The sequence below is a fragment of the Puccinia triticina genome, chromosome 12A (genome assembly GCF_026914185.1).
Source record: "Puccinia triticina chromosome 12A, complete sequence".
NCBI lineage: Eukaryota > Fungi > Basidiomycota > Pucciniomycetes > Pucciniales > Pucciniaceae > Puccinia > Puccinia triticina.
The window spans coordinates 4,638,166-4,698,462 of record NC_070569.1 but is presented as its reverse complement, the minus strand read 5'-3'; the positions used below and the strand labels follow the sequence as shown (position 1 = coordinate 4,698,462).

The following is a 60,297-nucleotide window of genomic DNA, read 5'->3' as shown; positions in this document are numbered from 1 at the left end:
TTCTGATCTCGTTTGTCTATAGCGTAGCCAAATATTCTCCTTGTGAGATTCTGCAGTTTGATTCAACAATATCATGAAGTGCTTGATAAAACTCGATTGCATACTCCTTCTAACCAGCGCAGCCTGGACCATTGTCGCCAATCTACCTCATGAAGAGGCAAACCAAATCGCAACAAGAAACATGCTTTGGTGTGATTTGAACGAGCCTGTCGCGGAAGAGACCCCAACTGAAAATAGTTTCTCTTCTGAGCGAACTACATCCGGTCCAATTTTCGATTCGGCTGCCACTGTATCGAGTGCTCCTCCAGTTGCCGGTTCAAGTTCCATGGACAAGGCTAAGCCCATTGCGATCAGACATTTATCAGCTAGCAGCTCACGCAAGCGCCCACAAAGGGATATAGCCTGGGAGCCAACTGCCAGGAAGGCTTTCTCCTCCCAGGTGAACTTGAAGGAACCTGTGTTTGATGAAAGCAAAGAAGGGTGCCACCCCTTCAAGGTGGGTGCATCGAGAAGTGCACAAAACACTCAAAATCGCATCCCGCTAAACTTGAAAAATTTTGCGCTTCAGGCAAGTCAGCCGACAGACAGATTCTTCCATGTATACAATTGGGACTTTGTGAAAGAGAACCCAGTGAAGCAAAATTCAAAGAATGACGAGTTCGAGGAACATCCAAAAACCAGACTATTATTTGAATGCCTCAAAAGGTGTGCAAGAGACACGAACAAAAATAGTTTTTTCTGCATCTCAAAAGATACAGCAGCGACTTTCCGCCTAAAATTTGTGGACGCCCGAATGGCAGAACTTCCTTTTTTAGATACCACAGTGATGAGTTCAACAAAACGACAGTATTACTATTTACTATACGACACATTGGTGAGGCATTCCGATGCAAAAATCAATCTTAATAGGTATCTGTTCTTCTCAGAAGACCTTTTGGGAAAAATGAAGCAAACACTTGAATTGAAGATGAAAGGCAATCCATTCATGAGTCAAGAAGCAAATAAGAAAATTTCTAAGATCATCACTCAGGTAGAGGATGTAACCAAAATTTCACATTTCTGGATTTTAGTATATCTTTCATTGTTCAAGAGGCACCCTGAGGAAATACTAACCACCAACAGAATCAAACCTGCAATCAGCTTCATAAGCTCTCTGTGGTTCCGTTGTGAGAGGGGAGGGGATAAATTCTTTTCCCAATATCCCTGGACCAGAAAACTAAACCAACTGTTGAGGATAGATCACCCTGATGTTTGGCCTCATAGGTATGAGATTAAAAAGGACAATTTTTATTCAATTGCATTCAAATTTTTTGCTGCTTGGGTTAATGAATATGACAAACATTTCATTGAGGAAATTGATTACTCATTTAAAACCATCAGTGAGATCATGCAGATTCCAGAAGATCATTTATTATTCAAATTACAAAACCATCACAAGTAAGGCTAGTAGATCCAAGAGCACATTGTGAAAACTGAATATCAGAGTATTTACAATCTTCAATTGTGACATAACAAATGGGACCTATATTTAAGAAATAAACTCAAAATCAGATGAATGAAGATAAATTCAAGCTTCTCAATTCAGTTGATCTTCATTGAGATTATATTTGTATATTATTCCAGAATTTTTGATGAGAAAAAGCCATTCAGTCATCTCCTGAGAATGAAAATTCACCAATGATTCAAAATGTCCAAAACTCCTTGGCTTGTGATTTCAGTAACAATGGATGTCTTCCCTTTGGTTCAGAAGATAAGGTAAATGCTATTTTCTATTTCTATTTTCAAAGGGGAGCAAAACAGGTTTCTAGGCTACAAAATAAAAAATAGAATATGGCTAGCTTTCTAAACTGGCAGGAATTCCTCCAATCTTTCACCAAACACAGATAATTCCAGTTTTCCAGAGGGCCTTTTCATGTTTGTCTCTACTGAACCAAATCATATAAATCTAGTCAAAAATGTGATTTTGCTGCACAGTAGAATTTCTTTGAAACCCTAGGTGGGCTAGATAGATGTGTGATCTGCAAGACAAAAATAATTATTTTAATTTGTGTCACTGGAAGCATGATATCTTGGGCCATGTCTGAAACTGCGGTGTATGTAGGAACTTGTAGAAAAGAAGTGTTGGTGATTCCATCTAACTTAGGATTACATTGCAAAAAATCCCTCAGGAAAGGGAGGACGGGGGATGGAAAACCCTGCGCTGGCTAGCTGCCACAAAACCCAAGACTTGTGACTTTTAACCTGAATTGTGTGAAGACTAAGTGCCTTCCAGAACCAGGAATGTGGTTGGCTCAGAAGGAATCCACGGTGAGCAAAAAAAATTGTGTTTGGTGAAAACAAAGTCTGCTGGCAGCAGGTTGGCTCTAAAAAATAGGGGGTTTTAAAAACGGTCCAGTTCCCATTTCAGGAACCCCAATTTAGGAAAACAAATTTCATGAAGTAGTTTTGCATGTTTTTTGGGTAACATTTGGTGGGAGTTTCTGAAACAGGACCTGCACCATGTTTTGTGAAACCCCCTATGTTGGTTGCAGAAATTCCCATTCACCAAATTTCCATCCATCATGATATTAGGGGAGAAATGTGTTTAGCTACGAGTGACATGAGCTAGTATCCTAGACAAGGCTTGCCAGGGTCCTAACCACCCCCAAAACCGTCGACGAGTTACGGAGACCCAAACGCGATGCTCCCAGTCAGGCACACGACCAAATGTTGAGTCGCTACGTCTGTCAATTCAGGAGAGCCGTGCTATGAGTTTCACCTTGGATTCTCTCCCGGAGGAGATTCCTGGCAAGCCGTGTGTACCTGCGAACTTACCCAAGTCCCTCCTGGGCGCGGAGCGCCCGCCTCCGAAGCGCTTCGCGCCCAGAAGGCTAAGTTCGATGTACCTGGTTGCCGAAGATGAGTATTTCATCCATAGCAAACTGGTTAGTCTGCAGCACCCTGCCAAGGAGGATTCCCCCCAACAGATCAGTTATCCTAGAGTGTACCAGATTTCCAAAGAGAAATCCCGGCCCCCAGTAAACAAACACAGCCTGTACCCGTTTATTGGGCGCTGGGCAGAAGACTGAACTCTTCCACCGGTCCGCGAGCTCATACAAGGCACAACCCACAACATCCACTCATCAAATGGGAACAGCAACCAGATGTGCACTTGCAGGTGTAATATAAGGATTTCCCTCAAGCAAGTTCGTGCCCATCTTGACTATTGACCAAAAAAAGAATACACCTTCCGTAAAAGAAGTGCCTTCCATACATCAATCCGAGAAACCAGAGTCAGACGTCATGTAAAAGACATGGTAACATCAAATTTGAATCAAAAAATGTCAACATATCCAACCTCGTCTTGAACTATGATCATAAAATTCCCTTGTCACAGGAAGCTTCTGCCCAAATGCCGCATGAATTGAGAAACAAAGGCAGTCCAGAAAGGACGACTAAAATTAATATTAAAGCGCAAATGTGAGAAAAGTCAAAAAAACAAATCAAGTTTCCGGTTGAGTATAGAAGATACACGTATTCATGATTGATTGAAATATACAAAAACAGTCGAAATAAAAATAAAGAGGAAAAGGAAAGGAGACAAAAAAGTGAAATTTTCGTGTCAACATCAAGCAAAGATAATCTTCCATAATCCATGCAACAAAGGTGTATAATTATTCAGTTTTTGTAGCCTGCTGACTTTTTCTGCACAGGTTTTGAAAGAAACTGGGTTTTGAATCTAGGCAATGAAAAGAAACTACGTGATCCTTGTATTTCTAGCCGCCCTACTCAACTATCGGATTGATGCAGGGCTGCCTACTCGCTCTAAATTTCGAGCTGCATGTAGCACTAGGTTGAGCCAATGATTGATTTTCTAGTTGAAGCACTGAAATTTCCGCGTGCATGGATCTATGTTGCCTAGATGTGGAGTTCGACACTACTCTTGCTCTGCTTCCTGGCGACATGACTTCTTCGTAATACTCAGCCGATTGGCCCGTTGGACTCGTAGGTAACCTGGGGAAAGCTTGGGCATACGTGGATGATGGCCTGGCGATTTGAGGGGACTCGGGGGCGCTGTTCGTGCCCGACAAAATGACGCCGGAGTTTGGTCCTGGAGATCTTGGATTTCCGCCGCCATGCATATGAATCTCGGAAGGGGTGGTGGGTTGTGAAGCTGATGTGAGATGCGACGTGTAGACATTTGCGTTTGAGTACTGGAGCGGCGGATCTGGGAAACTTGAAAGGGAGATCCGGCCATGGCGTCCGTGATCAATTGGCTCCACGTTGGTCAAGGGACTTTCACGGGCTGAGAAGGATGAATTGATAGAAAATGATGACTCCTCGGTTGGTTGTCTTCCGAACCACCTTGACCAGCGCGGTCGTTGAGGAATTGTGACACTTTGTTTGGGCCTATGCTCAGGACGTGGTGCGGGGGCCATTTGGCTGCTACGAAATGCTTGGGTTACCGCGTGTGAAATGGAAGAGGGAGTGGAAAAGCGAGGGATGTCAGGCAAGCTGATAGAAGTCCACGGAATGATCAGCGGCAGTCCAGTCCTTTCGGTTGAAAGTTTGATAGAAATAACACAAAATCGATAATGCTTACTGATACACCGAATGAGAAACAAAATCCAACTCTCCTGGATAAGCTGAAGGTGATGAGTTCATGGAACGGTCAGTAGTGGGGTCTTGAGGTTTGGATAACCAGCCAATTTTGCTCGCAAAAGCACCCATGGGGGTTTCAGATTGACGATTTCCTGGGCCAGTATGTTTTGATTGAGTGTGGAGTACTGCAGTGATAATTCCAACTAATAGCAAAGCGAAGCTTCCGACGATAATGCCAATGAGAGTACTGTTTGATAGAGCCGCCTCTGAATGTTCCCTCATCAGACGTGCTTGAAAAAGCCCCTGCGGATTCTAGTATGGTAGGACGAGAAAGGGAAGGAAGAAAAGAAAAGAAATAAAGAGGCTCCGCCTCCGCAACAGAGTGCGCGTTTGAAAATCTGCTTCTAGCGTAGGAATCGGTGAGATTTTGTGACTTCTAGTCGGATTGAGTTCGAATATTTTCACTGATTCAGAGGTTTGATGATGAGGAAATTGAGTGCGAAATCTATTTGTGTACAATTCACATCCGGGTGATATGAACGATGTGCCCGCACATAACAACCAAGATGAGCAGCATCATTAAGAACAGGATGAGCAGTCCTCGTCACTGATCTCCCGGCACGCAGACCCCAGTACCCCGCGTAGAGATAGCAATGTAAACAATTTATTTTTTACAAGTCCGCCCTTTTGTGAGGGGCCATGTTCATATATTAGAAGGCTGCAACTCGTGCAGCCTGCTTCTGCATGACCATTCAAACCATCTGCCACCAATTTTTCCCTTTTTCATGCTATCGTAAATGAGTGTACAAATTACTTCTTCTCCAAGTGGTGTCGGACATATTAATAAATCAAAATAGTACTCATCACTACAATGCTACATGCTCGTATCATATCCAAAACTCATCTTCTCTGCTTCCTCACGGTCCCTGGACAAAGGTTCTTGATACTTCCAAACATATCCCAGCACTGAACTCGCAACAATTCCATGTCACAAACCTTAAATCTTGTCAAATAATCGCTCTTGTGGTCTTTGTTAAGGCCCCGTTTGGCACTGAAATAATTGGTGAAATAATCAGTAGTGAAATAATCTGTGACATTTTGATTATTTCACCTGAAATAAATTTTAATTTAATATGTCGCTAGCATTTGGCAGTACATCATAATAATCCTAGCCGCTGCAACAAACCACCAAGCAAATCAGCCATCCACCCACCTTAAATCAACCTTGAAAACTAATGGACCTCGATACAGAAGATGATGATTTTCTTCTCAATGAAGAAAACATTTTTATGATTGCAATCACACTTCTGCTGACCACTTTGACTCGCTACGGAGGTGTTCGAAGGCCCTACAACAACCTGCCCTTATCTGGTGCAGACTATACCCTGGCAGTTCTTGATCAGGGAAATCCTCGCCGTACAGTTGATGTCTTTCGAGTAACCACATCAACTTTCCTTTTCATATGCGATGAGCTCTTGGGTGTCCAAAATGAACCTGTCTCAAAGCTCCTCCCAATGGAAGAACAACTAGGAATTTTCCTCTACATCATCGGCCACAATAACTCAAATCGACAGACTCAAGACCGTTTTCAGCACTCTGGGGAGACAATATCAAGGTATGCAATCTTACTTTGGAACCTTTGATGTTCAAAAGCTAACAGATTGTGCCATTAGGGTCTTCTGGCACATACTCAAACTCATAGTCCAGGTTGCTCCAAAGTTTTTCATTGCTCCGTCGCCCAATCAAACCCATCATCACATAGCATCAAATCCGAAGTTCACTCCTTTTTTCGACTGATGTCTTGGGGCACTCGATGGTGTTCACGTCCCGGCAAGTGTACCTGCTGAAAGAGCAGCGGCGCACCGCAATTGGAAAGGTTTCTTGTCTCAGAATGTGCTAGGTGTGTGTGACTTCAGCATGAAGTTCACATACATGCAAGTGGGATGGGAGGGCAGCGCGCACGATGCCCGAGTACTTCAAGATGCACGATCGCAGGATTTCAATATTGATCCCGGCCATTTTTATCTCGCCAATGCTGGTTATGCGGTGGAACCAAATATCTTGGTGCCTTATCAAGGTACGCGTTATCACTTACAAGAGCAAGAGATTGTCGGCAGAAGGTCAGTTTGAATAGCACTTCATCTTATCAAAATAGATACACAGATCTAATTAAATTTTTCGGCTTCTAGACCAGCAAACAAAGAGGAACTTTTCAATTTAAGACATTCAAGTCTACGGAACGTTATTGAGCACGCTTTTGGGGTGATTAAACGTTGATTTAAGATTATGATGCAGGCCAGCAAGTACAACCTCAAGCAGCAGTATGATATTGTGTTTGCGTGTGCTTGCATCCACAATATCAACATCATACAGAACGGTCAGACCGATCAAATTTTTGATCAGGCAAATGCCGATAGCACCAATAGCCTGTTCCAAAATCAAGAGGTTGTTGATCCTCCCCCCACAGGTGTCTACTCGAGTGATCGCGAGAGGGAGGAGTGTGAAAACTGGCGAGACTCCATCGCCGAGGGTCTATGGCAGCAGTACCTCTCAACCTTGGCCAGAAGGCAGCAATGATGATTGCTCTTGTACTCGGTCCCATACATTATTTCTCTCACATCATGTTTGGACCTCTCACTTTTTTTGGATCTCTCACATTTCAGATATCACCGGTGTTTTTTTATTAGAGCAAGCTGGAATTTCATTAGAGAGAAAAAAAAAAGTGTTTTGTTTAAATTGAGGAAATCATTTGAAGTCGAGTGAAGTAAAATGAAAATTTAATTGCCGTGCATCTTATCAATCTGCTTTTCGGGCCATTTGGATCAAAGATCCTTGTCTTTGATGCTCAAAAACATTTGTGCATTTATATCGTCTCGGAAGATTGCGAAAGCGTCCAAGGCCTCGTGTTGACTAGCCTCTTCGGCGTGCGCATCTTGATAGAGCTCCATCGCGAGCTGAAGATTGGTCTTGCGAGATTCCCTTTGCTCAAGTCTTTGGGAGTCCATGAATCCAACCAAGCCGTTGATCGCACTTGCAACGGAGTCTTTCTTGTGGCCGCGAGAGAGGTAGTTAGTTGGACTGTTTGCAGGTTCGTTCTGACGATCAACTATATCACCCAAAGTTTTTGGATCGTTTGGTTGGGTCTCCATGAGCAATTGCTGAGAAAGTGATTGAGATCCCTCGCCGGTTGCCAAGGAAGTCCCAAATATTTTATCCAAGTTGCGAAACTCAGGATAAGGGACTCCCCAGAACTTCCTCGCGTTCGGGTGCACCTTGAAACCAAAAAGAAGCCAATTGATGTCAGTGCTTCTGACATGGCAATGAAAAAATGGACAACGGAGTGGCTTACAGCACAGTACACCACGGGCGCATAATTTTCAAAGTTCGTCGTCAAACCGCCCAAGGCAATAATTTGACATCGACTCGCCGCAGCTACGGCAAAAAGCGGTCCCGGTGAGGCAAGACCGCCAATCACCATCTCCCGACGGGGTAAGGCTGGCCTTCCACACAGCAGACCTCCTAGCCCCGTCGGGCAGGAGTTGCCATTGATGAGCCGGCAATCTCTCCACCTTATGACGGTGCTGCAAAACTGTGCTGGCCCACCGTCCAAAACAAAATGCCCTGTATTTGTCCCGGCAAGAATACCGCCCAGCCACAGCCATGGCATCACAGCACAGCCCCATCACGGGCATGGCTACCCGCCACGCATTTATGCACATAGATATGTAAGTAAAAAGAGCTGCACGGAAAACTGTAATCTAAATTTGATGTGGGTTGCGGATTAGCGTGTCAGTGATGATCCTTGTTCACATTATCACAGTGTTGTCGAGAGGCCAACCTGTTCAGCTCCGCGGGTGGTGGGTGGTCAGTTTCCATAAATAGAGCTTGGTCCTTTGGCCACAGGAGATGCTTTCTCTTCTCAGCGCGATGTGGACATCATTCGGCCACCCACCAAGCTTGAAGTAATGGTGAAGAGGGCCATTCTTGCGCAAGAAAATGCTGCTCTGCCTCCCGGCGAGCCTCTGCTCTTGATCTATGCATTTGTACATATCTGGTGTCTAAATTTCTAACCCCACCCTGTACTGAGCTCTTGTATTTCTCTTTGCTTTCCACACTTCCACCTGCACTTTTGTGTTTTTTTTTTTTTGTATTCTGTTTTTCCGGGCAGATTGTTTCCTGCCTTGGATGTGTGCGCAATAAACAATGACTCTCTCTACCATTTCTCACCGTTATTGGTGGCATTGTGCGTTGCACATTGCCCTCCGCTACCGCGAGCGAGCGGGCAATACCTGCCAGTTTCATCTTGCCACAGACGGTCGCGCGCGGTAGTGGTGGTGGGGTGCAATGTTTTGACCGTGTGGTTTATGAGCCACTGTGTATCGGCCGTCTGTTCTGGCCACCCCGTGTGGTTTATGAGCCACTGTGTATCGGCCGTCTGTTCTGGCCACCCCGTGTGGTTTATGAGCCACTGTGTATCGGCCGTCTGTTCTGGCCACCCCGTTTGGTGGACGTGCTGCAAGCAGCCGAATAACGTTGGCTGCTTCCGTCTGTGGAGGTGGGGTTTGGACGGCGGATTGGGCGAGGGAATGGGAGACGGCTTCATGAAGCCGTCGTGCGGCCTGGCACAGGGCCCGTGACTGGGCCGTATGTTGTTGCGGGGGAGGTCCTGTTGTGAGACGTAAGGATCAGCCTGTCCCCAGACGTTCTAGTGCACCCGGGGTGTACCGTTCCCAGACTTCATCGGATGCTGTGACCTCGCACAACGTTTTGTCCCAACCAAACCCACTCGATTCCTTACATGCAAGGAATAGATCGTAGTCTTTCTTGAACGATTGGTTCAGCTTTGTCTTGCATTTGCTGTAGTCGAGTAGCTGTTTGGTTTCAGGGAAAGCCTCCCTCAGTTGTTGTGCTACGTGTCGGTGAGAGGTGTTTTGGAAGCCGTTATTGGATCGTTTTCCTTTCTCGACCTCTCGGACATAAAGATCCAGGAGCATCACCTCCATCAGTCCAGTCCAGCGTAGCTTTTTTGGGCCTTGATGGGAGGGAGTCGAAGCTGTAAGTGTTTGATCTTCTGGGTTTTCAAAGTCTCCTGCTGTACCGCTTGCTTGAGACTCTCGAGATGGTGGACCAAGGCGCTCGATCACATCAACAGTAGCTGCATGATTCCCTGTACTGTGACGATTAGGTCCTCCCGCACGTGAACCTCTTGGACAACCCTTCCCGCCGCCGCGGCCGCGATAGTTAGGTGTGCGAGGTGGATTCTAGGTGTTGAGTGTCTCCAGGTTAGTTGGGTGGAGCCTGGTTGTTCATTGGTTGTTGAAAGTTGCGATTTGTGAGGATGTTGGAAGTTGTGAGTTGTGAGGGTTATGGGTCTCACTTTCTGAGCTGCCGATATATCGAGCATTCCTCCACTTCCCGTCGCAATCTGGGAGCAATCTGAGAGCCTCCCAGAGTCTCAAAGCCTAAATTTCCCTGCAAAATTTGGCTCAGATCTGGGTCTGGAAGGGGTTCCCAGATTGACGGGAAGTCCTCCAGTCCTCCATTAGTAAGTCTAATTACACGATATGTAAATGTCACTTTGCCAAACACCATCGGCATTTCACTGACATAATCATGAAATATTTGTGTGATATGTCGCTGATTATTCCGGTGCCAAACGGGGCCTAACCATCAGACCTTGCGCCGCCACAAGCGCCTCAAAGCCCGCTTTTTGCAATCGGTCAGTTAGCTTGTCAAGTTCGTCGCGTGGTAAGCATTGCACGACCAAAATTCCAGGAAAATTGACCGCACTCGGTCTCTTGGCCTTCGGACACCAGAAGAGTACACCCGACAGGATCCGATTGCAAGTTTCTTTGAACCACCTTATCGATCCCAAAGACGATTTGGTGGCAATCAAGCGCCGGTTTCTGACGAACTTGAGGATGTCGATAGACCCCAACAAGGCGGTGGAAAGAGATAAGGCCAGGTTCAATAGGTGATGTACAATTTTGTCCTCAGTTAAAAATTGGTCGTTATTGGGGGGAGGTGTAGATATTGACGGGCAGGTGCGTGGATTCTTTGCGCGTGATTCAGCGAGGATTTGGTTGATATCATCCTGTGTCATCAACAGCTCCTCGTTGTCGGAGACCTCTGGGTTGGGGCCAAGTGGCTGGGCCTGGGAGTTGTTGAGCCGTGATTGTTTCCGAGCGCCATCGGTCGTGATTGCAGAAGTATCTGCGCCATCTGTTGCACCCGACGGGAGTTTGCGTCTGAGCAGGCTGTTGGATATCCAAGTGCTGTCTGGTTCTGGTTGGCGGGGAAGGGTTGCTGTGTCCACAAACTGAACAGCGTTCTCGACAGCTATCATCTTGTATTGCTTGGACAGATAGTACATGTGCTTGCAAGCACTACCACAGTGCACAAAATATTCACATGTGCAGCTGCGCAGCCGTGCTGGTCCACAATTGCTCTTTGGTTGGTATCGTACTGTGTACACAGTAGTTGCAGGTGACATGAACAAAGAGATAAAAAACTTTGCGTCCCAAATAAAAATGATTGGCAAATGCTGCTATCTCGGTTGTAATTGTGCATCAGCTGCTTACGTGGGTGGGGAGGAGGACTACAAGAATCCGGAGCAACTCCATTATTTCAGGGGTGCACCCCTTGGCTTTTGCTTTTGCTAGGGACTGGAACCAATTGGTGGTTTGACACACGTAGCCTTCTGCGACCTGTATGTGGCTCATGAGGTAATGTGTGTGGACCTGGTTGGTGAGCACTTGGACAACTTCATCGATTTGGCGGCGGCCGTCGCAGTTGCGAATGTAGTGGGCCTTCAGCACCTTGTGCCACACCTCGGTGTAATTGTTGGTGTGAATACCCTGATGTGTTGTCTGCAAAACAGATTGTTTGCTTTAGTGTCCCAATTTTCCTGGATGTGTTGTCTGGTAGGTGAGGGTGCTCACCAATCAATAAGCCAGCGCCCAATGGATGATGTTGACGTCCCACTGGTTCTGAACATATTCGACAAATGATGTGCTGACCGTCAACCACTTGCCGTAGAACAACTGTAATTTGCCTTTGGGATCCAGTTGCTCGTACAGGATGCTACGGAAATCAGCAATAGCCTCTTTGAATTGCTCTGGTAAGTAGAACTGAGCCCGCAGCTTCAAGGCTTTGAGAACGTGAAAAATACACCAGTACATCTTAGGTGCCCGTTTGCGGAGATCAGAGTACACAGACCTGAGGCCGTTCCTGATTGCCAGCGCACAATCACTCATGAAGGCCAACGGAGCGATGCCGGTCAAGCTGCGCAGCCACTGAATCACAGATTGAATTGGTTTACTACAGATGGCATGAGATATATACATTGGTCAGCTTGTCGGTGAGGGAATGAGTGAAAAGCTTTGAGACTCCTACTTACGTGGCAGCAGAGGCAGTGAACGCCCAGCATATCAGAAGTCCCTTGCCGACCACAGGATCTTGTATCATAAAGGTATAAAGGCTGAATTTTTGGCCATTAGCAAGCAAGGCTTGCATTGTCGACGGTGTTGTGTGTACTGTCCAACATGATCATGGCCCGACCGTGCTCAAGCATTTGATCCTTTTGCCACGGTGATTGGAAGGCAAAGACAAAGTCGGCCAAGTCTTGTGAGGCTGGAAGGAAAGTGTTCCAACCTTGCTCGGTCAGGTTGTCGTTCCACAGGCTGATAGATCGGAAAGGGTTTAGGTCGCGTCTTGCCAAGACAGCCATCCGGGTAGCAACGAGATATTGATATCGGTCAAATTTCAAGCTGCTGGCTTCCAATTTCACGGTGGAACTGTACATCTGTTGAAAATAACTTCATTGGTATCAGATCTTTGTCCATCCAGGAAAGGGTGAGAAATCAAAACACTGACAGAATACATCTCTTGAGACTCCGCTAACACCTGTATTGCTTTCCAGCTGAGTCCAGCTATCACACGTTCAGTCAACCAGTTGTCCACCATCCAGGGAGATTGGTTATATTTAATCTCGTCAGGAGAAAATGGATCGTGGTTGTGCTCCCATCGCCATTCAACCCAAAGTGTGTTGGTTCGAACATTGTGGAAAATACCGAAGCCGCTCTTGCACCCACACTTTCGGGAAACAGCATGGACCTTGCGCGAGTTGGGTACCGCAATGTGATATCCAGACCAAGGACATATGTAATCCAGGCGGAAATGGTTCTTGATGGGACAGCCGGTTCGACCACTTTAGGGTTTGGGTGCTGGTTTTGGACGGGGTCCGCGTTGTTTGCTCCAGTAAATTGTGGTTTGCATAGCAATGACAAATGCTTCAGCTTCAGAGAGAGTCTGACCGGGGATGGTAAACTTGTGAATTGGGTTGGGGAAGGAAGAAGCGGTGGCCACAAGACTTTGAATCATACGCAGGGAGTTAGGGATGAGTGGTTGAGCCGGCCGCAGTGGAATCTCCCGGGTGAAAGGTAACGGCACAGTATCATATATGTCGTTAACTAAAGGATACGAGTTTGTGGTGGATTGGTCGGCTGGTCTTTTCATTGTGTGGGTTGTGGCAAAGAGAGTGGGCTGACAGGAGACAAGGTGTTATAAGATTTAGGTAGGAAAAAAACCAAAAAATAAAGATGCAACAGGGAAGTGGCTGGGACACAAATTAAGTATTTACTCTCCCTGTTTCTCCAGGATCCTGGGCCCTTGAGACCGCAAGTTGGGTCGCGGCGAAGCCGCGTTTGGCGGCGGAGCCGCCCCCAACACTGGAGCAGCAATTTTGCGGCGAAGCCGCTGGCGGCCTCGGAGCTGCACGGCAGCTGGTGCTTGGTGGGGAGCTGATGCTCTAGCAAAGAAACTGTGCTGATGTAGCAGTAAAAAAAGGATTGTTGGGCTGATGCCCCAAGGCCCTAATGTGGATAATTTTGGTGTTTGTTTGTATTTCAAGTCAGCCTCAGCGCCGATGCGCCTAGCTAGATATTTGAGGGGCATGGCGTACGCTGATGCGCTCCAGCCTTGGAACCCTGGGCAGAAAACCGGCGGGAACACGGCCGCTATTTATGGAAGTCGTTGGACCCAGGTGTGGCAGTGCAAGGTCACCTCCAGGCTGAAAGTCCCGCAATGTGATATCATTCTTGAGACCAGCCCAGGAGACGCAAATAATGACGCGTCTGACACCAATTCACATTGTCTGTGCTCATCATCAATAGGTTAGCTATTGCACCGCGCTCATCATCGATGCTTATGTACGTGTTGACCGCCGGAGTCATCTCAGCCGCCGCAGAAGCACCGTACCAACAGCTGGAAGGATGCAACTAAGTACAGCCTTGACCGGGGGATCGAGGACTCACCCGCCAAAACTACACCTTCTCGGAAGCCGGAAGGATGCAACTGAGTACAGTCTTGATCACTGGTGGAATCCTCTCAGACGGCTAGAAGGATTCCCAACTCTGGTCATCAAGATTGCCCAGCCCCGATGGCTGGACAAAGTCTGTACTGTTACAAACCATAACCAAGTCCCTCACTGATACGGGCATGTGACTTGCGAAGCAAACCTCCAACAGCCCTCGGCAGGAGGGACTTGCACCCTATTGCCCCTTTTTGCGGGGGCTAGATTCTAAATTTGGGTGAAAGGAAGTTTTGGATGTGTATAATTCCTTGCTTCCACAATTTTATCAAGATTAAAGTTGCTGAGGTTGAAGACTGGCTGGTGCCTGTCCAACCTATAGAATCTGAGTTATCTGAAGGTATTCCTTCCATTCCAAATAAAAAAATCAAATCCACCCAAAATATGGATTTTGCACAGAGGGTCTGTGCTCACCAACTCTGTTTCCACAGTTGGCTCTCCACCATAACATAGAGGGGGTCATTGGCAATATAACAAATTGCATATATGTTCTGCAGCATCTTCTGATGAAAGCAGGCTAAAATATAGGAGCGGATGTGATAGGTGAGCTGTAGAAAAATAAAACAAACTACCTTCATAATCCATTCTTGGTGCACAAGTTTGGGGAGATAAGTGGTAAGTCCCTCCTGACAGGAGGGGGCATATTCCCCAACAGGAATATGGTTCCTTAAAATAAGCTCCTCTCACTCTGTTGCAGCTGTTACATCAGCGCCATGATAGTATACCTTCTGGAATTGCTGCAGTCAAGTATTTGTTCAAATAAATTTCAAAGGGCATTGATTTTGTGGCATTGGGCTTGGAATAGAAGGACAAAATAGTAAATTTCATCAATGGCTGGTACTAATACATAGGGCTTTCTGAAGGCAAGCCCCCTATCCCTCAATTTTTCCCGGGTTTATGAATAAGATGCTGAGACTTATCTCCCCTCATAGCACATATTACAATTCCCAATGAGCAAGAGATGGCCTTCAATTCAGATTTTTGCCCTGCATCTTGACAACAATCATGCAGTCTACTTCATCAACAAAGAAAAGGGGGTAGAGAAAAAATTGATCCACAGAAAATCCCCAAAAATGTTCTTCTGCGTCAATCCCTACAACACCATCAGTGTGGGCACTTGGGCAATGTTGCCCCTGTACAATGAATTCCCCCGGCACTTCACTTGGTGCAAGACCAGCAAGTGCTTCAAGGCAAGCAAACACCTGGGTTTCCAGAATCCTCACCTTGGTTGAAAGTTGGGATACTGATCATCCAACTCTCAAACATGGATTCAAAAGCTGGCTTATTGGACAACAGAACTATGTCATTGATCAAAATTTTGGCACCTGAAATCCTGAATTGCACTATACTAACCAGTATGTGCATGAGCATCAAACAATTTATCCCAAGAATCAGGCTGATTCATGAGAAGGAAGTTGCCCATGGTGTATTCTCCAGTTGTCACCAATTACCTGTTGCAGTTCCATTCACTCTCCCAATAAACAAATCCCAGGGCCAATTCCTTGGAAAATTTGCTGTATTCTGCCCTTGGGCCTTGAACTGTTTCAGCCAGCTTCCACTGGCAGCTATATTTTTCCCTCTCTTGAATATCTATGTGGCAGGCCTATCACTGGGAATTGTTGCTCAACCATTGGAGGAACAAAAAAAAACAACTTTTGTCCACCTCAAATTTCTAAGGTGTTGCGGGCAGGAGCACTCTCAAAAAAACACAAATATATAGTCTATACACCAATACTCTCTTATTATTTCCCTTATATCATTTAGATCTATGTATAACTGTGTTATTTTCTTTTTCTCATCCTCTGTAATTTCAGTATGCTTGGGATTTTAAATCCAGGGCCCTGTCCCCTGATTGAGGTGCCATACCTGGCTGTCTGACACTGTGCAATTTATGACTATTTCCAAACGGATGTACTTCGCGCACTGCAAAAAACTCGTCGCGCACTGTGGGGGTCGTCCACTCGACGTCTCGGCCACAGTGCGCGGTAGCTCAAAACTCTTCGCGCACTGCAGCTAAAGCACTGTCCAAAAATAGATTTCCTTTTGCCAGATGTTAGAAAAGGCCTTTATTAACCCCCAGGAATAATTATGTCGAAATCAGGCCAGTGAACAAGACATGAAAAAAGGTTCTACAAAAACCACAAAAAATAGCATTTGAGCACCCCCAAACCCGTGGATACCCGATCCCCCTACCCCCTCACACAGCACTCTCCGCCCCCGATACACTACACGTTTTTGCTTCAGTAGCATGTACATAGCAACTTGCAGATTAACATCCGACATTGCAAAGCTCTCCAAGCCATTGATGGATTCAAAAAAAATCTCTCCTCACATCCAGGTACCCGGATCTGAAATTCTGTCCGCCAAAGAACCGTCTGCCGCCAAAGAACCGTCTGCCGCAAAAGAACTGTCTGCCGCGAAAGAATTTTCTGCCGCCGAAGAACCATCTGCCGCCGAAGAACCATCTGCCGCCGAAGAACCGTCTGCCGCCGAAGAACCGTCTGCCAAAGATGCCGAAGAACCAATCAAACCAGAAACGATTATGGCAGCTAATAACTTGATTCCTGCGCCCCCGGAGCGAGACTTTGGCTTGAGGGACGAATGCCTCGAGACAATCCAAAAGTGGGCTTTCAACCATGGATTCGCCATTGCAACAGCACGTTCGTACACTGTTAAGGGACAAAATCGCGTGGTTTATCAGTGCGACAAGTCTGGCCCTTACCGACCACATCGGGCGCCCAAAGAGGAGCACGAGGACGATCAAATTTCAAACCTGCACAACAGCTCTCAGAAACCCAAATCCACTTCAAAGCCCACAAAAATGAAGAAAGAAAGGGGAACTATCAAGACCAACTGCCCTTTCCGACTGACTGTCACGCACAATGCGGCTTCTGGAAGGTGGGAATTGATAGTGAAAAACCCGGATCATAACCATCCTCCTTTGGATTCTCCAGCGGCGCACATCATTCACCAAAGGTTAACGACCAAGCAATGTCTTGAGCTGGACAAACTCGCTTCCGCCGGTGTGGTACTCAAAAATGTGAAAAATCAAAAGTTTTTCTCATGTACATACAGAAGGCCTCAAGATACCATCCATTGGACACCATAAATGGACTCCACGGCTAAATTAACCCCTAGTCCCCACTGGAAGCATCACTGGAGCCCCACTACACTGGAAGTTAAACCCTTTGGACAACCTGTAGCACCCAGTCAACCACCTGTCAGGCGCCTCAAGTCACATTTCCCCGCACCATTCTATCCCCACTACATATATTTGTTTGGGTTTGTTTGTTATGTACATGACATCATGCAGCACTGCCCCTGCAGGCTGTGCCCCCTCAACTGAATGGTCCCCACATTCTAGTTCCTTCTAACTCCACTTTGTTTGGTCTTATTACATCACATGATCATTCCCTGCACAGCTTATGCACCCCTTGCATGAACTATGACATCATTTGGCACAGCCCCTCCTCATGTATGCACCCCTTGCATAAATTGTACACAGCCACTCCCTCTTAACTCCCTCATGTTGTACAGCCCAGGCCAGCTGAAATACCTCACTCAGGGGCTGCCCTGGATCCAAAATCCCTCACATTTGTATATATAAGGAGCTCTCTTCCCCCCCATTTGTAGTTCCTCAGTTTGTTACTCATCAAGTTTTATACTCACCCATCACCCAAAACACTTACGTACCCACTCAACCCTCTTACTTACATATAATAACTCTTACATACTGAATAACAACCTTTTTTATACTGTTTCACGAGAAACTTATCTTGAGCTAACCACTCCTATCACTTATTAAAACTTGCCAAGCTTACCTTGGTGGGTCTTGTAGCTGGTAGTATAGAAGGGCAGAGCCTGCACCTCCTTCATCCCCTTCTCCATTCAGCAAAAGGGTTTCACAACCACTTTTGAGTCTTACACCGGTGTGATGCCTTTGAAAGCAAAGAATGTTTTAATGCAAGACACATCGAAAATCCTCCTAGCACCTTTGAGTGCAATTCACAACTTCAACTACCGGAAAAACAGAAAAATTTGGGCGCAAAATTCTATGAAAATGATGATCAACTGCTTAAAATCAAAAGCTTTCAATTACAGAGTAAAATCCTCGACCAACATCCAAACTTCTGCCACGCACCTCGATGCCCTTTTCTTTACGCTTCCAGAATCTATGGAAATGGCAAAAATGCATTCAACATGCATTCTAATCGATGCGACTTATAAGACTAACCGCTACAAGATGCCTCTCCTACACGTTACTGGAATCAACTCGTGCAACCGATCCTTTACGCTTGCTTTCTGTTTCATGGCAAAGGAGCAAGAAGAAGACTTTACTTGGGCTTTGGAACAGCTTCAATCAGTGCTCCAACCGCACACGCCATCCGTTATCCTGACCGACAAAGAGCAAGCATTGATGAATGCAATTGAAACAATATTCCCCAAAGCCCGGAGCCTCTTGTGACAGTGGCATATGGGTAAAAACCTTTATGCCCATTGCCGTCCCATTCTTGGGGATGATTCTTACTCTATTTTTTGCAAATTTTGGAACTTCTTGGTCACTTCGAGCTCCGCGGCGGTCTATCAGAAGAACTTCACCAAACTGACAACCACCTGCACGCCCGAGGTTATGGAATACCTGACAAAAAATTGGATCCCCCTTTGCAATCGCTTTGTCAAGTACCTCATCAGCGATGTTCCACATTTTGGTAACGTCAACACGTTGCGAGTCAAAAGTCTTCACGCTTCGGTCAAGCAATTCCTCAAAGGTGCAAATTCTTCTATGCACACAACGATATCCGACATGCACGATGCAGTGAAACACCAGCTGCATGAGTTGATGATAGATTGCGCAGTCCAAAAACAGGTTCACTTGTTGAATCTTCCCAAAGTCCTCAATCAAATGTCAGGGAAGATATCTCACCATGCAATTCGGACTGCGCAATGCCTTTTGCTTTTGTCAGATAAATCGGTCGATTGCGGAGAAGATTGCAACTACAATTTGCACATGGGTATCCCGTGCTTGCACAAGATGAGGCAGCTTGAAATCAAAGGCAAAGCTCTTGATCCAAGTGATTTCCATTCACAATGGCACTTGCCTGATGTTTCAGTACGTTTTTCTTTTCTACTAGAGGCCATGGCGGCTCCGCCGCTGTGGGTGTGGAGGGTGTTGGCGGAGGTGTGGGTGAGGAATAAATTGCTTAAGTAGCAGCGGTCAATGTTCTTATGTCCCCCAGGGAGTTTGGGGATGCTGCACTTCCAGCTATCCATCTCCCTCAACCCTTCCGCTGCTGCATGTGCACAGTTTGAAGGGCAAAGAGTGGGCCACCCACTGGTCACAGCCTTTGCTGCGGGCCGGGGGCCTTCACGTCCATCCTTTTTGACCCGTGCGCTTGACGCGGGCTGGGGGGTGAGCCTGTGGACACAGCACTTTTGCTGATGCTGGAGGGCTAGTTTGAGGTTTCTGTGTCCGTGGTTTCATGTTTTGTGTGAAATGTTTTGTTTTTTGTTGAACTACTAGAGGCCAAGGCGGCTTCGCCGCTGCAAATCCATGGTTCAGCTGCTTCCCCTGTCTTAGATCCCTCCTCCAATACCCTGTGGATCAAGGTAATATTAGCAATATACAAGGCATAAACATATCAAAATAGTACTTTACCAGGATCATATAAACACATATTATATCCTCTACAAACTCAAACTGTCCACAGCACGCCCTGACAATTCAAACCAAAAATGGCAGCAAATCTGAGGTTTCTACCAGCACACCTATCCTCAGGAAACCTCTGGTTACTCACAAAACATCTGGGGCTTGGCCAAAATAGCTTCTGAATCACCATATCCATTCAAATGAATTTGAAAAATATTCCAAGTTCCAAGTTGCATTGTTTGTTGCCTTCTTGTGTCAAATTTGAATATTCAAGGTGCTCACATTTTTATTTCAATGTATTAATCTTGAAAACAACACCTTGTTAATTCCCCCCAAAAAATGTCTACATAGTATACTCATGAAGTCAATTCCCAGTTATAATCCAGTTGAAATGAAGTGAACTATGATTTCAAGTCAAAAATTATTTTGGGTCTTTTTTTGTGTAATCTATGGCACCAAACTAATTTATGTATGATTTGACAGTTCCTTAGGAGAAGCTCACTTCAACTCCAGTAGACCATGAGCCATCTTCATGACACTTTGTCCCCAGGATTGGCATCCCATGTAACAGCTGGACAAAGCGCAAGGCATTGGCCTGACACGCCAACCTGGAACACACCCGTTACCACAGGAGTAAATGTCTGGCAAGCTGGGCAATCAGAACCGGGTGTCCTGCCTTACCTGAAAAATCCGACGCCGGCCTCAACTCGCGCCAGATTTGACGGCTTCATCATACCGATCGGGCAAGAGCCGAGCCTGGAAAACAAAAAAGTGAGACTACAAAACAAAGAAAAAAGTGTTTGCTGATGATCAACGAACGGAGGCAATTGGTGTGTTCCCAAACAAAGCCTTGACGTCTTGCTGGCCCAAATGGAAGGGCAAGTTGGAGAGATATATTTTTGCGCTTGTGGGGTTGGCAAGAATGGAAAGCATGCCCCTCAAGCTTTTGCGCTGTGCCCGGGATATATCCGTCAGTCAAAACCCCCAAAACAAGCCTCTGGCAACAGTGGGCCGCTACGCTAAACCACACTATTTTAGTCCTAACGTTTAGCGTAGCGGCAAAAAGCACTGGCCTTTTTTGAATAGCGTTAGCGCGCTGTTAGCGCCGCTACGCTGCGCTAATTTTCAGCGGCGCTACACTGCGCTAATTTTCAGCGGAGCTACACTGCGCTAACAGCACGCCAATTTTTGTTTAGCGTTAGCGCTACAATACAGCCGCTACGCTGCGCTACATTGCGCTAAGGCGCTTTTAGCGGAAAAAAAGGCCTTTTTTGCCTCAAAAAGCGCTGTAGCGCAGTGTAGCGAACCCTCTTTTGCGCCCTGCGTGCTTAGTGTTAGCGCCATTGCGCAAATCTGCGCTAACGCTACGCTAAAAGCTAAAATAGCTTTGCATTCTGTGCGCGTAGCGTTAGCGCAGATGCGCGCAATTGCGCTAACACTACGCTAAAAAATAGCGTATTTGCGCTGCGCTACGCTACGCTAACAGCTATGGTAGCGTAGCTGACCCACTGTTGCCTCTGGTTTGTTTTTTTTGGCAGGGTAGAAGGACGTCATGTAGGGCATAGCTCGCCTGGTATCTATGCGCTCTTAACCCTTTGATGCAACAGGTAGACACCTTGGCTGAGTTCCATAAACAGAACCCAAACCTTAAAAACCGTCAATACACAAATAGATGATTTATGTACCTAAGCATAGGAAGGAACCAGGGCACAGTTTTGGCCCAAAGAATCCGCAAGATGCGGGGACAAGTTTATGTAACTTTACAGGCGCCCAAGGAAGCTTGATCTTCCTCTTCGGGCATCACCTTAACGCTGAGGATCCTGAAGTTCTCATTCTCAGAATACTCATCTCCCTCGTCGTTGCTGTTGTTGTTTGGGGATGAGACTCTGCCTCCGGGACCGGCAAGCAGCTCTTTGGGTGGGCTGTGGTCGGAGGAGTGAGCCGGGTTGAGGGTGAGCAGCTTGGGCTGATGGTGGTCCAGTGCTGCTGCTGACAATGCGACGACAGACCATGGACATGCATAGTTCATGCAGCGCAAGCGGGGTGAAGGTCAACGGCAGTGGTCTGAGATAGATATTCGAAGACACAAAATTTGCCGGGTGGCCGCCGGGCCCCGTTGGTGGATGGAAAAGGGCCGAGAACAAGACCTTGTTGCTTGGCTGCTGGATATTGGTGACTACATGAAACCAACACATCAGAATCAGGATACGTATGGATGGTTGGTGTGGGGGATTGGAGGATGGCTGTGGGACTGAACTTCTCTTTTTGGATGACCAGAAATTAAAGACATCTTGTTCTCCGTGAGCGGCCCCATCATCATCATCATCATCGAGCCCATGATGATAGCCGGCTGGATTCAAGTACCGGTCCGGGGACAGATCAGCCTGCAGGGACAGGTGACTATAATCATCAGCTGGAGCAAAAAGCTCGGTATTTCTCTTGGGACGGAGGTGATGGTCAGGAGCTGGCCTCTCGAGCGCGCCCGTTGACGTATCAGGACTCCCATCCGCCTTCCTCCTTGTCGGCCTCCTGGCCAAGTGGGCCTTCTCAGACTCCAAGGCCCACAGCGGGCGCCGCGGAGTGGCGCTCAGGTGCAGCCAGTCCCATTGCTTGAGCTCCTTGTACTACTTCTGCCAGTGACTCTCATGCCCCAGCGTCGTTGTCTTCTTCCGCTTCGTGCGCATGCCGATCAGAGTCAAGGAGGATGTCAAGGAGAAAGAGAATCTAGGTTCTTTTTCACCTGCCCTACGTGTTTCGCAAATGTCAGCTTCAAAGTCATACACATATTTGCTGAATTGAGACAGAGGCGCATACCCTGGTTATTTATCTGTAGCGGCGGCGTTTGTTTTATAACAGTACTGGTATGCATTGTTTCCATGACAGTGGTATTTTTCGCCATGGCGGTGTTTCGGGCGCTGTTGCCGTGGTGTTGGTTGTGAACCCAGGAGTAACTCAAAATCAAAGCCAGAGGCCCGCGGGGGCTCGGCTATGTAAGGCCGCAAGCTGGCCAGTCAGGTTGTCCCCCCAGGCGCATCCGTTTTTGCTGTAATTCCAGCTGGCGGTGCGTCTCAAGCTCCCCCGCTGCTGCATATGCATTTGCACAGCCTGGGGGGTTAAAGAGCTGGCCCCCACTTAGCAGATTGCCACAGCGCTGCTGGGGGACTTCCTTACATACTGTTTGACCCATCCGGTGAATTGGGCGGCAGTATCTGCCTGGGTGCAGCAGCTTTGGCTGGTGTTGGGCTAGGTTGTGTTTTTTGTGGAGGCTTTCCTCAGATAGGGGAAGCCTTTTTTTGCTTTTTGTGATCAAAAGATAGGGAAAACCCTTTCTTTGTTATTTTGTGGATAAAAAATAGGGGAAACCCTTGAATTTTTTTTTCACAAAACTCTGGTTTTAATAAACTTGGATGTTCGCGTTAAAATACTTAACTGAGAAAGGCTCTTTTTGTTTTGACCCGCAGAAAGTTGTTGTACCTCTTCCGTCTCAATCAAGTTCGCCTAGCAATGAAGATCTTGATCAACTGTTTCTGCGCGAAATCTACGAGCAATTCCAGAAACTAACAACATCCGAGAAGCCAAACTGCATTGCAGATTTTGCTTGCTCACTGGACCAAACACATTCGCTGACTCCACTCAAAGATCCGGTCAAACAGCCGCACAAATGACGACCGAAGGGGGTGCTAAACAAATCCAAACCAACCAAGAGAGATCCTTCTAGCTGGGAGTATCAACAACCCAGGAAGAAAGTTGGTCGGCCTAAAAAGGTTGCAGAGAGCAAAGAAGCGGCCCCTAAACGAAAGCGGGGACGACCTTGCAAGACAGCTAAATCTAATCATCCATGTCACAAAAAGAAAGCGAAGGTATCCTCTGACACCGAAGGCGATCTTTCAGATGAATCGGTCGATGTTTCGGATGAATCAGAGACCTCTCTTCCTTGTGATCCTATGCCAATAGTGACCGTAAGTGTCAATGTATATCGTTGCCCATGTGACTAATTTAACAAAACTAATCACTCAATCACATGATATCACAGAGGTCTGGGCGTGTTGTTCAAAGGACAAATGGTCGAGTGGTGGAGGCAAATGGAGAATTTAGCTTCAAAAAGTCAAACCAAAGTCAATCCGACCGCATGGATGTAGATGAAGCAAATCACATGGCTGTAGATCAAGCAAATCACATGGATGTTGATAAAGCTGAAAATAATTCAGATTCAACTGAATCTGATACCGAATCCAAACATGAACAAGCTTATGACTGGGTCAGATTTGACCAGGTATGGTTTTAAACTCTTTTTATATGTATGTAGTACACCTGATCTTATGTGTTTGTCATTCAATCTAGGCTCATTGTCAGTACAACTCGGTGCCAACCAGATTAAGACATGCAATCTCAATGATCCATGACGTTGCAGGCAATGGACATTGCGGTTTCAGCTTGGCTGCTGTGAGTATGGGCCTAACCAATGACACTTCCTGGAAAGATGTACAAAAGGAAATGGTTGAAGCGATGGACACGATCGAGGTATACAAAGACAAGAATTACTTATCAACTGTGTCCGATTTGATTCCTTTTGATCGATTGCGATCAAACCTAAATTACTTCAGGCCGTTTGCGAAGCAAACCCATTGGATTAACTTTCCTCGACACGGCGATCTTCTGGCAGATGTGTTTCAACGACCAGTTATTCACATCTCCAATTTGATCACTGAGACTTACCTTCCTTTAATGCATGGGCCAACAACAGGACCCTGGAAAGCGCGGCCAGAGGTTAGTAACCAAAATGTATGAATGCTTTAAGCCACTTTGGCTGGCAACCCAACATGATAGACCAATTCTGAAAAGATGGGCACATGTACGCTTGAAGGGAGAATAGTGTACTGCCAATTCCTCCCCAACATGTTGCAAAAGTTGGCAAGAAGAGCAAAAAAACCACTTTCAAAAATGTATGAATCCCACGGTTTTGAATTGATTTTGGTTACTAACCTCTGGCCGCGCTTTCCAGGGTCCTCCAAAAACCAACCCCCCAATCTTTGTTGTTTATTTGGAAGGTCAGTATCACTACAACGCGATTTGATTTGAAGGCAGTACACGGCAGTTGCGCGGATTAATGTTTTGCCCGTCAAAACTGCTTTCAAAGACAAAACACCCACCTGATTGACCGCCCACCTGTCGGCATCCGGTCAGCCGTCAAACTGCCAGCCAAATTAACAGCCAAACAGCCAGCACTTTACTTCAGGCAAGTTTAACATAACTTGCCTGGGGTCGGTTTGCCGACGAACGCGCTTGACCTGACAACAGCCGGTGGGAACAGTGGCAAGATGCCGGCCTCCAGGCTAACCCCAAAAAAAGGGCAGAGGGCCAAGACAAAGTCCGCCCATCAGGGGGACACGTCACCCTTGGCCCTCTCATTTTTTCCAAGTCCGCTCATCGGATCACCACCACCCTCCATCTGCCCCACCCTCACCAACCCACATCCTCAGATGTGTCCCTCTGCGCCTGCCTCCTCCTTGCCCGGCCCACACCCCATCCACAGCACGCCCACCTCCACATCACATCCTCCATCGAGCTCCACACCTCACTCGGCTCCATCGGCTCCTTCTGAGCCACGTTCAACTATTGCTCCTCGTCTTCCTCCTCGCCTGCTCGCTTCTGAGCTTATTTTTACTATTGGTTGATCTTTCCAACCACGGGGAACATTGCGAGGACCCGCCGAGATTCATGCGGTCACTGATGGCCAGGCCTTTTCTTCTTATCACGGCCTCCAAGCTGAGGGAACACCGCACCAGCCAACCACGCCAAGCCCATGATGAGCCCATCCCGCCGGCTGAGTTCGAGTAGCACTTTGGCTCTCTTATTGGTTGGTCCTCGAGAGCTGGGTGGTGTGGCTGAGAGACCGAGAGGCTGATGCTCCTCATTTGCTTCTCCCCCGCAGAGTTTTCAAGCGAGGCCTTGGGCAGCTCGATTGTTGCCGTCTCCATAAAGGGTGATCATCGAGCTCGGTGTTCCCTCAGGCACGATTGTCGGGTTCAACATTGACATGACCCTCTTTAGTGGCAACGAAGCGACGGCCTGCTCGGTATATGGCCTCGACAGACTCAGCCCTGCCCCGGACTCGCCGGATGATGCTCAGGTGTGCCCTCCGCATATAAATAAGTATGGGGACGAACCGCCGCAGGCAGAGTTGTCGGCGCTTCTGGAAAGAGAAGCCGCACTCTCCCTCTAGCTCGGTATCCAATTGATGTTTCTCTCCCATTTCGCTCTTGCCATTTATTCATAGAAAAAGCAGAAAAAAAACATAAAAGAGCCAAAAAAAAAAAAAGAACAAAAGCAATGTAAAAAACCCATAAAAACCAAAACAAAAGTGCCCTAGCGGCCATAAAAACTTTTTGAGAGTGCCACGCGAGTCAACCCAACAACCTGGGTCAAACCTGGTCCAAAACAAAGGGAGGACAAGGCAGCTGGTGGTGGTTGGAAGGAGGAACGAGGCGAGTGTTGGGAGCCGGGTGGTGATTAGCGGGCAAATCACCGGCGATTTGTGGTCAAAGGGCGGTCAAAAAGCCCTGACCAGTTTTTGTAGGGTCTTGGGTTGGACGGCGAGTTGCTGGATGGGTCAAGGTGCCCTATGTTTTGCCAGCGCGTTCTCTGATTGCGCATTGGCAGGGGTGCCGCCAAGTTTGGCGATCCGCTTGACGGTTGACCGGAGGCCGGCATGTGAACGGTCATGAATGGCTGGGGCGCGTCCGTCAAATTGACAGCCAAACTTTGGGCACTTCGGCGGCGATGTGCAACTGCCGTGTATCTTTCCCGCACCTAGTATATCACATCACTGGTTTAAATGGAGAAGCGCAGCTGCCTTGGCATGGGAGAACTTTATTCAATTGAATCGAGATGAATGGGACCGAAGATTTCCACGAGATCCTAATGTAACCCCTGTTGTGTTGGATATAGATTAGACTCAGGCATTTGCATTAGTAAATTTATTAACAAGGATTTGTTAATCATAGTTTTTCTTTCATTTGGTCATCTTCTTTTGCTTACTTGAGACGCAAAAATGCCTTTATGTGATGATTTCTTGTTTTTGATGCAAAAATGCCCCGGTGTGGCCATTTCTTACATTCTAAACACATTGCAGCTGCCAAAGATGGCATGAAATAACATCAATCAAGTTGTCAAGGTGTTTTAAGGGCCCTAACAGAAAGTAAACACCCAATTTCATTTGGTTGTATGAAACCTACTAAGCATAATGAAATTGGACAAATACATAGCCTCCTGGGTGAATACAACTCAGGAAAACACCTAATAGTGCTTTTTGAACATGCTGCTTTATGCTTTCAAAAAATTGAAGCCCTCAGGCCTTGGGAACATGCTTCTTGGGCGGGTGCAGCAGTTTTTTGGACTTAATTTTGCATGATTTTTTGGGGGGTGAAGGGGCCATTAGATTTCATCAAGAATTTTTCAAGGGGCCTCTGAGAACCCAGACTCTTGATTGGTAAAGAAAAAAGTTGAAAAAAGCTATTCCTTCTTTTGGGGGTTTGTGCAGTGCGCGAAGAGTTTTGAGCTACCGCGCACTGTGGCCAAGACGTCGAGTGGACGACCCCCACAGTGCGCGACGAGTTTTTTGCAGTGCGCGAAGTACATCCGTTTCCAAATTGTCTCTGATCATGCAACACTGGCTGAAAATAAAAAAATTAACCCTGTTGGCGTCCACTATGGTCAAGAATCTTCCTTGGATACAGAGTCCCTGACCCAAAAGAAAATTCAAAATTTAGGCTGTCACAAGCTTTGCAACTGTTTTGACTCTTGCTGGCACAAATGCTACGGATGGGTGCCAAGGAGCTCAATCAGGATGATATGGAGGTATATGGACCTTACATAGTGGAGGCTGTCACATTTGGACCTTTGAGATCATATATCTCATCTGAGTTATTAAAATTAGTAAAATCTCCTGAGGAGAGTGTTAGTATTAGTCATTTAGTTCTTCTGTGTCAGCCATTGAGTTTCCCCGTTTGAATTTCAACTCCCATTTATGGATTCATGGAACTAACTGATCAGGCAAGCATGAATCATCAGGCAAGTCACTGCTTTGTTCACCTGTGCCCCAAATCACAGCTGTGAAGCACAAGCTGCAGTGCAAAAAGATGAGAAGACATGCATAGACAATGACTATTGGGTGTTAGGGGTTAGGGCAGGTTTTTTTCAAAAAAAAACTTGCCAAGGTGACAAGTTTGGCAAGGTGTGACACCAAAAATGTCACTGACTCCCACCAAACAGCCCAGCTAATATTCTGGAGTGAGAGATTTTGTTTGTTTCTTCCCTGCTCCTGACCCTTATTTCCTGGCAATGACACGCAGATATGTGTATTCTACACTGCTCAAAATTCTTATTTCTTAACACTGATTGCGCGGCGTTAACACACCGCGTTTTCTCTAGTGTATTAGAGGGAGTCGGAGGTATATGATAAAGAAGCGTGCAGATTGTGGTGAAGATAACAAGCTAGAAATAGGATTGTGGAATGGTGAAAAGAGGTTGAAGCGCAACCGGAGTAAAGTCAAGTGATTGAGTAGTGAAGTGTAGAAAATTAAGCAGTTTCAAGTTTTAAATTCAAAGGGCTGCTCGGTGAAACAAGTCCAAAGCTTGATGGGTAAGGGCAAGGAGTATGTAAAGTTAGAAATTGGGAATTACTAGGACCTGCCGATGAGAAACAAATTAGGGAGCTGAGCAAAGCAGCCTCAAGAAAGGCGGAGTAGTTATAGCCTCCTCATAATCACGGGTCTCTTGCTGTGTGGCACTTGGAGTTTTGATGGAGCAGGGGACTTGGCCAACCACTTGGACCCAGTTTCCCAAGTTGGGTGTAATTATGGGATGTGGGAAGCTCCGTACGGTTACTGATGATCCTTGGAGATTCATAACCTGTGTTGGGACAGTGGGCACCCACGGTAGCAAGTATGTAACGGTTAACCAACTTACATAAGACTTATTGATGATAGTTTCGGGGAGCGTCCTTGGAGATTCATAACCTGTGTTGGGACGGTGAAGACCCACGGTAGCAAGTATGTAACGGTTAACCAACTTACATAAGACTTATTGATGATAGTTTTGGGGAGCGCTCCACCTCAAGGCATGTACAAAGTCAAGTGTCACTTCTCCCCGAGACAATCGCTTTAATGATTGGGAGTCATTCTGGCCAAGCTATTTCGAGTGGGGATATCGCCAGTTGCCAAGCGCATTTCATGCAAGAAGAACAGAAAAGTTTAGCTGGCGGACAAGAAGTTGGACTCATGTTTGTATGGTTCTGATTTTAACTTGAAGGTGCACTGTTTTCCAAAGTTTTTGTTTTGTTTTATTTGTGTGAAAATCTCTGATTCTTCAAGTGGCATTTATATGATCCGCTATGATAACCATCTGAGCAGCTTATGTTAAGTAGCCGGTCATCACGTCAATTTCAAAGATTGGACCACCAGGATAGATAAATGTTCACTTGATTACAGGTGACCTTGTGCAGCAATGGTGTAGCTCTGTGTCTGCTCCTGTTGCACTAAAAGTGGCCTTCAATGGCCCCTTTGTCCTCTGTAGGAGGCGGTACTCAATCATAATGGAGTAAATGATGTATAGCAGACTGAACTTGGCCTGATGTCACCTGTTATTAAGTGAAACTTGATTTCTCCAGGTGGAAAAACTTCAAATCCTTGGGTTACTTGCCTATCAAAACCGTGATCGATGGTTATCATGTTAAGAAAACATGGATTATTTGCAAACAAACAGGTGACATATGTAGTATACTGATGAGCAATTTACATGCCGGGTAAACTAAAACCACAAAAAACGCCTTGAATTGGAATAGATACAAGTCTTGCCTGAAGATTAAAACCAGCGGAGGTCAAGTACTTGAGATGCATGTGAAGTATGGGAGACAAAACCATCAATCAAGTCTCCAAGACATCCTTCCAGGAAAATAAACAAGAAAGCACAAGATGAGAAGCAATAGGAAGATCAGCAATGGCCAAAACAATAGTATTAATAAACAGATGCACAGGAGGACGGGAGGCGCTTCTATGATGATTGATGCAATATCAGAATGATAAACAAGAGCAAGCTGTTTCAGCTCAGGTCGGTCATAGAAAAAGACAAATGGACAATCTTCAAGCAAAGTATTTAGCGAGTTTGCGGCCCTTGATTTTCAGGACAAACGGGGCAGATGAGAGGGGGCGGGTGCAGCCGGGACGGATGCTGGAAGGGTCGACTTGGGGGTACTTGGCGGACGAGAAATGGATCAAGAAGCGGTCAGGCTGGGCCCGCGGAACAGATGTGGACGATCTTGGAGTTTGTTTGGGCGCGTGTTCCGGGGCGACTTGAGTTGATGAAGAGGTGTAGGCATTCTTGGATCTGATAGGGCCGAGTTTGGTCTTGCTTGGCAATGACCCAGGAGCGGTTGTGGACTGCTGAACCAGACACACAAAGAAAAAAAAAAACCCAACGTCAATCCGAAATTCTCATCCCAAAAAGAGCAAGAGCAAGAAGACCCATAAAATTCACCTTGGATGGTAGCTCGATTGGCTTTGAATACGGTTTGGATTGTCTCTTTTTCAATCTAGCTTTGTTTCCGCGAGCCGTGGTGGATACTCCGGGGTGAGGAATCGAGACGTGAACTGTAGCTCAAAGACACCCGTGAATTGGCTGAACATAGTTCTGATTTAAATCAATGCTAAGCTTACCTGGAATTAATAGAGATGCGATTTTAGAAGTTAGCGATCTGAGGACGATGAAGAAAAGACTGGACGATGATGTGGGAAGCGGACCTAATGAGTTCGGATCTGTGGGATGATCCGCGGTGGTTTCTTTGGATAGTCCTGGGGCCGTGAGCCTGGGGTCGCATGTGACGCGTAATTTGTTGAGCAATAAGTTCCATAGGGAATTTTGCTTGAGAGCGAAACCAAGGAGGTAGAGATCACGAGATTGCTTGGAATCGTTTTGCGAGCGATAACTTGGGGCAGGACTAGAGGCGACCGAGCCGAGTTGGAAACGCTTGTTGGGCAGATCGGAGACGACTTTTAAGCAGAGTTGGGGGTTGAACAGTTTCTTGCCCTCCCGATTCTTATTAGGGGGGGCATCCCAAATCCAGCGACAGCCCCCCAACAGGAAGGTTGGATAGCCGAGTTCGCTGAACGTTCTTCGATCCGCCTTTTGATCGGATTCAAACTTCTGGACGATCTCTGGAGAGATATAGACGAGGATGGCGACGTCCCGATCAGAGGCCTCGGCCCACACCGGCTGATAGGATCCCCAGTGATGAGGGGAGTGGAAGCGGATGAATTGGATTTTTTGGGTCCGGAAGGCTTCGAGTGGTAATACGCTTGAAGATGGGTCGTCGATGATTGACTCTAGACGCTTCAGTGGTCCCTCTAAGACTTTCTTCGCGATCCACGGCCGCACATCATCCATCGAGTTGGCAAATGTTTGGACGAGCTACTGTGACCAGGAATCAAAGGGTCAGCCTCTTGGACTTGGAGCCACTATTTTTTCATGTATTTATGTAAGTTGAAGCGTTCCAAAGAAACTCATGATTACTCACCTGATAAATATTTATGTAATTCTTCTGTTGGGGTACATACAGCAGAGCTAACTTAACTAAGTCCCTCTCTATGTGGGGGGGACGCCGTCCCGCAGGGACCCTCCGAAGGGGAGCGCAGCGACCTCCTTGGGAGGTCGCTGCGCTTCGAAGGAGGTCGCTGCGCTTCCCCGAGGAGGGAAATTAGCAAGTTAGACAGCAGAGCCGGAGCGGGATACAAGCTCATCGAAACGGGTGAAGGAGGCGATGCTTGATGTATGGAAACATGTCTAACTCGGCCTGAACTTGATCAGTCCTTCGATCTGAGGTGGCGGGCAATCGCCCGTTGAAAACCTCAGAGACTGTGAAGCCGAGCCCCATACATCATCAAACAAACAAAGGATAAAGTGTTTCGGCTACTCCCGTCCCAGGACACAAGCAACCCAGGGACGGCATTAATGCATCTTTGACTCACGCGCGTGGCGAATCTTCTTGAGGCTCGAGCACAGGCCGGCAGGTGGGCTCTCAGTTGGGAATCAAGGCTTCAGAGACGGCTCGAACGCGCGCGCTTCTAAACGGGGTATAGATATCAACAATTCATTCAGGCAACCATTCATTCTGGCCTTTGGCTTAGATCAAGTGTAGTACCTGTTCTTACCAGTGTAATTGCTGGTATTGGTTCATCGGACCAACCAATCATTACTCTCATCTTTGACCTGCCCCCCGTCATACCCTGCCTCGCCAGCGTGGCAGGGACGATGGCCTTGGGCTCCCACTGCTCCCTTGTGCTGTCAGGCATTTTCTCTTTTTTGAGTTGATCCCCACATTTCGCTCGGTGGCTCCAGTCTGAGTCTGTCCTCGACTTCCAGCGGTGCCAGCAGCAGATGCTGTGCCGCCAACCTTGTTGGGATTCGTTAATCAAGCTCGCTGATCATTGCGATCGAATTTGGGGACTTGATCACTTGAAAGCCAACGACTGGCTTTGCTGAGCCGTCCGTTTTCTCGAAAGCGGGCTGGGCATATCAGGACGTTGGGAGAGAAAGAGAGGACAGCCACCGGTGAAAAAAGCATGATGATGGTGATCTTCGGCTGGACTGGCTTACTGGGCCAGCGATGGATTCCAACAGATATAAATAGCCAGGCTGGCCTCCGCCTCAAGCTGCTCCTCCAGTTGTTCAGTTGGCAAACCATCTGATCAGATACTTATCTCGCAACAGCCTTCACTGGCTGTTTTCCTTGGGTATATACCCCGGCGTGAGATTGAGATGCCTTCCCGGCATCATCACCTTGGCCGGCATGGCTCGCATTCCAACCGGCGGCACATCATACCCTTCGGCCATCCCTACCAGTGCACTCCGGTGCTCACGGCCATCTTCGACGTCAACCCCTCACCGTCCCACTCGCAAGTCGCCGACATCATGCAGCAGACCGGCCTGAAGCGGAAACAAGTCTGCAGCAGCCTTGCTCTCTTCCCCTACACCTGTCTCTGACCATGTTTCCCTTGCAGATTACCAGTTGGTTTTGGCGCAAGCGCAAAGAGTTGCTCGAACAGGACCAGGAAACCGGCTCACCCCTCCCATCCTCCTCGCCAGCTCTCCACCAAGCCATCTCCAGGCCCTCCTCTATCCCTCAAGCTCGGCACGGTAGACACGAGCACGACGAAGAGTATCATCCACCCAGCTCTCATCAGATCAAACAATCATCTCACGATCGTCTCATCCATCCCAACATTTCCAGAGCCAAGCCCGGCCACAGGGTCAAGCCAAATTTACCCTCCGGGGACGGCCAGAACTTGAGCAGCTCCAATCCATCTTCCTCCACCATCCCACCGGCCTCTCCCACCTCTGCCCCGCAGAGACCACCCCTCTTGATTCGCTGCAGGCTCCGCCCACTGGCCGAGCGCGTTGTCCACAGAACTCTTGACCGGGAAGAAGATCAGAGCAGCGAGTCCAACAGGAGTGGATTCCTGGCTGGCTCCCCCTTGGCACTTGGAGCTAGTCCGGGTTATTCATCAGATCTCAAAACCTGCTTTGGGCCACAGGCAACGGATCTTTCAGCTTCACACCAGCCGGACGACGTTCCCAGTTACATTTCAGCAAACAAGCAATCGACATCTGGATCTGTCCTCTCTGCAACCGTTTGCCACAATCAGCGCCCGGCTGACCAAATTATCTGCGGTCCTAGTGCGCCATCTGCACCCCGCCTGGCCACAGACCCCCAAACCGCATCCCCCAAACAGAGGCAAAATGTTATGACCGATCCCAATGAGCCTCCGAATATCCTTCCGACAAACGCCCGATCTACTAGTCACAGTGATATCTATTGCTTGGGTTTGGGAAAGGCCCACAGCTCTCAAGACTATTCTGTCTCCACAGCCCGCCGGATGGTCTCTGGAACGCCTACGTGGCTGAGACCGGATCGTCGGTTCAGCTATCCGGGACACGGCCAGCTCGTCGACACGACCCCTCGGAATCCTTCGAATGCTTTTCGGGAGCCTTCGTCTGAGTCCACGGATTCCTCTACCACTCATATGGACGTGGACCACGGGATTTGCTTCCGGGTATCGCAAGATGATCTCGGCTCGGCTCCAAACACCAACTGGAGCTCGCTGGGCCATGAAGTCCATCGATGGTCAGAACGTGAGTAGCAAGAGTGGACTGTCTTGCGATCAAGTAGTCGCGCATCCGTTTATTTTATTTTTTTTCTTCTCTTTTGGATCGCATTTCCGCAGTGAGTGACGTGGATGGGGCGAGCCGTTACTCGAGTGAATCCATTGAATCGAGAGCAAGCCGATGTACCAATGTGAGCATTGAGGACTATTCGGCGCTTTTGAACGCGTCTTCCTCCGGGAGTATGTTTCACTCTTCCGCCGGGCGAGGGCCGGAGCCAGGGGCGACTCAGGACCTTCGAGATAATCGTAGTCAGGAAGGCGGATCGCTCGGGTCAAGGTCTTTCTCACATCCGTTCTATCCGCTCGACCAGACGACCAGAGCAATGGCCGGCTTTCAAGAACAGAGCGAATTCTCTTTTGCGTCGGGTGCCTGCCTCGGAAATCAAGGCTCGGAGGTGGAGGAAGATCCACGACTGTTCATGGTCCAGGATGAACATCAAGAATTCTTCGACTTGCTCGATTGGAACCCGCTTGGCAGCTTTCCAAACAATCCCTCCTGATAAATCATATTTCCAGCCAATCAAAAATTTTAGGTTTGTCAAGACTACAAAGAAACAATTCACGGCATCTGTGTACCAATCTGTTTAGTGTTGGGTCTCTATATCTTTGCAATCATCCAACCTTAAGCGGTAAAAGCTGAATGAACTTATTCCTCTAATAAAATACCCCCATGTATGTAACCATCCAGCAAAATTCCGCCGCATTTAGTTATAGGTACATACATACATCAGCTAGAAAAAAACCTTCCTCATGGGTATCAGTTCAGTTTTATTGGGGGCCAGCAATCTGTGGTGCATGTACATTTTCAACCAGACGCTGTAAATTAATCATGATTGTCCTTATATCTAACATAAGAAAAATAATACTATCACGGCATACACAGTGTCATCCACAGGATCTTATGCACAACTTTATCCAATCCACCCAGCATGTAGACAGCACTAATGTTTTGGATTTGGATTTTGAGAACGCGATGAGAATTTTGTAACAAGATAACGGCAAGAAGCTATGTGGTACTGATAGTCTACAGATTGCATGTATTATAGATTTTGTGAAAGGAAGAATGCATGTGTTTTAGGGGTGGCGCGCGGACGGAGATAGACAGAGGTACACAGTTCAATCAAGTAATCCAACAACACACAATATGAACTAAGGACTATTCTTTGGGGAGTGGGGGGCATATATTCAAGAAAAGACTATCAAAGTAACAAGGAGGCTTGAATCGGCTACAAGAAATCAAGTATAACAAAGTAAGGTGCGGTTGGAGGGAGTGAAAGGTGGCCTGGGCAAGGCTCTCGAAAAGCCTTCTCTGGGAGAGGAACTCGTAAGTTGCGACGGGTCTTGGTGGGATCAGGACGTTGACGGGCCTTGGGTAGAGCTCTTTTTCCTGAGCTGAGTGGGCTGGATCTTGATCGTTTGAGCAAAGAAGAGAGTCAAGCAAGACAACTAGACCAATTATCCAATTGGTCCCCAGAGTCAGTTCCACACCTCCATCACCTTTTCTGTCTTTCTGAAAGATTCACTTCTTGAAGCAAGTCTGTGTTTCTCAAGGAAAGTTGGATGCTTACCACTAAGCCACATAGCCAGATCAGGTTTCCGTCCAGGTAATGCTCCTTGATGCTGATCGAAAAGAGCGCGCCGGTGATGAACGGGGCAAACGTCCTGGCCAACTCTGAGCACGACTAGGAAAGTGTAGAAAAGAAAGATAGGTTCGGGTAAGCGCTCGCCAGAGAGGAAAAAAAGGGAAGCTGTTTACTTGGGCCAGGCCATTCAGAGCACCGAACGTGGAGGCCGACGGCGCGGCAGAGTTGACCAACAAAGTAAGACACACTTTGTCCCAGATGATATGAGTGTTGAAGGGAGAATATTGGGATACAGGTGGAGGTAAGCCAACATGGATCTGACCAATGGACAAAGGCAAGACATACCGAGGGACATTTTGCCGAAGCTTTTGATAGCCAAGACGACGATCAAGCCGATCATAGCGACCTTGGAGCCAGCATCGACTCCAGAGGCCTCTCTCTGCTTGTTGACGAGCCAACGGACCATGGGCAGGAGGGCGAAGACCGTCGGCCAGATCAGAAGGACCGACCGGAAGACCTTCATCGTCCCCCATCTCCGCTGGAGATACGGGAACATCGCCGTCTGCACTATCACTGCTGCAAACCCGTTCGTCGTGAGCGCAGTGCCTGCAATCATCCATTTCATCTTGTTTCAGCCAGCTTCCCTTATCATGCTCTATTTTACAGCTTTTGACCTACCCATCTGTCGCAAATTAAGTCCAAGTCCACCATCCTCAAATCCTAAGTGGCAGCAAAAAACAAAACAGGGAAGCCATGATTCACGAGCCCAGAGCAATCGCATCTCTGGATTCGAGCGACTTACGAGTGTAGGCGAAGAGTGGAATCAGAGTCGCCAAGGACGACATTTGGAAAAACACCAAGAGGGAGCCGAGGAGAACACTGATGACTGTGGGCGTAAAGATCGCTGAAAATTTGGGTTTCGGTTGGATGAGACTCTCGTTGGGCTCCGAGCTGCCGATTTCCTCGACTTCTTCATCACTTTCGTGGCTCAGCGGTGGACTTCTGGTGTTTGTTTTCGAGGCAAGTGTCTGTCAGAGCACAGATATTTGTCAGTCCGCGTGTTTATCGAACTGATTTGTAGCGAATCGATCTCGGGAAAGGCTCGACGCACTTCTTCTAGATAGAAGAAGCCAACGGTCACGGCTGAAAGGTTGATCATCCCGGCAATAAAGCAGGGTAAGAAGTAGGGATAGTCGATCAAGAACTGGATATTTCCAAAGATATCAGGATATTGGCTCGCCGGCTTGGCCAGATATCCACCGATCAAGGGGCCAATAATTATTCCGACGGCCTATAATGTACGGAGAGAGCGATGAGATGACCGATGAATATCCTTCCGAGACCTGGCGAAGCTGGTCTACTTACGTTGCACATCGGGATCAACGCTGCGCCAAGGTGGTTGGGCAAAAAAACAATCAATCACAGAAGCCGAAAGGGGTCAGAGGGTGAGGGTCAGAGGGTGAGGACATCCTTTTGAGGCACGGAAAATCAGCCTATGCAGCCGAGAATACTAACAGAACGCTCTGCACTAGCAAAAAACCAACAGTCATAGGCGAATGAGATCAGCTTGGGCGGGGTGCTCAACGGTCCAGGATCGAAAAAAAGCCCAGCGTCGATCTTCCTGCCTGCCAGCAGACGCCGAAATCAGGGAGACGTACCGAGCTTTATTCGTCTCATCTGTGATCTCTGCCAGGACACTCTTTGGGTGTTTCATAGGGATAGGGAGGAATCAGCTGGGCTGGGTGATTCTCGAGTCTGGAAGATACCGGGATGATCGAGCAGCAAGGAATGCCTCTGACCTGTAAGATCGGCAAGTTTCCTGTAATCGTCCGATCAGCGTCCATCCAGCTCAGCGAGCCATAGACTTTTCGACGTACCATTCATGATTCCTGCAACACATCGTGCAACAACCATGCCCGCGAAACTTGTCTGGAGACTCAGACTTATCATGCTGATCGCTAGCCCGGTCAAGCCGGATAGCAGGATGGGCTTCCTCCCAATACGGTCCGATAACGTCGCCCACCAAAAATCTGGTGTTTGTCCGTCAAAGAAATCGATATATTTGTGATCTGGGGTACTTTCTCTTTCTTTCTTTTTTGACCTGGGGCTTGAGTCTGGAGAATGAGCTGATGACTTACTGGTACATAGCTGAGAGAAGGCAAACAGACCTGTGTTTCCGGAAATCCGAGGAGGGGTGCAGAAAGTCAATCGATCAAGATAATTATGAATGATGAATGAATGAATTCGAAGGCATTACATGATAGGATAGGTATAGAGCTTGACGATGAGAGTGTAGCGACAGACTCAACTGGTGATGATTCCAGCGTAATAACCAATCTTAGTTCTGTCGGGAGTGACGTGCAAGTCCTCGAGCATTTGGCTGTTGGAGGGTCGTCAGATCAGTTGGCATGTTGCGTGCTCACGGGCTGGGGCGGCGAGATGAAGGATAGCCGATCGGAATGACCAGAGGAAAAAAAAAGAGAGACGGCGGGGGCAGTCGACATACTTGATGAATGGATGGATTAAGCTTTGGGAGATGGGCTCTGCGTGCGTGGTGGCAAAGACGAGGTGGTCAGCTCGGCGCTCTACATAGCCTTTCCCAACCAATGAAGGAGCGGTACACACCGGTGATTCGCATGAAGCATAGTACGACCACTTGTCGGTAGGGCAGCGGCGTCGTCACTGGTCCCTCCAGAACCTCCAGCTCATCGTGCTCCGAATCGGCCTATGCCAAAAGTTTGGGGAAGCGGGCGGACATCAGCTCTACATTTCGCCCCAGCAAGTTCTCCGATCAGTTTATTTTGATGGGTGTAATCGATGTTGCGACCTACCCGCTTCCTGAGGCCCAGCAATGGCTGGCGTGCGGGATCGTGGGGGCGTGGCGTTGTCCAGCGTTTGAAGATGGACATCTTTTTTTTTGTGTGTGTGTGTGTGTTTTGTTTTTGGCTTTCTGAGAGAAAGTGTCCAAGACGGCGGAGGCTCGACGAAGTCCCGAGAGCTTTTGTAAAATATGTACCGATTGTTTCTTTTTAATGGGTCGGGCGGGGGCAGCCTTGGAGGCCAAAGCAGCAGTCAAGGTTTCGTCGGAGTTGCAGGGGCATGGGCGGAGTAGGATGACATACCGAAGCTTTCCGACAGGCTCAGTGATGGCGATCGGAATATGTTCACCCTCGATTTATATCCTTGCCTGTGCCACAAGCTTGATGCGTGTTCCAGGCTATACAAATACCCAGCCAGTCTGAGAAAGGGTTAAGCTGAGAGTCTGGACATGTGATAAACTGAACTTCTACAGTGCCCCCCACGACTTCTCAACTACCCCTACAGGGAGGTTCCAAATTTTGGAGTTTTTTTTTTCAAAAATTCTTTTAAAAGTGGGCTGATGCTGGGCTCTTTTTGGCACATTTTTTGATGCAAATGTCACATTTCACCAACCAGACCTGGTAACATGCATGATAATAGTCCAAATTCATTGAAATTTCACTGGACTTGCTGCCAAGAGAGCAATGAAGAAATATTCTTCACATTGCCACATTCCAAAGAGTGTACTGATGGATATGGCAATCATCAATAACTAAGGAGCTACATATTTACATAAATATCTACACCTGTAGTATGTATGTACATAGATAATTTAGTCTCTAAATACATAATAAATATTTTATAAGTCCATAGTACATGTCTGTAACCACATACTATGGTCTTAAAACCAGCTGTTCCAAATTTTGCATCTGAAAAAAATGAAACTTTTTTTTGAGGCATTGCACAGACTTCAAAGTTATATTTTTGAGTTCTCCTACTTCATTAGGGCTCAAAAATGTATAGTTTACATGTGATACATGTCTGGTGACTTTGAACACATTGTTCAAAGTTCAATTTTTTTTTGCAGGTGCGGGGTAGTTGAGAAGTCGTGGGGGGCACTGTATACAGAAACAGACTTTGAACGGTCTGCGTTCAGGAGGCCTCCTGCCATCAGCTGGGGTCTGCTTTCTTCAAACCTGAACGCCGGCTGAAAGCAATTATTATGGTGTTCAAAGTTGGTTTGCATAATTTTATGCATGCATCTGCATGCATAAATCATAAAATCATAAAATCTTTTTTGCAGGGGATATGACTGTCTGATTATGTAATACAAAATTTCCTCACCAAAATATTTTTATGATTTTATGATTTATGCATGCATAAAATTATGCAAACCAACTTTGAACACCATATACGGGTAACGGGCCGGTGGCCAAATCTTCCTGTCGGTCAGCTTCCCGTGACCTGCCGCCGTTGCGAGCTCGGTCCACACGGCATATGCCATGCCCCAGGCGCGGCGGTAAGCTGCGTGAAGTCTGGCCGCGGCCGCCCGGAGTATGCATGCATTCTGGCTGGATTGCTAACTTCCTCCGCCCACATGGATTCTCCGCACGCTATATGTATGAGACCTTCCCTGACCTTGCTCAATCATGCTGGGTAATTGATGGGGTTTAGAAAAATTGCTTATTTAATGTTACAATTAGAAGTTGTTGTTTAAAGGCACCCCAGGGCGTCTTTGTTGTTGTCACCCTCTAATTGGGCACAAAGCACCCGCCACCAAAGGGAGAAGTGGTGCACCCCATTTCGGTTTGCAGACAGTTTCATTGCCAAAAGTCATTCAAACTTCAGCAGAAGCATGTGTGTAATGCACTACAAACATTTATTATTTTGCCCCAAAAAAAAATAAAAGTCAACATGAAAAAAATAAAACCAAAATTTCACTCAGGGGAACAAACTGAGCATGCTGAGCCAAAGAGAAAAAATGTCACAAACTGAGCAAAAATCATTGGACAATGTTTTGGGATGGTTTTTTTTCACGGGCCTGGCGGGCCTGGAGCGGGCCTTGAGGGGGCCTGAGATGGGCCTGCCCCAAAAGCACATTGGGTCAGTATGAAAGGTGTTTTGCCTTGCCCTGGGAGCTGCTGGGTCTTTTGATGGGCCCAAAATCTCAACATGGGCTTTTGGTGGTCTAGAAGTATCAACCCGGGCCACTGAATAGCCCATGGGCCTTTGAATTCCCAAAAAGCCCACCATGATCCCCCACATAGCTATTGGGCTCTTGGTTGCCCATGAAGATCTCTATGGGCCAACAGATACTGTCATCATGGGATCCCATGGGCTTTTTGCCTCCTTTCTGGGCCACAAAAAGCCCATGGGGAGCGTTTTGGACCACCAAAAGCCCATGAGGATATCTGTTGGCCCATGGAGATCTTCATGGGCCACCAAAAGCCCATGAGGGTATCTGTTGGCCCATGGAGATCTTCATGGGCTACCAAGAGCCCATTAGCTATGTCGGGGCTCATGGTGGGCTTTCTGGGAATTCAAAGGCCCATGGGCTATTCAGTGGCCCGAGTTGATACTTCTAGACCACCAAAAGCCCATTTTGAGATTTTGGGCCCATCAAAAGCCCCAGAAGCTCCCAGGGCAAGGCAAAACTCCTTTAATACTGACCCAATGTGCTTTTGGGGTAGGCCCATCTCAGGCCCGCTCAAGGCCCGCTCAAGCCCCGCTCAAGCCCCGCTCAAGCCCGCTCCAGGCCCGCCAGGCCCGTGAAAAAAAACCATCCCAAAACATTGTCCAATGATTTTTGCTCAGTTTGGGACATTTTATTTTTTTGGCTCAGCATGCTCAGTTTGTTTCCCTGAGTGAAATTCTGGTTTCATTTTTTTCATGTTGGCTTTTATTTCTTTTTTGGGCAAAATAATAAATGTTTGTGGTGTATAAACAAGAAGCCCAGCTAAATCCTCAGATTTATTTTGTGCATTTTTCAAGTTTACCTCATGAAGGCGCATTTTGCAGTCCCAGACTGCCAGACAAAAAAAAAGGAGGACTTCAAGGAATATCACCCAAATTGGAGGGGATGAAGGCAAGGTCAAGAAAGCCTTAGCCATGTGGGCCAAATGCATTTAACTCATTACAAAGATTCTAAAGGCACTTTTATTTTGTCCCCCCAGTTGATTCCCGTCCAACCATCTCCAGAAGTGCCTGGCTCCCGATGCAGCTGGTCATTTTAAAAATGAGAGTTTGTTTGTTTGTTTTCACGGGAACTCTGCACTTTGGGGTGCATATTTTGGGGCACTCCCCAGGGGCCAGGAGACGTGTCTTGCTGAGCCCGTCTGGAGTGTCGAGCCTCAAACATTTGTGAGTGCCCTGGCCTGGCTGCTGTGCGCGCTCTGAGAATCACCATCCCACTCAAACAACTCCTCATCGACAAAATGAATCCGGCCAGCAAGCCAACCACTTCCAGATTCTCCCGCAACAACCACCCCAAACCGTCAACAGCCACCGCCGAATATATCATCTCTCCACAGCGATCAAACGTTGCCACAGCCTCAACCAAGCTCTGTCCCTGTCTTGCTTGCATCACTATCTGGGACTTTCGTCTGTGGCAGTACTGTCAGCCGGGGATAACTGCAGTCAGCAACATTTAATATTATGTACTTGTAGGTTAAATCTATTATCGCGCACAGCCACTGCCGTAATGGACTGCCCGAAAGAATAAAGTCCCAGCCGATCCTCTAAGGCCATAATAGATCTGTCCAGCTGAGTTGGAAACTTATTAGAGTTTCCCTCCTGTATGTCCATACATCTTCAACACTCCGACTCTCCGCCCATCCAGCCCAGTGCTTCCCACCCTCGACCACCATCAAGCTATTGCCGCACCCAACGAAGGACCGAAGGCGATGACTCTCGGCTTGAATACTCACTCTTCTTGATCCCAGCCATCCCACCATCCGCTCATCTGACCCAACCATCTCCAGCCCGACCAGCAGCAATCAGCAAACAACCCACTGTTCAGCATGGCCACCTCCACCACACACAATGCGACAGCTTCGCAAACAATAGCCACCATCAACGCCTCCGCTTCCGCACTTGCCGCCTCACAGGCCGCCCTCGCCTCTGCCTCCGCCGCCGTCTCAGGGAACTCACCCTCCTCGTCCCCCGCTTACTACAAAATAATTGGTATTGTCCTCGCCCTAGTCAGTGGCCTTTTCATCGGCTCTAGCTTCGTCTTCAAAAAGAAAGGCCTTCTCGTCAGTCAACAGAAAGTTCTCGAAAAAGGCGGCGAAGCCGGGGAGAGTCATGCTTACCTCAAAAGTCCAATGTAAACAGACCAAATTCTTAGAATATACACAGGCGCCAATAGGCTCAACTATTTTTTGTTTGCGTGTTTTTCGACAGGTGGTGGTCCGGAATGTCGTTAATGATCGTGGGTGAAATTTGTAACTTTGTCGCTTATGCTTTCGCCGATGCCATCCTAGGTCAGTCCTCGTCACTCGTCACATGCTTGAATGATTATCAATTCAAACTATCATTTCATAACCGGAATTAAATCAACACCGTCTCTTACATCTTACTGAAAAAATAATTCACCGCGCGTACACAATCGAAAATTTCCAAAAAAAAAAAAACCCAATATATGCTCCAATTGTCTTAGTCACACCCATGGGGGCTCTATCAGTGGTCATTTCAGCGGTCCTCTCGTCGATTTTTTTGAAGGAACGGTTGAGCTTCTTTGGAAAAGTGGGCTGTTTTCTGTGTGTCTTAGGAGCGACAATTATCGCAGTCAATGGGCCAAAGGACCAAGCCGTGTCAACAATACCAGAGGTAATGCATTCCACAGCACCCACCATTTCCTGCAACGTTTCATTGATTGGCCTAATTTTTTTTATCGGCGATTATTAGTTTGAAAGACTGTTCTTGGCCCCCGGCTTTCTTGTCTTCGCTTCTATCATCGTCGTCTCCGCGCTACTTTTAATTTTTGTGGCTGCGCCGAGGTGGGGCAAGACGAACATGCTGGTCTATGTCAGTCTTCAAGTGGTCCACATCAATATCCTCACATCAACAGACATCAGCCCTCTAATATGTCAACCGACTGCTTCTTAATAATGTTTTCCCAGATCTCGATTTGTTCTATTATCGGTGGATTGTCCGTCGTCGCTACTCAGGGCTTAGGTGCTTCAATCATCACAACCATCAGAGGAGTAGGCTGCATTTCGACCAAATTTTCTCTGAAACTCAAGAAAGCTTCCATCTGATATGATTTTACGAATTTTGCAGGAGAGTCAATTCAAATACTGGTTCATGTATTTCTTGATTGGATTTGTTGTTTGTACTTTATGTCAGTGCACCTCACATTTCTATCATACGACGGCCAGTCAAGCATGCTCATGCTCATGCTCACTGCTCATCTCCTCAACTCATGTCCACTAGTGACTGAAATCAACTACCTCAACAAAGCTCTCGAACTGTATAATACCGCCATGGGTCAGTCTCAACATTAATTGAATATTGCTCACTCCACAAAGCGCATCTTCTAACCCCACACTGCTTCTTTTCTTAGTCACCCCCACTTACTACGTCATGTTCACATTCTCGACTCTGCTTACCTCAATCATCTTGTTCCAAGGTCTTAAAGCACCCGTTGCGGATATTATCACCCTGGTTCTCGGATGTACGTATCTCTAATTAATTCTTATTTTATGGACTGTAGATCTGCCGAATTGTAAGCTAATATTGCACTTCTCGATTAACCAGTTTTGGTTATATGCTGCGGGATCACATTGCTTCAAATGTCCAAAGTGGATCCGATGGAATTTGCAGGACTTGATCCGAAGTCGGCGGTATTTTTGGCTGCTGACAAAGAAGCAGATACTGAATCCGGTCTGGGTGCCGAAGAGCCCGGAGTGGACGGACTGAGGGGCTTTGGAGGCTTGATCGGGTCAATCCATCGCAACACGTTGATTGCCAGACAGTCGACTGTAAGCTCGTTGGCTGCACAAAGTGAACGAAATTCCGTCCGTCGCCGGCGACAGGAGTCTTATCTCAAAAGTTTCCAACAACGTAACCCAGAAATTGGGATGACCGGAATGAAGAGACACACCCTCTGGGACCGTCCGGTTTCAGATGAAATCCTGGAAGGTATGCTTGTTCATATCTTCCATTTGTGCCCTCTTTTGGTTTCTCTGACTTTCGCCTTCTTAGATCCCTCACAAATTAACTCACCTCAGGGGAGTGTCTCTGAGCACGAGAAACGACGAAAGGGTTTGAAGAACAAATGCTCAGGCGAGAGTGTGGCTGCAGTTGACCGTCGCCATTCACAATCATCCAATCATGTCGCTTCACACCCCGGAAGCCTTCGGTCAGAAAAAATCAGTACTGCTCAACCGAACACTGCAAGTGCGCCATAAGTTTTATCCATCCCCTCAATTTCTCCATCATGGCCTGCTACTCAACGCGTCTTGCCCGTCCTCCACCATTTTCACCAACCTATGTACCCAAATCTTTGTTGCTTCGAACCCGGCGGCACTCTTGAACTCCCAGATCCACCCGGGGAGTCCGAATCAGATTCGAAGATAATCGAATCTTCCTCTAGAAAGGGGCAGCCAATATCGACAGCCGGGATTGGACATGCTAAAGGGCTATCAACTCTTTGTGAACATCCTACCGGAGGGGGTCCAGGCGAGCCCAGCAGTTCGAATTGGTCATCCTCACCGATCCTTCAAAGCACATCCCCGCTAGTTCGGCCACGACAGGGGACGACAGACAGTCAGAACCCGCTGAGTCTGATGAAAAGCGGCCTGCAAAACTCGCGCAGCTCGAGCACGACGACAGGGCCTGCGAGCGGATACGAGCGAACGAGCCATAAATCGAAGGAGCGCCACCTGATCGCGGGCAAGAAGAAGATTGAGTACGACCAAACCGAACTCCAGAGCCTTGTTGGTCCTAGCCGGTCCTCCTCCATCTCTTCCTCCCTCTCATGTTCCTCCGACCTCTCCCAGTCTTTCGGCATCGCCGAACAGACAAATCCTATCGAGGACTCTACCGGCCAGATCCGTATCGTCGCCACTCACCCCCAGCTTTCTGAACCCCCGCCCCATCTAGACGTCGTCCATCATTACCCCACTTCTGACTCTCGTCCTCATCACCATCAGCGCCAGCGTCACGCGCCTGATGATCCTCTTAATAATCCAAACTGATCACTTGCCTTGTAATACTCGTTTAGTGTCAACTGCTTATATATATACTCGCATCTGTTCATTTATCTATCTATCGTTTTTGCATATACATGCATAGTTATATATACCACTCTTCTGTTCTCTCTTATGTATTTTGTTTTGTTTTTTGGACTTCCCCATGGTCTCCCTCTCTCAAGCTCTCTATCATCCCTCATCATCGACAGCTGCATCGTCTTTCATCGTCCAACTTGCAACTCTCCAAAAAACGCACATAGATACACAACTATCATCTTGACTATCGGGTTCTTTCAGATATGTTGTAGAGAAGAAATGGACAAGATCAATCAACTCAAAGAAACCTCCTCTCTTTCTACTCACCTCCGCCATCCTCAACCGGACCAAGCAGACCAAAGACTCCTCCCCTCTCTTCCTTTTTGCCGGATATATAGTCGTTCTCGTTGTTATCTTACGTATATCCATCGGTCACATTATCCTTTTATCCACAGATATATCTTCAGATATACTCTGGGAGATCACTCTTCGTGATCGATCACAAAAAACACTTCTCTTCTTTCTCTTGCACACACTCAACCTTTCGACTTCGGGTTGAATAGTCTTTTTCTCTCTTGAGGTTATATATTGGCATAGAACTCTCAATCATCGTTGTTGTTGTATCATCTGCACTTGTTCAGTACATGTTTCCTTCCTTTCTCCTGATCGTATACTTTTTTTGTGGATTAATCATTCAAATTCATAAAAATGGTTACCTCTTGTCCCATCCTTTCATTTATGCGCGCAGTATAGACTCGTTACTTTTTCTTGAAATAGTCTACTTTTGCCTCTTTTTTGTTCCGCAGTTCTGTCGTGGAGAAGGGCTATTGGGTCACTGAAGTTCGGACTTTCTTTCTTTCTTGCAGTTTTCTTTTTATTGGGTTGTTAATGGATGCATGGCTTCGGAGTGTGTGTGGCATGTTGGATACATGAATACATATATGGTGTTCAAAGTTGGTTTGCATAATATAATAATAGATCTCCTCTTCAAACTGCCGCATACTCAATGACCCAGCGTTAGCAAGGGGCGATCACACCCCCGCGCCCTCCCTTACTTAACAAAGTCTCTCTATTTGAGGGGGGACACTGTCCCGCCGGGACCCTCCGAAGGAGGGACTTACACCCAATGTCCAATTTTGGGCTGACAGAATCAGAACTATGTCTTTTTTCAAATGGTTCTGGCTTCACCCTTTCCCATTGGGCAGCAAAGGTTTGGGGGAACAAAAGATTCCCAAGATCAAGGAGAATCTCTCCAAATTTTTCTGAATTTTTTGAGGCCTTCAGAACCCCTCAGATCCATTTTTTGTGACTAATATCTGTGGTCTGCTTCATCCTATGTTACAAAGTTCACACTGTACAGAATCCAAAACTCATGATGTTACAAGGGACATTGCAGATCAAGAAGACAGGTTGGGGATAGGTGGGTATAGTACATGGATAAAGAAGACTTTGGTCATCATGGAAATCCAAACAATAATGAAATTGGACAGGAAATGGATGAGTGAGAGCAGGTGAGAGCAGTTTTAAAAAAGTCCCCACCAAAAAACCAAATGCTGTCAGCCTGTAAGTCCCTCCCTCCGGTCGGCGCAATGCGACCAGTGTTTTACCACTCCACCTGTAGGAGGGTGGGACTTAGTTAAGTTAGACGCCTCCCCAGGCCGCTCCTTATTGCCACATCAGGGCATCAAAAGACACCCCTTGTGTGCGACTAATTTGTTAGAGTTAGGGGTAGCCAAAAGTACAAATAGAGCTAGTACATAGCTGTATGCACGCGTAACTGTTCATCATCATCCTAGACCTAGTTACTGCAGCGCTCTACTTGTACATATATGGTGTTCAAATTTGGTTTGCATAATTTTATTGAGGAAATTTTGTATTACATAATCAGACAGTCATATCCCCTGCAAAAACAATTTCATGATTTTATGATTTATGCATGCATAAAATTATGCAAACCAACTTTGAACACCATAATAGTCTACTGCCGGCAGTGCTGGGTACCGGCTCCTTTTCTCTCTCTTTACCGAGTTTGGAGTCAATATAACCTGTGCCGCGCCTGTGCTGACGCGACGGGTTCCTTATCGTCAGGTTCACATTCTTATAGGTTAAAAGCCAGCTCTAAGCGGCTCAGGGTACTTGATCCTCCTTAGCGTTGAAAAAGACTCGGGTGGAGGTCCTGGAAGTAGCAAGCATTTTGATCATCAAGCAAATTTGGAGAAACATCAGAAAGAAGCAAAAGAAAAGCAAGATCAAGAAGAAGAAGAAGAACAAAAAGAAAGAGAAAGACACCTCAACAAATTAGAAGATAATCAAAAACTACACCAGCAGGAAGTTGACAGAATATTTACACAAAGATCTGAACAACAACAACAAGCCTTCAACAGGATCCAAGACGTCGAGATGGCCAACCCCACCACAGAATATTTCACGGCTCTCTGCGAGGAACTCAATTGTCTCAAACTGCAGCTCCCCCATCCTGGAACTGCTACCTCCTCCACCATCTCTCATGCAGAACTAGTCATCCGTGCCTTCTGTAAAGACCCCCTTGGAACCCATTCGGTCACCAATCCCCAGTCTTCCAAGCTAGACTACAACGACGTTTTCTTTCAGATCTGGGAGAAAGAGATCAACAGGACCCTTTGGCATGTGTTTCAGGTTGATAATTTCACTGCAAAAGAGAAGAACTTTGCCAATTGAATTGGCGACAAACGGGATAACATCTCTCAATTGTTCAGGGCCACCATCAAGCCAGACCTGTTGGCAATAGTGAACAGGACCAATACTGAAGAGCCTTGGGAAATCTTCCAACTGCTCAAGATCAAATGCAGTCAATTGGACCAACACCACAAACTGTCCCTTGCTGAACAGATCCTGACTTTGGCAGCCAAAAAATCACCTGGTAGCAAAGTTTCAGTGGCAAAATGGAGTGGGGTGATGGCAGAACTCCTTCAACACAAGGTCACTGCGGACAAACTCAGTGGTCTGTTACTTCAATCAACCTTTGTTGCCCCATTCGGTGTTGATGTTCAAACGTTTGAGTTCACAGTTGATCAAAAATTGGAAGCTATTGAGAAACCAACCTTGAGTAATGTTACAACGGTCATTCAAGTGGCTTCTAGTAAGAACAAGAACAAGATCACTGCGCAGCCAAGCAATAATGGATCTTGATTCCATGCAATGCGGCCCCCTCAACCTTGGTATGCTCCTCCCCACAAGTGTGCCCTGAACAACAACACCAACTGCGCTCCAACAAGATCCTTGATCTCCTAATCTATTAACCAAGAAGGCGGCCAGGTTTTGTGGACAGGCCCCAATCAAACATCTCAAGGAGCAATATGGCAATATCTACCATTACTGCAACCAATTGGGCCATTGGTACAACAATTGCATTGCATTCTGGGACAAAGTCAACACAAAAGTGATTGGAGCACCGCCAGTGGATCACAACCAGGCCCATCTCAATCTCATCCCCCCAAACTGACCCTCTTTTCCCCGCAACTGTGTGCGACAACTTGATGTGCCCAAAGTCAATGACGGCAAGGTCTTACTTGACTCAGGCGCCTTGACACATGTGAGTGGCAATCTCCACATGTTCATCACAAAAGAAGAGCTAGCAACACCAAGGGAAATCTCACTTGCAGTCGCTAACTGTACTGTTGTCTTCAGATTCAAGGGTTGGGTGAAGATCAATACATCAAAGGGTCCAATTGAAATCAAAGACATCTACCATTGCCCCGGCGTCAATGGTCTGATCCTTTCAGTTGGTTGTTTGACGGATTCTGGATGGCCCCTCAGCTTCTTGGGACAAACGGCTACCCTCATTAGCCCATCAAATATTTCCTTTATCACCCACTTCCAAAACTTTTGTTGGTACATAGCTATGTGTTGTGAAGTCTTTGAAATAAATAAAATCACATCAACTCCGTCATTTGATCTTTATCTATGGCACCGGCGTCTGGTTCACATCTCGGAAGAGGTTGTGAGGAAATATCTGAGGATTCATTTCCCCTATGAACTTGAGAAGAAGAAATGGAAATCATTCTTCTGAGACCAATGTGCAAAATCAAAGGCTCCTGACAAGAAGTCTCCTGGGTCAAACTCTCTAATCCCGCAAGATGAACCCTTAGAGCTCCTGGTATCTGATGTTGCAGGACCGTTCCCATACGATCTTTTGGGAAAGTGCTATCTTCTGACATTGAGAGATCACATGACAACCTATATCTGGACAGAAATCCTGACCAGCAGAGATCAAGTTGCAACACAAATAATGGAGTGGATTGAAAACATCAAGACGACTGTTGGACAATACCCTAAGCACATTTGGATAGACAACACCCCTGAATACACTGGTACACTCTAAAAGCTCCTCAAGCCAACTGGCATCAAATATGCTCCGGTAACTCCGTACTCCCTTGAGCAAAACAGTGAGGCGGAGAGTGTGAATCAGACACTTGGGGATATGGCTTGCACAATGCTGCACAAGAGTGGACTCCCTAAGCACTTCTGAAGTTTTGTGTACCAGGCAGTGTTGTAAATCCACAACAGGATCCCAAACAGCAAAGTACTGGATGCACCAATAACCCAGTTACATGGCATAGAAGTGGATCCCAACAAAATGTATCCATTTGGAGCGGCAGCAATCATCCTGGTGCCTAAAGAACATTGTGACAAACTTGACAAGCGTGCTCAGGATGCCCAGCTGATTAGGGGGGTTCACAATTGGATTTCACCAGAAATTTTTAACACACTGCACAAATTGAAATTAAGATAAATTTAGGCCACCAGAAGCAACCCACCAGAAAAATTTACAGCTGGCTCACCAATGGAAACAAACTGGTTCCCAGGTCTCATGACCCACCATCAACACTATAACCCATACAACTTGCAACCAATGACCACTATTGATTGGTCATTGAGTTGATACACTCCATTCCATGGCTGGTCACCACTGGCCATCAATTGGAGTACACACCATAGATAAACACTCAATGAACGGACCGGGTCATTGAGTGGATAAACATCACTTGATGACCGGACCAGGTCATCAAGACACATCACTCAATGACCGGGATCTGGGTCATTGAGTGGATATACACATCACTTGATGACCCTGTAGACCAGACCAGGTCATTGAGACACATCACTTGATGACCGGGATCCGGCTCATTGAGTGGATAAACATCACTCAATGATGAGTGCTGTTGAGGCTGCCCTTGTGGTGGTCCGGCAAATGAGATGAGGATCAAAATGTGATAGCGTTAAGGGTGGATTTTTGAGAGATGACGGGGATGGAATACCGTTGGCGGGTTTGGTGGATGAAAAGATGAGAGAAGAATCAGGAAAGAATGCTGGGGATACTGCCGGTGATGATCAAGATGAGAGGGATATGGGCCACTTGGCCAAGGATCAGGAAAGTGCTGGGGATACTGCCACTCCAGTGGATCAGAAATGTGATGGAATTCCTTGTGGATCAGAGCAAGTCCATGCCGTCCCATCCTCCAAGTTTGAACTCGAACTTGGACTCTGGGGAGTGACATGTCACAGGACATGTCATCACATCTCTAACTACAAAACAACACCACAAGGAGAGAAAAGAAAACACAACACAACAACAACCAACATAAGAGAAGAAATAAAACAAAAAAGATGAAATAAACCCACATGACTCATGTGTTAGGACCAAGAAAGGAAAAGAGACCGGAGGGATGAGGATAAAAATGAGAAGGAATAGTAAATGAACAAGTAAATAACAAACTGATGAAAAGATGTATGAATCAAATCAATGAGTATCTTGATGAAATTGGAAAGGTTCTTGATGTCTTGGATCTTGAGGATACTTTAAGTTGAGGATCTTGAGGCTGAAAGTTCTTGCTGGTGAGGGTGCTGATCTTGCTGACTTGAAGATTTTGATGATCTTGAGGCCCTGTACCCATCTGGCCACCACATCAGGTTCATCAATTGGACTGGAGTGCCACTCCATGACCGGGTCTGGTCTACCGGGTCATTGAGTGATGTGTATATCAAGTGATGTGTCTCAATTTCCCGGTCCTGGTCATCAAGTGATGTGTCTTGATGACCCGGTCCGGTCATGCGTATCCCCTTGATGATGGTTGGTCATCAAGTGGAGTGGGAGTAGAGTTTTTATCCACTTGATGGCCCGGTCAGTCATTGAGTGGTGTGCCCTTGATGACCAGGCCGGTTATTGAGTGGGGTGGGTTTCCTTGTGTGTATGTATGTATTCCAATTGATGCTTTGTTGGTCATTGGAAGGGGTGCACCGCCAGTGGGTAGAGTTTGTCAATTGGATTCTCTAAATTTTTATGGTCCATTTTGGACCACCAGAAATGGTTTAAATTTTCTGGCGGACATTTCTGGTGTTGATTTTATGGCCCAAAGGGGGACCAGCAAGATTTTTTTAAGGCTCTACCAGAAAGTTTTCATCCAATTGTGATAGACTATGTACAAGTAGAGCGCCGCAGTAACTAGGTCTAGGATGATGATGAACTAAGTTACGTGCGCATACAACTATGTACTAGCTCTGTTTGCACTCTTGGCTACCCCTAACTCTAATCCCCCCCCCAAGAATGCAAACTTCACCGCCGTAGGCCCAACTTCTTGATTGTGTCCTCAATTTTGTTGGGTCCAAGTTTCTTGGTGAAGATGTCTGCTTGCTGGTTGTACGTTGGTGTTTGTCCACACAATTTGGATCTGGTTTTCCTGCACAAAGTCATTGATAAAGTAGAATGCGCAAGTGAGGTAGCATGTTTTTTTCTTAGACACGTTGTTGCCAGCAATAAGGATAGCCACTTGGTTGTCGCAGTAGATGTTCAATGGGATAATGTGATCAATGTCTTTGAGGAGGATCAAAATTCCCGCCAGTTGTTGAGCACCTTCGGACAGAGCTATATATTTGGCCACACAGGTCAAGATAGCTACAACTGTTTGGTGTTTTGCACCCCATGCAACTGAAATACCAAGGCATTTTATGACAAAACCGGATGTGGACAGTTTTTGTTTGCCGCCCCAATTTGCATCTGGCCATAGATCTAGGGAGTCTCCTCAATTACTAAAGACCAATTGAGTCTCAGCTGACTGTTTGAGATAGCTGATGAGATAGTCTAGATCCGCCCAATGTTGCTCTGAAGGATTATTGCTGTATCAAGCTAGCAGGTTTACCCCGTAAGACAGGTCTGGTCGCGTTCCACCTGCCAGATACATCAGTGATCCCACTATTGACCTATAGTCCGTCGGAGAAACCGGTTCAAATGTGTTGATTTCAAGCGCATCATCTGGGAGGGTGCTCTGGCAAGGGTGAGCTGGTCATTGATAGTCCTTGATTATCTGTTCCGCCAGCCACGTCTTATCCATTAACACCTTGCCTTCTGCATCAACAATGTTCAAACCCACTAGCCTCTTCACCCCGTTTGTCCATTTGATGTTCATGTCCTTCTGCATCCCCATTTGCAAGTCGTCCAAAAGAGCTTGATTTGTTGCCACTGCCAGTCCATTGTCCACGTGTAACCATATTATTGAAAATCAGTTCCGCGTTTGTACATACACCAGGAAAAAAAAAATAGTCACTTGATGACAAGTGACATCATGCCAGCTCCAGCAGGCTACCCACCATCTACCCACCATCTAACCAGTTTAAGAATTTCCACAGGAGATCCTCAGTTTTTGCTGGGCACCACTGATCCCCATTTCTGGTCAGCTGATACTCAGCTTTAGCTCCCAGCTTATGCTCAGCTTTGGTGCCCAGCTCATGCTCAGCTTTGTTTCCCAGATCAGAACCAGTCCTGGCCCAGCTTATTTTCAGTTTTATTCCAGTCATGGCTCAGCTTAGACTCAGATTAGGACTATCATTGGCCCAGCCAATGCTCAGCTTTGGACCAGTATTGGCTCAGCTGATTTTCAGCTTTGGATAAATCTCGGCCCAGCCAATGCTCAGATTCTGAGTCTGACCACTCCTGAGCAGCTTATGCTCATCTGTGGACCAGCCTTGGCTCAGCTGATGCTCAGCTGTGGACCAACCTTGGCTAAGACAATGCTCAGCTGTGGACCAGCCTTGGCTCAGCTGATGCTCAGCTGTGGACTAGCCTTGCCTCAGCGGATGCTCAGCTGTGGACCAGCCTTGGCTCAGCTGATGCTCAGCTGTGGAACAGCCTTGGCTCAGGTGATATTAATCTTTTGAATAGTCTCAAAAAATCTGATACTCAGCTTTGGAACAGCCTTGGCTCAGCCAATGCTCAGCTTTGTACCAGCATTGGCTCAGCCAATGCTCAGCTTTTGAAAATTTTTGGCCCAGCTGGTGTTAATCTTTGGAACAGTATTGTCCCAGCTGATCCTAAGCTCTGCACAAGCCTTTTCCGAGATGATGCTCAGCTTTGGACCATTGTTGGCTAAGCTGATGCTCAGATTTGGAATATTCTTGGTCCAGCTGACACTTGGATTTGTTTCAGGCTTGGAATATCCAATGCTCAGCTGTGGCCCAGGCTCAGCCAATGCTCAGCTTTGGCCCAGGCTCAGTCAATGCCTACTGCTCATCTTATGATGAGCATCAGCTGTTCCTGGGAAAAAATTAGGATCAGCTGACTGTGCCACATTGAGTGCTCTGGTGCAGTCCTGCAAGCTCTACAAGTTCTGGTGGAGCAGACTTGGAGCAGCGCTTGAGTAGCTCTGGAGCAGAAACCAAAGCTGCATCATGTCACTTGCCATCAAGTGACTATTTTTTTTTCCTGGTGATATATAGAGATTACTCTAATTCTGATGCCAAGAATCCAAGTCCTTCCATCTTGCCTTTGAATAATTTCCACCAGCAGCGCGCCGCCTGCTTTGTCCCGTACATAGCCTTCTTGAGTCTCATTATTTTTCCTTTAAGCTTGGGTCTGATTTCCACTGGCGGTTGCACATAAACTTCCTCTTCAATCAAGCTGTAGAGGTATGCGGAGTGTGAAGCCCCGCACGCCTTGCGGGGTTCACCAGGTGTCACACCACCTATCACATAAGATCATCAGCCAAGTTATAGTCTTGACTGCTCCCCCTCCTTCCTAGCTCGGCAGAGACCCCGGACCCTTCGACACTCTCTCTGCCGTGCTAGGTGAGTTCCTTCATTTCCCTTCTTGATCTCTTCCGATCTTCCTCAAGACCAGTTGTACATAGACTAACAGAGAGACCCCGGACCCTTCGACACTCTCTCTGCCGTGCTAGCCTGCAATACAGCCCCCCAAGGACGTTGGAACTAGAACGTCCCCAGGCTTTAGGCCTTGTCTCTCCGTGCCACTCGTCTCCAAACAGTGAAGGGTCTCCCGACCCTTACACTTTTTTTTTCTAGTCCCACCAACCTCTAGGCATTTCCGGTACACCCCGCACTGTCCCTTTTTTTTTCTCTTTCCTCTTGATTTGGGTCATTCACCTTAATCCGCGCTCCCCTCAAACCGTCCGTCCGCCCATTCATCCGAACCTCTGTCCATTCCGTCCGTCCGCCCGACATCCGTCCGTCCGTCCGTCCAACATCCGTCCGTCCGTCCGTCCAACATCCGTCCGTCCGTCCGTCCAACATCCGTCCGTCCGTCCGTCCAACATCCGTCCGTCCATACTCTTCCCTCCGTCCGTCCGAACATCTATCCAGTCGAGCTGCTCGGTCCGCCGCAGTTTTCCTTTGAGCTTCAAACTACTTGGACCATCGGCGGCCACTCAATCTATCATTCAGTCCATGTCCACGAGAAGAAACACGGCTCCTGAAGATATCACCCCCATTTCCGATCCCGACGCCATCATCCGGGCAGCCAACGCAAAGAAGCGCCTTCTGAAACAGCTGGCATCGTCGAGTGACGCGGCCCTCAAATCAAGCGACTCCGACCCCAGTAGCTCATCGTCGTCCGACGACACTGTCAGACCATTCATCCCGCCGACCGTCGAACAACCAGCGGACGAGTCAACTTCATACGGCGCCAACACTAACCCACTCCCTCTGTTATCTGCACCACCCGCCCCAAGCGCACCCCCGCTCCCTTCTTGCTCGCCACACGAAAAACCACAGCCCAGTAATCCCTCACTCATGGACCAGCCGCAGCGGGACCAAGGGGGAAACCCCCCGCCAGACTACATGAAGATGCTGGTTGACGCGCAGTTGGCGACAGTTGAGCAGGCCCGCAAGGATCGGCATGCAGCCCGGGAAGAGCGGGAAGCCAACGCAAAACGTATGGCACGAATGGAGGAAGCCACTCTAGTTGCACTCATTGAATTGGTTCGACAGACCCCCGCCCCGCCGGCCCCAATGGCACGATCCGCTGAGACAGAACTTCCGCGTATCAGGACTTCCGATGGACCTCGATATGTTGGTCCGGCCCAAGCCGTCGAGCCCTTCCTGAAATGGATCCATGGGGTACAAGTTTTCTTCGCCACGAAGGCAATCGAGTCTGACATCAACAAGATTCGAATAGTCGGGAGCTTCATCGACAAAACCAACCTCCTGTCAGTCTACGCCAACGAGGTCGACTCGTACGTTGGGAAGTCGTGGCAGGAATTCAAAGACCGCCTTTTTGAGGTGGCGATCACTCCAGAATGGCGGGAGGAACTATACGAGCAGATCGTCAAGCTGAAGATGCTCGACTCTGAGGACTTTCTAGGCTACAGCATCCGCGCCCGAATGCTCCAGCGCATGGTTAACTTTGACAAACCGCCCCACTTGGACCCATCAGCCTTGGGTGACCTGGAACTTGCTCGTCTTGTGATGTTCGGTATGCCAGACGACCTCAAGGCGATGGTGAAGAACTTCAAGCTCCTCAAGGCGACACCCTTCAAATACGGGGATTTTGAGATGAGTACCAACGGGTACTTCCAGTCGCTCCCCAAACGACAAACCTTCCGCCCCTGAGTCACAACACCTTTGGTCAACCAAACACCCTTGGGATCCACGAACGAAACAGTCTGGTGGGTCCATGCATTCTTGGACTCGCAAGGCCGCTGCCATTTCTGCAAAAAACGCTGCGGGAGCGCACCCGGGGCGTGCACCAACCCCATCGACAGATCATTCATCCAGATCCCCGACTCCTTCGTTGCCCCGCCGAAACCGGCGGATTACCGCCGTCCAGCGGCTTTGGGCCCCTTGGGTCCAACCCCGGGGAGGGCAACGCAACCGCCGGCGGGCCGTCCAGGGCCTCGGGCGGCATCAGTGGCCGCAGCGTCCGAGGTAGAGGGGGGGGATGATCACCCGTCAAACCTCTTTCCGGATAACCTTGGACTCGACGAGGGCCAAGTGTCGGCTTTGGCGGAGATCCAAGAGGAGGAGCTCCTCGAAGAGTGGGATAACGGGCCCCAGGCACCCGAATTCAAAGCAAGCTCGGTGGCATTGTATGCGCAGCTAGCCGGGATGAGTTTAAGGTGCGTTCCGACACCGGTGCCAAAACTCAACCATTTCCGGCCGGCTGCGTGCTTACGACGGTGGATTGTTTCAGCTTTGAAGATGAATCTGACGACGGAGCGGTTACTCAAGCGGGCCCGATCCCGATGGACACTGCCGATCCAGGAGACTCTGCCAACCCAAGATTCTCAGCAACCACCAACACCGACTCCCAAGGCGCTAGCAACATCTGAGCCCCCCACAAACGGCCACAATCGCAAGCTATCGACCGCCTCGAAAGCTCCACCAAGACAATCGACCCCAGGGACAAAGTCACACGACCACCACTGGCCAATGAACCCTTCCCCATTGTTTTCCCTGCTTGTCTTGACACTTCTCCCCCAATCCACATTCCAGTTTCTGTTACTTCTCCCCCTTCTTTTATCTTTTTATAGGGGGGGAGACTGTGAAGCCCCACACGCCTTGCGGGGTTCACCAGGTGTCACACCACCTATCACATAAGATCATCAGCCAAGTTATAGTCTTGACTGCTCCCCCTCCTTCCTAGCTCGGCAGAGACCCCGGACCCTTCGACACTCTCTCTGCCGTGCTAGGTGAGTTCCTTCATTTCCCTTCTTGATCTCTTCCGATCTTCCTCAAGACCAGTTGTACATAGACTAACAGAGAGACCCCGGACCCTTCGACACTCTCTCTGCCGTGCTAGCCTGCAATACAGCCCCCCAAGGACGTTGGAACTAGAACGTCCCCAGGCTTTAGGCCTTGTCTCTCCGTGCCACTCGTCTCCAAACAGTGAAGGGTCTCCTGACCCTTACACGGAGCTTATGTCAAATGTTGCCATTGGAAACTTGAATTTGTGTGCCAGAGAAATCAATACACTTAGCAATATCATGTTCAGAGATGCTGTTGGGGCATACGTCTCATTGCAGTCAACACCCATCTTCTGATTGAAACCTTTTGCTACGTACCTCACGCAAAAGATTTCAGGGCCGTTATTTGACTCTGGGGGTTTGATTGTGAAAACCCGGCGGCAGCCAAGAGCCTTTGCACCCTGAAACGGGTCCACTGGTTCCCAGACTTCAAGGGAGTCAAAAATGTCTGCTTCATATTCCGCGGCTGTTCTCCATTCAAGTGACATGGGACTCTTCAGGGAAGTCTTGATGGTTGAAGGAATACACCTATCTTGCGTGAAAACTAGGTCTGATATTACTTTCTTGTCTTGTTTGTGTCACTGTAAGAAAAACTCTAGAAACTGCTTGCAGTTGAGATGCAAGAGCTCAAGGCAAGCTGTGCCTCATGCAAGAATCAAGCACTGGTTGATTCAATTTCCATGCACATTGCATAATTTATGCAAGAGTGATTCTAAGGTACAAAAAACTGAGTACAGGCTCCAAAATACTGAGTTGATACCTGTGCAAATTCCCCTTTCATGTGCACATACCCCTTTCATTTGGCCATACCCCTTTCATGTGCACATACCACTTTCATATGCACATATTTCTTTTGTATATACGCAGCCCTTTCATAATGTGTACATACCCCTTTATATGCACATACCCCTTTCATGTGCGTGTATCCCTTTCATGTGCATGTATCCCTTTCATGTGCATGTATCCCTTTTATGTGTGTGTATCTCTTTCATGTGCATGTATCCCTTTCATGTGCATGTATCCCTTTCACAATATGTACATACCCCTTTCATCAGGCTTTCATGACCCTTTCATGTTTACATGTCCCCTTTGAATTTTTTACATCCTTTTCAACCCTTTCATCATTCAGGTTTACATACCCCTTTGATGTTTACATATCCCTTTCATGTGCAAATAACCCTGACTGCACATACCCCTTTCATTCATACATACCCCTTTCATACATACATACCCCTTTCATGAATACATACCCCTTTCATGCATGCATAACCCTTTCATCATGTGTACATAGCCCTTCTATGTGTTAATACACCTTCTCACATTCCCCTTTCATGCATACATATTCCTCTCATATGTACATATCCCTTTCATGTGTACATGCCCTTTTTATGTTATTCTGGCTGGATTCAATGGCACATGGAGTGTTTTATAAAAGAAAATAACAGGGTGCTCAGGGGGATGCTCATGTGCAAGGTTGAAAATTTGTCTCAGCATGCTGCATGAGCACTCCAGCATTTTAAGCATTGGGATGCTGAACAAAGTACACAATGAAGGTGCACCAGAATGGAATTGGGGTGCTTGACTCCAGCTTGAGCTGAGGCTTGATTCAAGCTTGCTGCATCTCAACTGCAAGCAGTTTCTAGAGTTTTTCTTGCAGTGTGTACTACATTGGTTGGTTCTTTGCCAAGCTTCAAGATGATTTGATTAAGGACTGTATTCAGTTGATCTTGTGCCGGTTCTTTGGGTATTTGAGCTTTCAAGGGGGTAGTTTTCTTGACGGTATGAGAATAAAGGCTGGTTTGTTTGCAGAAATGTCCGCTAACCCCTGTGAGAATAAAAGCTGGTAAGTCGGTGGAAATGTCCGCTAAACACCTTCTTCAAGAATATTAGTGTCCAGACTGTGTGATTATCGGTGACTCGGCTCCGCACTGCTACTTTCTGCTAGCCTTCAGCGCTCCTCTCTGAGCCTGATCTATAGCGTAATAATCCGCAAGTGAATAAAGCTCCGCACTCCGTAAGCACAGAATCCGCAAGTAACTCTCAAAGTAAATATAAAGGTCCCATATAACTCTCCTAATACTCTGGTACATCTGTAAGTGTGTAAGTACAATAATGAGTAATCCGTAAGATGATAGGATAATAGGATAAGGAAAGAGAAGAGAAATCCATGAGCCCCTTTTTCCCATCCTTCCCACCCGATCCCGCACTAGTCCTCCAGCTCCGCCCGCTCTTCCGCACGCCACTCTCCCAGACTCCGCTCATCTCCGACGCATGACCTTCCACCATCCTCTGTCTAGGCCCCGCCAGTCGGTCTCTCACCACCGCCTCCACCCCAGTTCCATCCGCTGGTGAAAACCACTTTGGCTGTCGTGGCTCACCCTCTGACACGCTGCTGCTACCAGTCCACGTGTGTGTAGTCCGCCGCAGTCCAGCCCTGTCTTTTCTGCTCCAATCCAAATACCCGATCCAAAGTCCAAGATCCGCAATCCGTAATCCGTGCATTCCAATCCGCGCATGACTTTCTGTAAGCTTTCCTAGCCTGCTTTTCTGACATCATCCTCAGTGCTTATGTCACTGGAATGCACTCTGCCTGAGCCTCTCTGTGCATTCCCGCTGTGGTGGCCCCTCTTGTGGCCAGCTAGTCAGGAGTATCAAGATTCATCAAAGTATCAAGAATCCAAGACATCAAGATCTTCCTCCCCTTCCTCCTTTCCTGAATTCCACCTTCCCATCTTCTTTTTTTTTTTTTTTTTTTTTATTATTATTATTTATCCCCCATCTCCTTCATCCTCAAAATTCCTCTTCTTCTCAGTCTCCATCCCTGTTTCATCTTTCTTGGTCCTAACACAGCATCTGCTGTGGGT

At 47.4% G+C, this 60,297-nt stretch overlaps 7 protein-coding genes across 7 annotated transcripts; 2 read left to right on the top strand and 5 right to left on the bottom strand.

Annotated features, from left to right (window-relative positions):
* Nucleotides 1-3,764: 3,764 nt before the first annotated feature.
* Nucleotides 3,765-4,863, bottom strand: PtA15_12A449 (uncharacterized protein; the record flags this gene model as incomplete). Its single annotated transcript, XM_053162059.1, has 2 exons — nucleotides 3,765-4,494; nucleotides 4,583-4,863. The coding sequence occupies 2 exons, from the start codon at nucleotides 4,861-4,863 to the stop codon at nucleotides 3,765-3,767; spliced, it is 1,011 nt and encodes a 336-aa protein (XP_053026015.1).
* Nucleotides 4,864-10,251: 5,388 nt separating this feature from the next.
* On the bottom strand, nucleotides 10,252-13,098 carry PtA15_12A448 (uncharacterized protein; the record flags this gene model as incomplete). Its single annotated transcript, XM_053162058.1, has 3 exons — nucleotides 10,252-10,287; nucleotides 10,367-10,866; nucleotides 12,897-13,098. 3 exons carry the CDS (start codon nucleotides 13,096-13,098, stop codon nucleotides 10,252-10,254), a joined length of 738 nt encoding a protein of 245 aa, XP_053026014.1.
* A 9,124-nt stretch (nucleotides 13,099-22,222) lies between these two features.
* PtA15_12A447 (uncharacterized protein) lies at nucleotides 22,223-22,497 on the bottom strand (the record flags this gene model as incomplete). Its single annotated transcript, XM_053162057.1, has 2 exons — nucleotides 22,223-22,338; nucleotides 22,413-22,497. The coding sequence occupies 2 exons, from the start codon at nucleotides 22,495-22,497 to the stop codon at nucleotides 22,223-22,225; spliced, it is 201 nt and encodes a 66-aa protein (XP_053026013.1).
* Nucleotides 22,498-29,737: 7,240 nt separating this feature from the next.
* Nucleotides 29,738-31,942, bottom strand: PtA15_12A446 (uncharacterized protein; the record flags this gene model as incomplete). Its single annotated transcript, XM_053162056.1, has 4 exons — nucleotides 29,738-30,037; nucleotides 30,132-30,244; nucleotides 30,395-30,643; nucleotides 31,876-31,942. The coding sequence occupies 4 exons, from the start codon at nucleotides 31,940-31,942 to the stop codon at nucleotides 29,738-29,740; spliced, it is 729 nt and encodes a 242-aa protein (XP_053026012.1).
* A 466-nt stretch (nucleotides 31,943-32,408) lies between these two features.
* On the top strand, nucleotides 32,409-34,314 carry PtA15_12A445 (uncharacterized protein; the record flags this gene model as incomplete). The annotated part of the gene is made up of 3 exons (XM_053162055.1): nucleotides 32,409-32,591; nucleotides 32,651-33,782; nucleotides 33,875-34,314. 3 exons carry the CDS (start codon nucleotides 32,409-32,411, stop codon nucleotides 34,312-34,314), a joined length of 1,755 nt encoding a protein of 584 aa, XP_053026011.1.
* Nucleotides 34,315-35,164: 850 nt separating this feature from the next.
* On the bottom strand, nucleotides 35,165-38,306 carry PtA15_12A444 (uncharacterized protein; the record flags this gene model as incomplete). Its single annotated transcript, XM_053162054.1, has 17 exons — nucleotides 35,165-35,260; nucleotides 35,383-35,496; nucleotides 35,571-35,644; nucleotides 35,743-36,003; nucleotides 36,076-36,117; nucleotides 36,200-36,425; nucleotides 36,509-36,688; nucleotides 36,763-36,782; nucleotides 36,913-36,920; nucleotides 37,056-37,096; nucleotides 37,197-37,216; nucleotides 37,275-37,427; nucleotides 37,536-37,565; nucleotides 37,707-37,777; nucleotides 37,904-37,940; nucleotides 38,023-38,122; nucleotides 38,229-38,306. 17 exons carry the CDS (start codon nucleotides 38,304-38,306, stop codon nucleotides 35,165-35,167), a joined length of 1,551 nt encoding a protein of 516 aa, XP_053026010.1.
* Nucleotides 38,307-41,630: 3,324 nt separating this feature from the next.
* On the top strand, nucleotides 41,631-45,395 carry PtA15_12A443 (uncharacterized protein; the record flags this gene model as incomplete). The annotated part of the gene is made up of 12 exons (XM_053162053.1): nucleotides 41,631-41,811; nucleotides 42,337-42,520; nucleotides 42,598-42,677; nucleotides 42,854-43,023; nucleotides 43,102-43,221; nucleotides 43,317-43,400; nucleotides 43,477-43,537; nucleotides 43,630-43,683; nucleotides 43,760-43,870; nucleotides 43,954-44,337; nucleotides 44,401-44,595; nucleotides 44,740-45,395. The coding sequence occupies 12 exons, from the start codon at nucleotides 41,631-41,633 to the stop codon at nucleotides 45,393-45,395; spliced, it is 2,280 nt and encodes a 759-aa protein (XP_053026009.1).
* Between the last annotated feature and the right edge of the window lie 14,902 nt (nucleotides 45,396-60,297).